This window comes from Megascapheus bottae, chromosome 6 (genome assembly GCF_031878675.1).
Source record: "Megascapheus bottae isolate mThoBot1 chromosome 6, mThoBot2.hap1, whole genome shotgun sequence".
Taxonomy (NCBI): domain Eukaryota; kingdom Metazoa; phylum Chordata; class Mammalia; order Rodentia; family Geomyidae; genus Megascapheus; species Megascapheus bottae.
In genome coordinates, this window is record NC_143514.1 from 1631616 (window position 1) to 1702937 (window position 71322).

Here is a 71322-nt window from a genome sequence, read left to right on the forward strand (position 1 = left end):
ATCATGATTTTATCCTAATCACATAGTTTTCATGTCAAAGCTTTTCTGCTTTGTCTGGCTTGGATTGGGTTGTGGGTAGGGTGGAATAGAAAGAGAGCAGAGGGAACACATGGGGCCATTCGCTTTTTTATCCAGTGGGCAATTTGTTTTCTTTTCTTTGTTCCTGTGTGTGTGTATGCTCTGGTACTGGGGCTTGAACTCAGGGACTCCCAGACCTACCTTGGCTTTATCTACTCAAGGCTGGTGCTCTACCATTTGAGCCACAGATCTACTTCTAACCTTTTGCTGGCTAACTGTGCCCTTCAAACTATGATTCTAGAATCCAGCTATTCCTTGAGGTGGAGGTCAGAGGACCATGGTTTGAGGCTGGTAGACCTTGAGATCCTTATGCCAAATAAAGTGAAACAAAAAGGGGCTGGAGGCTTGACTCAGTGGTACAGTGTGAGGCCCTGAGTTCAAACCCCAGAATCTTAAGGTAAGAAAGTTCCCCCAAATAATTTCCCAACAGGTTTCTGACATCCCTAGTCAGCAGAAACGAAGGTTGACCCTGTAGGTGGACAGCTGGTGTGTGGCAGAGTTGTGAGGGCCTTGTGTTTCTGCAGGAAGCCCTAGGAATGGGGGGGGGGGGTAAGCGGAATGGCAGCTGGCATGTGAAGACAATCTCCATGTGAAATCAGATCTACCCTGGCAGGCCTGGACAGTTCCCACAGCAGATCTATCCCCTGAAAGCAAGTGACCTCTGCTTCCGGGCCTCCTGGGCAAGCCTCCTTGGACCAGCTTGGGCCTCCCTGAGTTGGGGGCCACCCTGTGCCCAGCGCTGATGTATCTTCCGGTGATGGCACACCAGCCACTGCTTTCCATCTCTGAGTGAGGCAGACAAGGCTGGAAGGTCCAGGCACTGGACAGGTAATCCAGCGACTGCGCAAAATGGACTCTGGCTGAGGCCAGTGTCTGAGAGGGGTCAGTGCTTGCCTGAGGGGTCCGGTGGGTGGACAGAGGGGCTTGGCACAGGTCACCCTGCAGCCTGTCCCTGGGAGAAAAACCATTCACATGCCAGCACACAGGCAGGATGCTTCCAAAATTTAATAAATAATGATTTCTTTTAAAACTGTATAAACTATAAATTACCATGCAGTCCTTATAATTTAAAATAATTTACAGGCTGAGGTAGGGGCCTGGGAGAGTGGAGGGGTGCAGGCTGGGGGGTTCAGCCCCTGCGGGCGGCCTTCCGGCTGAGGACGCACACACAGGCTGTGTCAATGCGGATGAAACGCCAGGCCGCCTGCTTGGCGTCGGTGGTAAGCGCCTTGACAAAGGTGTGGGTGGTGGTGCAGTATGAGTTCCAGTGCTTGGCATCGATGCCCCGACACCCGCTCTCGGCGGGGCTGGGCTCCCGGCATTTGGTCTCAAAAAAGTACTGTTTAAAGACGCTGTTGTTGATGTTGACCTCGCTCAGCACGGCCACCTCTTTGCCCTTGATGTCTGTGGCCGTGGCCTTGTCCCCCACCCACACGCTGACGCTGTCGCAGACGGAGAACTCCCCCATGTGGAAGACGGGGTGGCTGGGTGACCTCTTGCTCCTCTGAGTCCTGTTGAAGGCAGAGCCATCAGAGAGCTGCAAGTCCAGGTCCTGAGGGTCCCCGGACACGGGTGGGGGCTGTGTGCTAAACAACACACGGGGTGACCTCAGCCGCCGTTTCTTGAACAGCCTGGGGTCCACAGAGATGTTGTGTGTCTCTCCTGACACCCGGGCAGCTATCGGGGCCGCCGGGGCGCTGCGGGCTCTTCGGAGGGCGGTGTCAAATGAGTGCTGGAGTCTGGTCCAGTGTGCGCGGGGGACGGCGCCTCCTGCTGGCGCATCGCTGGCTGGGGTTGGCTCTGCCCGGATGCCGATCAGAAACGCAGTGACCAGAGCGTAGAACAACATGGGCATTACGCAACACACCTGCAACACAAAGACACCAGGAATGCTGCGGCAGCCGTCGACACAGCCGGGCTGGGCGCAGAGGCTCCCACCTGCAAGCCTAGCTCATCGGGAGGCTGAGATCTGGGGATGATGGGTCAAAGCCAGCCTCGGCAGACACATCTGTAAGACTCCAATGAAACACCAAAAAGTTGGAAGTGGAGGTGTGGCTCAAGTGGTAGAGCGCCAAGCAGGAATGAAAAAGCCAAGTGAGAATGAGTTCCAGCCCTAGGACCAGCGTGCGTGTGTGTGCACGCGTGTGTGTGCGCGCGCACACACACACACACGCACACACACACGTCTTTCCACTCTGAACAACGTTGGAAGAGGCTGTCAGCATGCCCATCTTCTTTCTGGCCACTTCCCTGGTCTGCAAAGACACCTGCACAGGATCTGGGGTTAGCAAACTTTGTTTGGATAGCATGTTAAAGTCTTGCTGCCAGAAGTAAGCCACTTAATCCTGTGGTGTCTTAGTATGCTCCCCAACAAAGGCTGGAGGATAAACACTACTGCTGGGTGGGTGTGGGGACTAAGTGTGTGTTCACAAGGTCTGTGTGTGTCTGAGTCACTCAGCTCCCTTCTGGTTAGGGAGTGGAGTGCGTGTGTGGGGAGGGTTCACAGCGCCGATGGGCTTCACCAATTCACTTGGTTGGCGCTGATCTGGTTCTTTCCTTTTCCTTTCCCTTTTCAAAACAATTGTGCTGGTACTGGACCTTGAACTCAGGGCCTCACTCTATCTCTCTCTCTTTTAGCCTTTTCACTCAAGCCTGGTGCTCTACCACTTGAGCCACAGCTCCACTTCTGGCTATGTACTGGTTAATTGGAGATAGAGTCTCATAGACCTTTCCGTCTGGGCTGTGAACTGTGATCCTTTGACCTCAGTCTCCTGAGAAGCTAGGATTACAGGTGTGGGCCACTGGTGCCAGCTACTTATTTATTTTGAGTGGCGTCACTGGTGAGAGCTCTGGGGACAGTGTGGCTGCCTGGGGACAGCATCCAGGTGCTCCTACGATGGCCTCACTCTGTTGCAGGTGTGAGTGACTTCTGTTTGTCTTGTCCCTGAGAGTGGAAGCTCACTCACTGCCTAGGACTGAGAGGTACCCTTGGATGGCTTCAAATGGAGCCTTGCGGGGGAGACCTCCCCCAGGCCAGCAGAGTGGCTTTCCAGAATCCACTCCCCTAGTGGCTCTACCCCAGGAGGTTAATGGAGTCACAGGACATGTGTGTGGCTCAGAGGGCTGCTGTGGCAACTGGGGGACGTGGCCCTGACCATTCAGGAAATGGGTGTGAAGCATGGGGTGAGAGAGCTCGGCCCCCTGGCAGTGAAGCCAGGACTTCTGCTCCCGTGTACACACCCTCTCGGTGCCACATCCAGTCATGTCCTTGCTTTCCTCTCTGCATCTCAGGTTCCTGGGTATCACACTGGCAGGCACCGCTGTCTAGTCATTGCAGCAAATCTGGGGTAGGTCACATCGTTCCCATTTTGCTGCTGGATAAACCAGGTAAGTGGGCTCTAGCTGGGCCCAGCAGCAGTGACCCTGGAAGCGCTGGGCCTCCAAGCCAGGCCTGTGGGCATCCTGCCAGGCCCTGCCCTCTATTGCCACTCCACAAGTGTGAGGGATAGCCTGACTCTCTGCCTCACAAAGCTCTGTTCCCACAGCGGACACTCGACCCTGTGTTCTGAGGCTGTGGGTCTCCAGAGGGTACAGGGACATCTCGGGGTTGTTGAGCAGGGCCACAGAGCCCTGCAGGCCTGATGGTCTATCAGTGAGGCTGCTGCCCCTCCTCTGTGTATGCTCATGTCCAGCTGTCCTTCCAGCTGCTGACATCTGCCTTCTCCGCTCCAGAAGCTTCGGAGCTTTCCAGCTAGGGTTCCTTGCTAGGGATTGTTTCTCTCTCTGACTCTGTCTCTGTCTCTCTCTCTCTTCTCTCTCTCTCTCTCTCCCTCCCTCTCTCTCTCCCTTCCCCCCTTTCTCTCTCTGTCATCATACCAGGGTTTGAACTTGGGGTCTTGTGCTGCCAGGAGGTGCTCTACCACCTGAGCCATGTCTCCAGCCCTTTTTGTTTTAGTTATCTTTCAGGCAGGGTCTGGCCTGGACTGTAATCTTCCTGTTTTATTACAACTGGGACCATCGTTGTGTATCTCCGTGCCCAGCAATGTGTTCAGAACGAGGTTTTGCAAACCATTTTGTTGCCAACTTCTGCCTCCCCCGTAGCCAGGACTATGAGTATGAGCCACATTGCCCAGCCTGAGTGCTTGGCCAGCCGGTCCCCAAGACACTCACCTCAGAGTGTCCTGGACAGAAAGCTGTGCCCTTGGCAATGCCGTTACTGGGCCCAGATGCTGATGTGAGCTTGGGTCCAGCATGCCATCTGGCCGCTCGGTCTGCACCACCACAGGCCAGAATGCTGTGGAGAAAGAGTGGGCATTAGACATGGCTCCTCCACCTTGGGGCCCAGGGCCTGGGGGAGGGGCGCCCCCACACTGGGAGGGGGAGACCCACAGGACCAGTCATAGGTTGTGAACCGCATCTGGACAGAAGGGGGCTATAGTCCAGCTGCCAGGATAACCAGGGCCTGGTGTTGGTGGCCTGGTGGCACTGCCTTTCCCTGGGTGACCCTAGGTGCATCCCACCTCGGGCAGTATGGAAGAGAATGACCAGAGAATTCAGAGCAGGTGCTCCTGTGTTCAAAGTATGGGTGAATCACAGAGGCAAGTGACCAGCGACCAGATCCCCCAACCAACCAGACTCCCCCAACCAACCAGATCTCCACAACCAATCAGATCCTCCACAACCAACCAGATTCCCCAACTAACCAGATCCTCCGCAACCAACCAGATCGCCTCAATTGATCAGATCCTCCACAACCAACCAGATCTCCACAATCAACCAGATCCCCACAACTAACCAGATCCCCAACCAACCAGATCCCCACAACCAACCAGATATCAACAACCAATCAGATCCCCAACAATCAACCAGATCCCCCAACCAATCAGATTCCCCAAACAATCAGATCCCTACAATCAACCAGATCCCCCAACCAACCAGATTTCCCCAACCAACCAGATTCCCCAATCAGATCCCCACAATCAACCAGATTCCCAACCAACCAGATTTCCCCAACCAACCAGATTCCCCAACCAATCAGATCCCCACAACCAACCAGATTCCCCTGTAACCAACCAGATCTCCACAAGCAGGCACTGGTGGTACCTCGAGCTCAAAGCCAGACTTTAGGAACTAAAAGCCAAGGAGACTACACAATGAGAAACAAATTCAATTTGATTTTAGCTTGCCAGAAGCTTCCATGCTCTCACTTCTGTAAACCTGGTATATGAAGATGCTTCATTCACCCAACATGATTTCTTGTGCCAGGGAAATTCTTAGTGCTGGTGACCCAGCATTGAATAAGACAGACATGATATTGTTCTCATTGAGCTTTATAGTTTTGTATACAGATTTAGATTCCAGTGGTGAATGAAGGACAAAAGCAGGGTGTGATGGGAGGGTGGCTGTACAGGTGTCCCCGAAGACTCCAGGCTGACATGTGAAGGGTGAAGAGGAATGTGGGGAGCAGTACAGGCAGACTTCTGGGGACCAGCCTTTGGAGCCTCTGGAGCCTGCCTCCACCTCCCCTGTCATTTTCTTTAAGTGTCTGTGATAGTCTGGTTAGTTTTGGATGATGGCCAAGAAGTTTAGATGGATGACCATTTAATTATTAAACACCCAACTGAGAAGCAGTTGAAAGGACCTGTCTGTGCCTCTGCTGGCCATCCAGGATAAGCAGTGGACACCAGTGATGGACGACATCGCCAGCCGGAAGCCTCCAACCTAAGTCCTGCAGGCTCCAGCTGTGTGGAAGACTCAGCCTCTTGGACCCCACACTTGTGTGTGTGTGTGTGTGTGTGTGTGTGTTACACGGGATTGAACTCAGGGCCTCAGGCTTGCTAGGCCTGTGACCTTTACTCTGGAGACATGTCTACAGTGCTCCTGCTTTGTGTTTGTTTCTCAGACAGGGTCTTGTGCTTTTGCTGCCTTTGGCCTGTGATGCTTCTACTTTGGCTTCCCGAGCAGCTGAGATTAAAGGTGTGCCCCAGTCTCTGCTGCCTCCAAGGCCCCTATAGCCATGGCTGTCAACCCCAGTGACACCAGGGGCTCTCCTGGGGGGATTTAAGCTCCCCCACACTGTCCCCCCAGCACAGGAGCCCACTTCCAAGAAGCTGGGTCACAGATGTGGCATCTGTGCAATGTTCCCTAGGAGATTTCTGTGAAAAACTAGGGCCTAGGGCCACACTGCTTTGGACCCACAGGAAGTAAGAGAGATGATCAAGAAATTCATACACTTTGGAAAATATAAAACACACAAGCATCAAGATTCAGGAGAATATAGTTTGCAGTCATTCCCTGTCTTAGCTACAATCAACATCTGTGAACTGGAAACTTGGCTTCTTATTCCTTGCATAGCACTTAAATGTACTTTGATACTGGCGCTATGGTTGGCTTAGTTTTAACAAGGCCAAGGGCTATTTGCTAACATAGTGCGTTCCAAAGATTCAGCCCTAAAGACCTTCTGAGCTGCACTCCCCAAGTGCAACAGCAAAGCCATGGCTCAAAGATGCCAAGGCTGCTATAGCTTCCTTTCTCCTCAATTCCACCTGCTGGGGAAACTCAATCTGAAGGTCAGGCATGAAGAACAACACATTTCCAGGAGCTGTGGCTCATGCTTGTAATCCCAGCTACTTGTAAGGCTGAGGTCTGAGGATCCTTGTTCAAAGCCAGCCCTGGCAGACAGATAAATCTAAGACTCTTATCTCCAATCAACCAGCAAAATGCTCGAAACAGAGGTAGGCTCAAATGGTAGTGTCAACGTTGAGTAAAAATGTCTAAGACCCAGTACTGCCACCAAAATATCACCACTACCATTACCAACAACAACAAAAAAAGAACACACTGTTGAGGGTATAATTTCTGGTGCTGCAGCTATGATGTTGTCTGTACTGTCCTCTTTAATTCTGTCCCACTGCTTCTTCCAATACAGAGGGAAAGAAGTTACGAAGTCCTGCAGGTTGCAAATCATGGTTTCTAAGTTTTAGCATCATCAGAAGTTTTTAGTATGACCCTGAGGTTTGAAGAACAGGAGTTCTCCCCTCTCTGCCTTTTTGGAAAATAAAATTCCGTTTGGGCCACTTTGAGATGACTTGATGCATTTTAGCTGTTTTGTGGTTTGGCATATCTTGATAGGAAAACAATGCATGTGGCCTCAAGCACTTAGAGAGAAACTGATGATCAGAGAACAGCGGGTCTTTCTGATCAAATGCTTTGGTGCTGCTTCTAATGATTTGTCATGCTCCTTAAAGCAAAGTGACACGATGACCCTCTGGGAGATATTGGGGTGAATTCCTTTTTTAGGAACCCAGCACCAGTGGCTCATGCCTGTAATCGTAGATACTCTGGAGGCTGAGATCTGAGGATCGTAGGTCAAAACAGCCCAGGCAAAAAAGTCCATATGACTCTTAATCATCAAAAAGCTAGAGGTGGAGCTGTGGCTCAAGTGGTAGAGTGAAAAAGCCAAGGGAAACACCCAGGCCCTGAGCTCAAGCACACCAAAACCAACTAACTAACCAACCAACCAACAAAAACAACAACAGAAAAAATGCAAAAAAAACACAGAGCAAAACCTTTCTCAGCATTTTCCCCAGAGTGAGGCAGTTCTAGGAAGAAGCCACTGTAGTCAGTTGACCTTGAACCTAAGTGGAAGAGCATGTGCTCTGAGTGTGGTCCCTGCTCTTGTGTGGCCGGCCATGGTGTAGATGGTGTTTACCTGACTGGGGTAATGGAAGAGTTCAGTAATGGCCAATGCCACAGAGAGAGTTTCAAAACATGAGTAACTGCAAGGACTTAGCGTGGGCGGAAGATAAGATACCTAAGCACAAAGTAGCCCCCACCATGGTTGAGGGCAGAATAGTCTTGAGTCCTTGGAGCCTGACCCACCAGCTTAGGAGTTCTAATAATGTATCTATAATCTGCCTCGGATGCCAAAAACAATCCTGAGTCCTTAAGAAAATAGTTCTCAGTTCCAACTGACTGTTCCACAAGAAAAAATCACAACACACAGACACAGACACACACATAGACACACACACATACATGTGTGCAAAAATGTGCTCAAAGCAGACACAGTACAGGGCACAAAGCAGTGTCCCTGGCTGGCTGGAGTCAGAGTTTACATCCCATAATGACAGCCCCCTTTTACCCCCCCCCGTTGGGGTCTCCAGGGGCATTGCGGGTCTTAGGCGATCACCTGGGCCTGAAGGCATGAACAAGAGGGCCCAGCACCAGGGCATGTCAGTCCAGATCCAAGAGCTTCATTTTATTTGCTTTACAGGATTGAATCTCCTCCACTCCTCTGGAGCTTGCCTTCCCCGCACAGTGTGTGGTATGTTTTCCAAGTACTCGGTCAAGAAATGTTACAACACTTAAGTCTATAATGCAATTCAGATGGAAGTTCAGAAACTCAGACAAGCTAAAGATCCACAGCCCTGGAAAAGACCAGAAACACATACACACACACACACACACACACACACACACACACACACACACACACACGATCTAGCTGAAGAGATGCATAATCTAGTTCTTTCCAAAGCTGGAAATCCTTTCAATTAAGGCAGATAAAGGGTGAGCCTGGGGATATGAGTATAAATAAAATGCCACTCTTACTCCATAGTGTCCACAAGACGAAGCCATTCCTGTTTGAGCAGCTGGACTCAGGTTCACTGCAGAAGCTGCTGTACACAATCAGCCTGCATCCAGAACACATGGTCACAAGTAGCAGGTACCCCAGGTACCTGCAACTGGCACCACACATGTCCATTCGGCACCCTACATGTAAGCAACTGGCACCACACACACTGGCAACCAGTACAACACACATGCAACCAGCACTCCACATGTGTAACTGGTACCACACAGCCCAACTGGCAACACACATGTGCTACCATAACTCACACTCGTGCAACCAGTATCCCATACATGCAACCAACACCCACATCTGTCTGCATCCACACTCATGCAACTGGCACCCCACATGTCCAACCAGCACCATACACATGCAGCCTGTACCCATCCCCCACACACAACTGATACCTAACACACCACAGCAGACGCATTGACACCTTCCCCCTCCATGTGATTTTGGAGTGACACAGAATCTGGAGTTCTCTGGCTCTTCTGTGTTGACACTTCCTGGCTTGTCTACTAACTTCAGAAATCTGAATCTAACCCAAATCTGACTCAAAGCATTAGTATGACAGAACTCAGGCCTACTCTGCCTGGGCATGCGGCTCACAGGCAGATCCCAGCTAACCCTGAGGTCAGGAGCTGGAGACTCAGCCCCATGTGCCTTTGTCAGGGTCTTTTGTATTGTTTGGAACTTCCTATATGGGCCTGCACCACTCCAGTCTGGAGTGTGGGACAGACTGTCAAGGTGCGGTGAGCTGGATCTCTGACAAACACTGTTAGGTTTACATTAAAGAGTTTCATCCAGATCTCTCATTTATCTCAGGAGGAAAGATCAAGAGAAACAGAAACCTGTGGTCCCTGGATTCTCCTATGATTCTATTCCAGAACAGTTCTTATTCCCTAGTGTTTCTCACTTTTTAGGGTTTATTTGATTATTAGGTGAACAAGTAGTATGCAGTGGGACAGGCAGTGCAGAACTAAGAGGACGCAGGGAGACCCAGGGAGCATCTGTTTCAAGAGACCCAGAACATGGTGGGAAACTAGGAATTCCAGAGGTGAAGGCAATTTTCCACATTGCTGTGGAGGGGAGGGGAAAAAAAGAAGAGGAAGAGAGGGGAGAGGAAGAGAGGGAAGGGGAATGAGAGAAGCCAGCCACTTTATGGGGTTGCCTCTGAAGAGGTCCACTATGCATGATTCAAACTCAAAGCAATAGAAACGACTTTATTTTAGAGTCTGTAGAGCTGTGTTGCCCCACAAAAGTGTGCATAAATGGCCACTAGTGGCTCTGTGCCCACCTGCCTGCCTTTCCCCACAGATGGGCGAAAGGAGCCCAGGGCCTGGGGACTGTGTCCTCACGTCGCACTCCCTCCGGAGCGGCCCAGGGTCAGACCCAGGCTCGGTCATGCTCAGGATTGGGACAGTGAGAGCTCCTGGCTGATCTGCAGCGTCCCGAAGTTCTAGGTTTATTTTGACCCCTGGGGACGCCCTGGAGAAAGCCTGTAATGGACGTTTATTGGACAGGACAGAACACTTCACCCCGCTGCGCCAGCTCAATCGGTAAACGCCATGGTGACTTCCCGCGCTGCGGGGAACCGCGAGCGGCCTGAGGACGAGGAAGCGCCTCTTCCCTTAGACTGGTGTCCGGATCATTAAAGCAGGAGAGGGCCACGCTGGTGGGCTGAGGTCACAACGGGAGTGAACCCACAGGTCCTGGGGAAACAAACCTCTTTTGATTTCCCGCCTGCTTCCTTTTCTGCCGTAGGATTTTCTGGGGGAAGCTGTGCTCCACCCCAGCCCCGAGCCCTGCAATCCAAGAGGATGGCAATCACCTCATTGTTTACTTACAACCCAGGAGAAGATGAAAAGGGAAAGAGGAGGCCAGCACACACACACAGCACGCAGGAGGAGACTTTGCCACGATAATGGAAACCATGTGTTCGCATCGGACTCCTTTCTCTGAATCAGCCCAGATCCTGGCTCCGGCCTCTGTGAGGGGAGCTGCTCCTCAAATGCCATCCAGGACTCTTTCTTCTGTGTTTGGTCTGAAGACTTCCACCTGTGCCCTCATAGGAGCCCTCGTTCCATAGGACTGTTTGTTGACTTTTTATTTGGTCTTGGTACTGGGGCTTAAACTCAGGGCCTTGTGCTCTTTCACAGCCTTTTAACCCATGGCTGGTATTCTGTCAGTTTAGCTATGCCTCCAGCCTAGCTTTTTTGCTGGTTCTTTTGGAGATGGAGTCTTTTAGACTTCTGTCTGTCTCTGTGTCTGTCTCTGTTTCTCTTTGTCTCTCTGTCTCTGTCTCTCTCCCTCTCCCTCTCTCTCTCTCTCTCCCTCTCTCTCTGGTTGGTTGTGGGGCTTGAACTCTGGGCCTGGGTACTGTTCCTGAGCTTTTCAGCTCAAGGCTACTTCTCTACCCCTGGAGCCACTTCCCATTTTCTAGTGGTTAACTGGAGATAAGAGTCTCACAAACTTTAGTGCCTTGGCTGGCTTTGATCCTCGATCCTCAGATCTCAGCCTCCTGAGTAGCTAGGATTATAGGCGTGAGCCACCGCGCCTGGCTAGACTTGTCTTTTGAGCTGGCTTCAAACTGGGATTCTCAGATCTTGGCCCCCAGAGTAGCTAGGATTACAGGTGTGAGGCACTGGTGCCCCACTGTCCTCGGCATAGCTATGCTCTGCCTAACCCAGAGTTTGGGTTTAGTCTATGTGAGAAGGGTTTCCCCCTCCCCCACTGTCTCACTATGGGCTTCATCTTTGTCTAGGACTTTAACATTGCTTCCTTTTGAACTGTTGTTGCTTTTACAGTAGAAGGAAAACAGATTCAAATTTTCAGAGGTTAAAACCAGCATTAAACAAGAACCTAAAAATGAACCAATCTTAAACTCCAAAGCTTTACACTCATTCAAACAGTCACTGTTTACTTAAGCAATGTCTGCACTGTCCCCAAGAGAGGACTCACCTCACCAGTTTTGTGGAGGAGTTATGGACAGAGAACACTACTGAGGGCCAGGAGTTTTGTCTAGTGGTAGAGTGCATGCCTAGCATGCATGAAAACCCAGGTTCCATTTCTCAGTACCACATACAGAGAAAAGCCAGAAGTGGTACTGTGGCTCATGTGATAGAGCACTGCTGTCGTGGAAAGCCAAAGGACAGTGCTCAGGCCTGAGCTCAAGCCATGGGACCGGCAAAAACAAAACACCATTGAATATTCTCTGCATTGTGTTCATGAAGTCCTAAGGGGTTCCCTTTCCTCTTCTCCTCCAATCTGTCAGTGTATTTGTACAGACGCAGTCCTGTACTCAGATCCACAGAGCAGAGAGGATCTTCTCCAGCAGCTACCAGACATGCCATCGCTGGGAACACCACCACCACCACCATCACAGCCATTACTTAGCACTGCCCCCCCTCTAGTCACTGCCACCACCCAATGGCCACCACCACCAGCTAATCACTGCCACCATCCAGTCAGCCACTATCTAATCAGCCATCATCCAATCAGCTTACATTACATCTTCCACCAATCACCCTCCTCCTCATCACCTTGCCTCTGTATGTGTACAGATACTGAGGCTTGAACTCAGGGCCTCACATTCTTGCTTTGCTTAAGATTGGCACTCTACCACTTGAGCCACACCTCCATTTTCAGCTTCTTGTTGGTTAGTTAGAAATAAGAGACTTTCCTGCCTGGGCTGGCTTTAAACTGTGATCTTCATATTGCAACCTCCTGAGTAGCTAGGATTATAGGCACTAGCTGCCATTGCTCTGCTTTTACTATCATGTTACCACCAGCACCGTTATGGCTATAACTACCACATCACCATCACCCTTATCACATCTCCAAAAAATAAAGGAGCCACCAACATCTGACCAGGGTTCTCCAAAACCTGCTCCTGAGCTACTTGTAGAGTCACCAGAGGGGAAAGAGAGCCAGTCTGTGAGGCCATTTGTCTCTTCCCAAGTTTGATTTAGCATTTGGTCCACATAGGGCCCAATTGAATAGAATAGGGTCTAGATATCAATTTTCTTGATTTCCTGTGGATTGAATGTTACTATTCTCCAGCCTTATGTGGGGATCAGTTTATTTTCTTTCTCTTTCCATTTTTCTCTCATTTATGCTTTTAAATTTCCAATAGAAATATATACTGTTGATGACAAGTTTCAGTTTAGACCTTGGTAAACCTTAGAGTTATCTCAAAAGTAATATCTATAATAATCATAGGGATCTGTATAATATAGACAGGCCACACAGACATTATAAAAATTGGAAAACAGGTACCTTGGTCTTCTCAAGCAAGGGGAGTTCTTCACTGTGTCTGATAAAAATTTTAGAGACAACTGCATAATTTTTGCAAACCATTTTGAATTTTTCCATGTCCTTATATCTGAAGATAAGCAAACTTGGTGCTCAGGCCTCCGGAATGTCAAGTTCCATGGAAATGATTGGTTTCCTCTTTTTTTTTGGTGCCAGTTCTGGAACCTGAACTCAGAGCCTTATGCTCTCATTAGGCTTGTTCATGCAAGGCTGATGCCCTGCCATTCAAGCTACAGCTCCACTTCTGATTTTTTGGTGGTTAATTGGAGAAGAGTAACTAGTGGGTTTGTCTGCTTATGGCTAGCTTTGCATAGTGATCCTCAGATCTCAGACTCCTGAGAAGTTAGGAGGTTAATTGGAGAAAGTATCTTTTGGATTTGTCTGCCTCAGCCTCCTGAGTAGCTAGAATTACAGATGTGAGCCCCTGGTACCCAGCAGGTTCCACTTATAAGAGAGGTGTCCCTCTCCCGGCCTTTTCCAGTGGAGGCCTGACCGGCTTGTTTCCTCTTGCTGGAAGCCCACATTGAGTAGGTGAAGATTAGCAGTCTGAGTTTGGGCTCACTAGAAATGTACAGGGAGGAAGCTAGAGATTCCCAGAAGTATCTCCTCAGGCCTAGAATGTAATTGACTTATCTATATCTTAGTGTAAAATCAAAAGGAGTACAATGTGAAGTGTCGAAACAAGGACCATTACTTGTGTGTGTGTGTGTCTGTGTGTGTGTGTGTGAGAGAGAGAGAGAGAGAGAGAGAGAGAGAGAGAGAGAGAGAGAGAGAGAGAGAGAGAGAGAGAGGGCGCCAGATTCTTAAGGGCCATGTTTTTTTTTTTTTTTAAGGGCCATGTTCTTAAGGTTGGCGCTCTACCACTTGAGCCACAGTTTCACTCCTGGCTTTCTGCTCGTAAACTGACAAGAGTCTTACATGCTTTTCTCCTTGGACTGGCTTTAAACTGTGCTCCTCAGATCTCAGCCTTCAGAGTAGCCAGGATTACAGGCGTGAGCCATCTCTACTCATTATTGTGACGGGAGTACAGTCAGGAGAGACAGGTGCTCAACACAACTCCATGTCATGAAGACTGAGGCCTAGACATACTTGTTCTTTACTGGGCAATGTGTGGAAATTGGAATGTGGCTGCCATTTGCTCTCGTGTACTTTTACTTCTGAGACTGAGGAGCGAGTGCAATCAGGTCAGGACAGGAGTTCCTTGCTCTGGGCAGGGGTGTGACTTGAGGTTGGTTGGTCTGGGGTGTGAAGACCAAGTCTGAGGCTGCCGGGCCCAGGTGCGGTCTATTCATGTTAACATTCATGGACACACATAGCCAGCCATTGCCTGCATTTGCAGGAAAGCAGCGGGTGTAATATCTTTGTTGAGCTTAATCAGAACCAGAGTAAAATTCCAGGCGATAAGAATAGAAACTCACCCTAATGATTTCATCTTTAGTCCCAAACATACAGCGCACTTTTGTTTTGTGCTGTTCCTTTTTCTGCTTACTGTTTGTCACTTTACAAAAACAAGCAATCACCAGCAGCTGGAGACGCAGGTGAAGAACAAGAACACCAAACGGGAAATACAGAGACCGGATGGTGGGTGAACTTCTAGAAGTGTCTTCAGTTGATGAATTGACCCTGGCATTTCTGAGCATCATGTGGTGAGGGTTCTGCCGCCCATGCTCTCAGCTCTTAGCTATGAGTGTTTCATTTCACAGAAGAAATTATGAATTGGGAGCTGGTGGCTCACGCCTGTCATCCTAGCTACCCAAGAGGCAGAGATCTGAGAATCACTGTTCAAAGCCAGCCTATAAGAATCCTATCTCCAATTAACCATAATTTAAAAAAGCCTGAAGTGGAGGTATAGCTAAGATGGTAGAGTGCCAGCCTTGAGCAAAACAAACAAACTAACAACAAAAAAACCCTAAGACACAAGCTCAGACCCTGAGTTCAAGTCCTAGTGCCAACATAAAAAGTTAACAGCTGAAAAGAGAGATTCAGTCACTGCCTTCTTTGAGAATCTCAAGAGCTGTGAGCATGAAGGCAAAACCCAGGAAGCCCTTCACCAGCCAACCCTGTCACCTAGCAGCAGACAGTGACATTCTGTCAATGCATCAGAAAGGCAAGCCTGGTCATTGGTTGTGCAGCTTGGCCCTGACCCATCAGCACCTCTGGGGTCTGACTCGGGTTGGCCTGGGTGCTGCATCTGCTGATTCCCAAGTAAGGACCAGCCAGGGACAGACTTGGGTCAGAAACAGAGTGATGGATGCCTGTCATTCCCCACTAGCTGGGAACCAGCTAGTGAGGGCTGTGGTCACCGGTGTGTCTTGTTCTGATGGGACTGAACCAGACCAGGCCCTGCCTGCACCAGGAGGAAATGATAAGTGTGTGTTTATCCAATCCTAAGGAAGTCTCATCCCATTACAGAGAGATACTGAGCAAGAAGATGACGTTTCAATGAGGTGCAGTGGAGGGAGGAGAGGAGCAAGAGGATGCAGAGGAGGGAGAAGAGGGAGGAAGGAGAGGGGAGGGGAAAAGGATAGAAAGAGGCAACAAAGGGCCAAGAGATGGCAGAGCAAGATCAAGCCAAGGAGGGGACAGAGGAGATGCCAGGACAAAAGTAAGAAAAGTGTGTGTGGAACCAAAAAAAACTGTGACACGGAGCAGGCACCGACCTGGAGAGTGGAAGTCACTGTGCTAATCAAACCAGACAGTCCTCAGCCAGTGCTAGCGAGATGGCATCTCCAGATTAGCCTAGAGACAAAGCCTAAGGGGATGGTCACATATAACTAACCTGACTGAACTGGCTTCTGGTGACTGCCCAAGACAATCCTGGTTATGTATCAATAGTCTGTTCGCTGTGTTTTGTTGGGTAAATTCCACATCGGAGCCCAAACCCAATGACAACATTGTTTTGGCAAAATGCTACCATGAGTTCATCACAGCGACTGGGGAGCATCTGTAATACAAAAGTCCTTCATTACCGAATTGCCTGGCTGGGTTGCCAGAATGGTCCTTCAAGTGACTGAGGTTGCATTGACCTCAGCCCGGTCAGAGGCAGAGGAATCACTCTGGAAAGTCAGCAGGAGTAGACAGGATAAAAGAGACAACACCAGGGGAATTCATTTCCCATTGATGCTTGGGTCCAGCTGGAGTTGGTTACAGCAAAACTTTGTTTAATCAAATCCACTGTCATTAATAAAAGCCCCAAACCAAATCCAAACAGAGATAAACGACGATGTCCTTTCGAGTTCACATTGGGTTTACATCATTGCTGTAACCAGGTGCCATCCATAAATCTGGGTTGCAGGCCGCCGGAGCAGGGACTGCAGACAGGCTGGCCCAGGGATATACCCCACCCGTCCTCTGTCACCGCCATTCCTATGGTCTTTGCCAGTGCAGGAACATGGGGAGGTCTCCGAGGGTCGCCTAAGAGCCATTCTCCTCCATCAGGAGATGGACTTGATGAACACTGCAAAAGGGAATGGCTAGCAGGTAGGGGGAAGTTCTTTACTGGAACAGTGTCCAATCAGAACAAAGAATTATAATGGTCCCGGTTAGACTATTAAACCTCTGTAGATTCAACTATCAGCAATAACACAAGATAAAAAAGAGGGAGAAAGGAAAGAAGAAAAGGAGAAAGAAATGGGAAACGAGAAGCCAGGCACTGGTGGCTCACACTTGTACTCCTAGCTACTCAGGAGGCTGAGATCTGAGGATCACGGTTCAAAGCTGGCCAGCGCAGACAAATCTGAGAGACTCTTATCTCTAGCTAACCATAAAAAAGTGAGAAGTGGAGCTGTGGCTCAATTAGTAGAGCACCAGCCTTAAGTGAAAAGCCAGGCAAAAGCATAAGGGCCTGATTTCAAACCCCAGTAATGGCACAAGAAAAATAAAGAAATACAGAGGGAGATTTTCCATGTCATTCTAGGAAGTAAGGGGAGAAGGTAGAGAGCAGCTGAACAAGTGCAGGTTTGTACCCTCTTCAGCATTGGTCCCTGCGAATCTTTCATTCTGTGTGCTATCAGTGTGACTTACATTTTTTAAAGGCGATTTGCATTTGTGATACAATTTTCCCTCTTTGCAACAGGTTAACAGGTTGCTTTTCTTTCCTAACCTGTTCTTAATGGAGGAGGAAAGTGAGCGGGCTGGATTTCCCGAAAGCCTCATGCTGTTCTACATGGAAGGGGAGGGCTTCCTGCAAGGATGCAAGGTAACAAGGAGCTAGTTCCACTCACCAACTAGTTACACACTGTTTTTACCAAACAGAGGCTCTGCTCACAGGCCTGCTGGGGGAGATGATGCTGGGGGTGGGGCTGGAATGGGTATAGAGCAATCAGGCAGCCTGGAGCCATCCGACCTTTGTATTCTAACAAGACCTTTCTATTATGTGGACTAGAACTGCCTCTGACCCCCTTTGGTCAGGATGGCACCCCATGTAATTGCTCATTAAGGAAGCCAAGTCTTGATAATATAATAAGATTGAACTTACATACACGAATGTATTAAAGACAGATGCAGGAAGGAAATCAATGTTTGTAGCAGTTAAATGATTACAAATGCTTTTTTTTCTTTCTACTTGTTCATGTTTTATAATCATTTTGTTGTAGTAATCTAGAAGTAGCCTTTATGCTTAAAAATACGTTCTAAAATACTTTGACAATATTATATTTAAGGCTGTAGAAATATCCATGGTTCTTACTTATTAATTCACTTTTTCAGGTTCTTTTTTAGTGAGTGGGCTTGAATTCAGGACCTTATGCTCTTAACTGGGCTTTACTCCACTCAGGGGTGGTACTCTACCGTTTGAGCCATACATCCACTTCTAGCATTTGCTGATTCATAGGAGAGAAGAGACTTATGAACATTTTTGCCTAGGCTGGCTTTGAACCACAGCCCTCATACTGCAGCCTCCTGAGTAGGTAGAATTACAAGTGTGAGCCACCAGTGCCTGACTAGATTTTTTTGTCCTAAGAAAATGACCCTGAAGGGAGAAACAAAACAACAAAACAACAAAAACCAATGTCAGAGCCTGTTTTGTGTGTGTGTGTGTGTGTTTTTTCTTTTGCCTATTGGATGATTTACAATTACAAAGCCAGAAGCCAAGTAGTCCTTAATAAAGGCAATTAGTTCCTTTGTGGAAAACTGTTTTCAAGGATGGAACAGTCAGCAAATATGAGAAGAGGGGTGGGGACAATGCCTGTGACAATGCAACTCAGGAGCTTGACTGTGTGAAATCCTGGCAGCCCCGCCACAGCCCCCCACAGAACCCCAGCCTGGAAGTGAACACATAAATGAAACCACTTGTCCTGAGTGTTAGAACCCTGGCTGATCCCAATACCCCTCAGCTTCTCTAAACAGCTCGTAATGTTCTTCTAATGCCTTCATCCTGAAAAGACGCTTCGTAAGCCTTTCCATCTGTCCTCCGGCAATCCCTATGCTTGAACGCACAGACGTTCCCCTTGGCTGCAGTGTGCTGGGCACTGCCAGGGCTCAGCGACCAAGTCTCTTAACAGCTTAGGAGGCAGGTGGATGACACTGTTAAACTGAGACACAGTCATCCTGTCCCTGATGGCCAAAGCTCAGTCCAACCAGGATGGACACTGAAGGCGAAGCTGGTGAATGGTCCTGGGGCATGAGGCCGGGCTGTCTCGGCCACCGTGGGCACAGTTCAGGGGTTTGGGGGCTCAGCGCCTGTGTCATCCATTGCTGACTGGGGCTATTCTGTTTAACAAAGCATCTGAAGGGCTTGGAGAGAATGTCAACTCCTCAAGGTCTGCTGGAGAAAGAAAACCTATCTGGAGGGAATCCCCAACTGTTTGTAGGATAGAGATGTGGAGTGAGGCACAGCGGAAAGGAGAAGCAGGAATGATGGGATAAAGAAAGGCACCAGGAGTGTTCAATGTACACCGGGTAGTTTCTGGACATTCTGCGAGGGCTTTAGTGTGTGTCTCACTGCAGTAGTGAGACACTACTGTGGTGCTCACCTGTGGGGGATGATATTCATCAAGGGAAGACAGGGGATTTTATCCTCGCTGCATGGATTGGAACGAGGGAAGCTTTATCTACCTTCAGAGCAAGCGCCATTTCCTTTTCACTGTCGGATCACATCACTGACCACTCACTCTGACCAATGGTCTAGAATGAACTTCAGTTACCAGGAAGTTTTGGGTTTTTTTTTTTTGCTCATCAGTGGTTCTCAACCGGGCTCCTTTGGTTTCCCCTTCTCCATGTCCTCCTGCCCTGAGGGACAGTGCAAGTCTAAAGACGCTGATGGCATCTTGAGGGGATGGGATGTTTGCAGTGGCCTTCATCTCTCCCCACCCAGTGCCAACATCACCCCTCCCATCCACACCAACAGCACAGAGCTTAAGGATCCCTGCTGTATCATAGACTACCCCGCCGAGTACACGTGCCAATAAGCCCACTCAGCATACGTTACTGGAATAAGTGTGCATACAATCTGGAAAGCGATGCCAAGCTCCAATCTGAAATGTATGAAGGGAGTTTACAGTGCGATTGCCAACAAGAAATTAACAGCTCCCCAAGTGTTACCAATTGTGGCTAACCTAAGCTGCACTCCATTCTACAATGAATCACAGAGCGCTCTCATTCCAACCCCAGCATGCTGTGTGTAAAGCTGGCTGCTCTCCCATCGCAAGGTCAACGCACTGTTTTCCATTCTGACACTTCAGCCGTGGCTGGAAGCAGAAAGTGAATTGCTCCGGCTTGCTGTGACTTGTCATCTGGAGGGGTGGTGCACATTGACTTTGTTTCTTCTGTGGCATTAGCACCCAGACGGAGAGGAGCAAATGAATTATTCAACAGTTCTGTGGTTCACCCCAATTCCATAGGCACGGGACTGTCCCAGGATTTGAAAATGATTCCTCAAACTCCAGAATCCATAAGGAAAGCAAGGGCTCAGCCTTTCACAAAGCATCCGGCACCTATGAGAAGACCTACTAACCCATGCTAGGGATCAGGGAATGCTGACACCTGTGTGGGCCTTTCCCTTAGGAATATAAATGGCAAATAAATGCCCAGGAAATAAGCTAGATGTTGGGAAATAAGCTATACAGGTTGTCCATCACATCAAGGCGCCAGAGAAGCCCACACCACAGGAAAATACAATGGTTCCCTCACATTGCTGACAGCTACTGGCCTGCCAGGATCTAGCCTTACTTTTCTGTAGCCGCCATGGTGTGCAGGCAGAGTCTGGCCGGAAGAAGGCTGATTAACGAAGGTCCACTAACGTGTCTTGGCCTTGAAATCACAGGAATGTCTGACCTTTGCTTTTCACACCTCGAGTGTGGAAAAAATTTTGGTGATGCAAAGGCTCGGGTTCAGATAGGAAGTGCTCTCGGAAACTTGGATATTGAAGGGTTGATTCCCAGAAGGACTGGCAGACATTGAGCGGTGCTTGAACAACTGAGAGCCCTGACTTCATCAATGTTCATCTATCAACGGATTCTAGTCTGACAGCATTACTGAGAGTGGGAAGGAACCCAATTGGAAGAGGTAGGATCCTCCGAGCAGGTCCTGTCTCGGTTCCCTTCCTTGGGCTGCAAGTGAGCAGAGTCCTTTCTCTTCCTCATGCTCTTGCTACAGGTCCAATCTGGACCTGAAACCTCCGAAGCTGGGAGCCAAAATAAATCCTTCCCCCCTTATCCATGTCTATGTCACCGTACTAGGTCACAGCAGGGAAAAGGGAGCAAACGTAGTATCCAGGGCTGAATGTATTTGGGAACTGTTGGATTCGAGTGCTTTTGTGAACTCAGAGCTTTCTGTGTGCCAGCCAGTAGATGCGGGGACTCTAGTTTGAGGTCAGACTGATTTCATCATGAAAACATTTTGTTTCATTGAAGAATGGGTGACATAGAGTTGAATCAGTCTATCAAGAAATTCACGTTGAGAAGAACTTAAACCACCAAAGGAAAATGGCCTCTCGAATTGAATCCCTGCTTCAGAAAGCAGGCAAGAGAGCCCACAGAACTGATTTAGAGATTTTTCTAGACAGAAGAGGCTCTCTAAGCCAGTCCTCTGCAGAAAAGACCCAGATACTTGCTTTGTCTCACTTGAGTGGCTTTCTTTGTTTTCTTTTGTTGTTTAGGGATTGAACTCAGGGCCTGAACATAACCCTTGAGCTTTTTCACTCAAGGTTGGCATTTCACCACTTGAGTTAACTCCACTGACTCTTTGTTGGAGATAAGTCTCATGGACTTTCCTGACCAGGCTGGCTTCAAACCTGGATCATCAGATCTCAACCTCCTAAGTTGCTAGATTACAGGCGTGAGATACTGATGCTTGGCTTTCCAGTAGCACTGGTAAGTGGTCTCTTCACAAGTCTGGTTTTGAGAACACTGCTTTGTTCTACTGTAATCAACTGAGCCTTCAGTGCACATTTATAAAAAAATCTGGACAAGTCTTTTCTTAGTATTCCCAGCAAGCGTATATTTTTATTTTTCAAGTGTCTTTTCCCTTGAACCGTTCAATGGGGCTTGATGAGTTCTCAGCCCAGAGCCCTGCATGATTTCAGACAGCTGTAGTTTGGTTTTATTTTCCCTGTAAATCTGAACTTGAATTGGTTTGGGTTGGTCTCTTGGCATAGTCCAATGGTAAGGCTAAGCAGCCCATGAAAAAATTAAAGAAAAAAATGTGGGGTTTTTGTTGTTGTTGAGCTTCAACTCTGGGCCTGGGCACTGTCCCTGGGGTCTTCAGCTCAAAGCTAGTGCTCTACCACTTATGGTTTTCTGGTAGTTAATTGGAGATGAGAATCTCATGGACTTATGTGCCTGGGTTGGCTTTGAACCAGTATCTCAGATCTCAGCCTCCTGGGTAGCCATGATTACGAGCATATAGAATTACTGGTGCCCAGCAAAAAAAAAAAAATCCCTTTATATTAGGACATTAGGTTTCTTTACCTTAAACATAAAATCTTCTGGTTTTAGTTTCATCTACCTTTTTTTTTTTGCCAGTCCTGGGCTTGGGCTCAGGGTCTGAGCACTGTCCCTGGATTTTCTCAAGGCTAGGGCTCTTCCAACTGAGCCACAGCACCACTTCTGGCTTTTTGCTATGTATGTGGTACTGAGGAATCGAACCCAGATCTTCGTGCATGCTAGGCAAGCACTCTACCACTAGGCCAAACTCCCGGCCTCATCTACCTTTTGAGGGTACTTTCCTTTTTCTAATCTGCTTTTGAAGCCAGTTCTTGAGGAATCAAGGGGATTATTATTATTATTATTATTATTATTAAAATACAAAGCAAGGTAGATGCTGGCGGTTCATACCTCTAAATCCTACGACTCACAAGGCTGAGATCCAAGGATCATGGTTTAAAGCCAGCCTAGGCAGAAAATTGGTGAGATTCTTGTTTCCAATTAACCAACAAAAAGCTGAAAATAGAGATGTGGCTCATGCAGTAGAGCACCAGTTTTCAAAACAACACGTAAGAGCATTACTAGCACAAGCTATACTGCAGGCTGGCCCTGGTGACCTGAGCCGCTCAGGCCAAACCAACCTCCTGGTAAAACTGCTTCTAGTGCTTTCCTGGACCTTGGCATGCCTAGGCCTGGCTAAAAGCTCACGGCTAACAGTCCTGAGAATGGGTACACCCATCACTTGTTTTTTCCATTGCTCAAAGTTCTACTTATATTGTTATTTCTCCTAAGACTCTGCTGAGGTTCTCATAAAACACTAGAACTGTCTCCAAAACATTAACAAAACCTTGCACACAACGCTTCTTGCATTGTGGACTGAAGTCACAAAATTTATGACTGCTCAATTCAGAAAACATGCAATGATACCTGTTCCATGCACTTGCCCCATGCTCAGAGCCATAGAAATCCAGAGGTGGACCAGCATAGCCCAGAGGGGATAGATAAGTGAACATGCAACTAAACTCCAGTGTGAGGCAAAAGTACATTGCTAACCTAGCACCTATGGCTCACGCCTGTAATCTGAGCTACTCAAGAAGGTTGCTGAGAGCCGCAGATCAAGGTTCTAAGCCAGCCTGGGTAGGAAAGTCAATAATACTCTAATCGCTTGTTCACCACCAAAAAGTTAGAAGTGTAAGTGTGGCTCAAGTGGTAGAGCACCAGCTTTGAGTGGAAAAGCTAAGGGACAGCATTAAGGCCCTGAGTTCAAGACCCAGGAATACACACACACACACACACACACACACACACACACACTCACACAGCACTCAAGCTGAGCATGCACAAAGGTATCAATAGTGTAAACTATCTGTTAAGCAACTTCTGTACACTCTAAGTGAGAGGTGACAATGGCCTGGGCTGTCATATGCGATATGGGACAACACAGGAGAGGTCCCCACAACTGGCAATATTAAAGGAGTTACTCAGCAGGGCTTTTCTGAATGGTTGTGATTTGTGTGGTGAAAGTAAAGGAAACTCAGGAGACTTCAAGGATTTTGGCACCCAGTTAGACAGAGGGACACCCTACCAAGCTGGAGGTCACTGCAAGGAGGAAGGAGGAAGGGGGAGGGGGAGGGGGAGGGGGAGGGGCAGAATCTCGAGTCCGGGTTTGGGTCTGAGATTGTCCATCTTACACTGGACATTAAACGCAGAGTAGGTTGGAGTTAAGGGAGTGACTGTCAAGTTTTAGAATAACCACCTTTCGTAAATAGTTGGATTCAGGAGCCCAAAGAAATGGCTCACCTAAGTTCTGATCTTTATTCTTTTGCACATGAAGGTAAACAAGTCTTTTGCTCTGAAGAGGGGGGCTGGGGAGGCCCTGCTCTGCCTCCGACTCTGGAGGCTTCCTGGTGGCAGGGACAATTGGCTTCCCATCTTGTACCTCCATGTCTCCCAGGATGGAGGCCCCAGGCTGCCACGGGAGAGATGACAGTGGCAGGGTCCTGGGAGCTCACCTTGTTTTTGCTGTCCTGTCACTGGGCTGGCATCTATCCAGCACCTGATGCCCCTGAGGCTGACCCAGTGTCTAGAGGAAGCGTTAACTGCAGAGAGGAAATGGAAGAGCTGGTGGAGGTGGAGGATTCTAGAACTTGCTTTGCATTCACTCCTATCCTTGATGAGTTTGGGAAGTAAGAACTGGTATGGGGAATGGGCAAATGACAGGGCCCTTGCCTGGCAAGCATGAGGCTCTGAGTTCAAACCCAGTCCCCCCAAAATTAGTATCTACTCAGTTGTCTTTCTTTCTTAATAGCACATCTTGGTGTGATATGGAGAGAGATGCAGATAGATATAAGGATAATAGAGCAGATGATAGATATAGAGAAAGAACTCTGACAGCTAAAATGTATCCAGTATCTCTCCTATGTGTTAGTTATTGTGGTAAATACTTTAAATGAACTATCTCAGTTTATGCTCTTATTAGCACTATGAGTAGGGTTGATTCTTTCTTACACAACAGAGGAAGATGAAGACTACCTATCTTCTATTTACTCACATAAACCTCAAAAGTTAACCAACCAACAAACTTACTCTAACTTAATGTTTTAGCCAGATTACATAATTTTAATTCAGAAAAAATCTAAAAGAAAATGCAATTTAGATTACATTTTTAAAATTTGGAACCATTGAAACAGTTTGTTATCTATCTAGCATTTTAAGATGTTTTTCCTTGAAGTATATTGAATAGTTAAAAATATGGATTTGGGGAGGGAAATGGGGACCAAGACATGAGAAAGGGTATCAATGTATGTGAAGTAATGCACCTTCTATCTGGCAAATATAATGTAACCCTTCTATTAATTACAATATGGAAAAATATGGACTTATCAAGTCTATATTAGTATTGGGACAATAGTAATATGGACATATTATGTCCATATTTGGACAAGTCAAATACTATTTGAAGACTGAATACAAGTTTCTTGAACAACTACCCACATTGCTCAATTACCCACATGCTTAATTACCCATATACTCAGAGATAATCAATGTTAACCTTTAGGATAATTCCTTGGGGATAATTCCTCAAGAGTTTGCTATGCAAATTTTTATACAGTGGTCCCTTCTTGTCTATGGGGGCTACATTCCAAGACCCTCAAGTGGATCCCTGCAGCCGTTAGCTAATTTTGAATCTTTTATGCCTATTGGTTTTCCTTTTCCAATGACAAGCTTATAAATTAGACAGAGTAAGATCTCAGCAAAAGTAACTAATGACAGAGGAGTTAGCACAATGTATTCTGATAAAAGTTACGTGATTGCGCATTCCTTCGTCCTCTCCTGAGGGATGACGACAGCAAGGGCAGCGAGTGGACAGGCAGTGTAATCGACCTTGGGCTACCTCATAATGTTAATTAAACAAGAAAGGGCACTAACTCAGTAGTCCATCTGACAGTCAACTCAGCCGCTAAATGACTAAAATGGGGAGGGTAACATATACAGGATGGATCCGTTGAAGAAAGGGATTGAAAATCACATGGGAAACATATGTAGCATGGATACACGATGCCAAAGGACCATTCACGGCCGGGTCAGAGGACGGGATGGAGTCAGCTTCATCAAGCTATGCAGAACAGCATGCAAGTCACAGCTGGGTTGTTCATCTTTCTGGAATTTTCCACTTACTATGGTCAGATCTGGTTCAGCTCAGAGAGCTGAGAGGGTGGATAAGGAGAAACTACTGTGCTTTTTCAGCTCTCTAAAAGTGTTGGTGGCCCAGGGCTGGGCCCCTCAGAGCGTGGGAGACAGACGAGGGAAGGAAGGTCCTTCTCTGGCCCAGTTGGTTAAAAAAAATGCGATCTGCAGGGCATAGAAGATTTGTGAGGAATTGTGGGTCTTGTAATTTTCCGATGAGATGGTGCTTGTGCGGAGCCACCATCTGCTTTGAGGGCAGGTCTGAGTGCTGGGCATCTGACTTCAATAAGCTGGAAGAGCCAGGCTGCCCCACAGCACACCCGCAGGCAGGCATCTGCTTGGCCTCCGAGCTCCAGAAGCCTTCGAGAAGCTGGCTGGTGAAGCCTGGGTCCAACCTGACAACAGAGGACAATAGTTGCTGTTGGATTGTCTCCAGAGCTCAGGAGGTCAGGTTTTGACCCCTGGAGCCTTTTGGAGGGTAGAATCCAGGCTGTTGTGGTTCTTTATCATTCTTCATGTTGTCTCCATTAGAAAAAAAAAAATCCATGAGGTCTGGATGCAGAATTCACAAGTCTGGAATTCCTCCCACACATGGAAAACAAGCTCCAGTCAAAGAAACAAAGGCACTGTGTTCATCACCCACGGACTGGGGCAATAATTTGCTGCTTGTCAGGATCTCTTTACCTGGGAGGCCACCCTGGCCTGCAGCCAGGGGACACGGGTGCCCGGGGCCAGGTGACAGCCAGGTAAACAATGGGTAAGATCTCTGCCCAACTGGAAATGCATCCTGGCAGGGGCCCTAATGTTTGCGGTAATGTTTGAATAATTATCAGCCATAAGTCATCTTATTGACTAATGTTTATAGACAACGGAGAAAGTGACATAAACAAGTTAATTAGTTCAATGTTAATAAAGAAAACATCCCTTCATCTTCAGACCACAGGCACGTTGGTAGAGCAGCCAGCGGCTGAGCGCTGGCCCTCGTCACGTTAAGTACCACGTTAAATGCCCTCACAGCCCCTCTCCCCCCACCTGACCCCACCCTGACCCCGCCTGAATGCCAAGTCCCCTTCTCAGGACTCCTGTTCTCTTTGGGGACCTCAGGTTGGGGCTGCAGCTGGCCATGTGTGAATTAGGAAGTCCCTTTCCCCAGGGAGATGCGTGTGTGCCCGGGGCCATGATCCAGTGCCCACAGCCTGGCTTGCCCCTTGGCTAGCTGCCCTCTCCACGTCTGCAGCCCTGTGAGGAGGCTGTCCAGGCCCTCTGCTGTCCAGGGCACAGTGCCCTCAAATCACTGCCATTGGCCTAAAGGCTGAGGGCTTCAGGAGAAGATCCCAAAGGGCTGCGCCATCAGGTCACCCATATGACAGAGGTGTCCTGGAGGGCCGGGAGCCTGGCAGAGGGCAGCTGAAGGTGTCTTCCTGTCCATCTGCCTCAGGTGCACAGCCTGCCCTCCTGTGCTGGGCGTCCTGTCTCTCTTCTTGGCTTCTCTCCTCTAAGGCCTGCCTGCACAGAACTTGGGAATGGCGGCCTCCGTTGCTTGTGAAGCCCAGAGCACCCTGGCAGCCCCTCCTATCCCTGTTCACACAGCTTCTGGGCTTCCCCGCAGCAGGCTGCCCCTTTGTGCCTCAGCTCTAGAGCATGGGTGGTTCTAGCTGGCTACTATCTTCGCAAAAGCCTCACATTCATTCTTTGGTGACTCTCAGTGGGTAACTAGGGCTGTGGCAGGGCCAGGATGCCCTGAGCAGCCTGGGTGCCCGTGAGGAGAGCAGGGGCAGCCAGGCAGTCTCCGCCTGGCCCTGAATTCCTGAGGGGTCAGAGCTTGCCGGGGGTGATCTGGCACAGGGTCCCCATGGGAGTGGCGGGTGGTTGATAAACATCACTCCATGAAGGCGAGGCCCAGGAACAGAGCCTTTCTCCAAGGCTTGGCATCAACGTACAAGGCAGCCCTTCTACAGTGTAGAAGGCGCTGTTTCCACGGTAGGGAGGCTTCAAGGCTAGTGTTGGCTCCGCCCATGGCCAGGAGGCAGGTGGAAGATGAAAAGCTGCTGAGTGCCGGTGAAAACCTCTCCAGAATTTGGGGGGGGGGTGGGGAGAGGCAGGGGAGCCCTAATTGACAGCATCTGCTGTGTTCTGCAGTGTAAACACACCCACGGCAGCCCCTCCAGTTACCATGTGAACCTGTAGAGCCTGGGGCGGCAGGTGCCAGTCGGTGCGAGCTGGCATGAGCCAACACCAGCTCCCCAAAGTACAGCGTTCTCCAGAATGAGAAAGGAAGATGTCCTTCAAGTTCCCTCCTTCCTGTGCCTCTCTCTGAGATCTCCAATGACTCAGGCCTTCCCTGGGGAAACCTATTTGCCCATCCCAAGCTGCCCTGACCCATAACACTTGGGGTCCCCATCCTGGCACTTGTGGAGGAAACACCAGTGGCGAGTCAAGTGTGATCACTGCCACTTACGGCCCTCCCCACAAGCTGATCCAGAACCCACATCAGTGTGTGTGTGTGTGTGTGTGTGTGTGTGTGTGTGTGTGTGTGTGCCTGTATGTGCAAGTGCATGCATGTGTGTGTGGCCACAGGCTGGGGAGGTGGCAGCACAAACATGATAGGTGACAAGAGCTTGTAATGAGATGCACTCGTTTCTTTTTCTGTGTTCACAGCTACCAGGTTGGAAGCGGATCCTACTGCCAGCCCGGCAGTATTGGGTTTGTGTCAGTGACTCTCTTACCCAAGGCTGAAGTTTTCCTTGGAATGAAAGCTGTCAATCAGACACCTTCATTTCTTCTTGGCAGGTGTTTAAGTGTGAAATCACCTCACAACCCAGAAATCCTTGGAGAGTGTATCTACCTAACAAGAAACTAGAACTTCCAGTGGAGAAAGCTTTAAGACAGACAATACTAGCTGAGTGCCCAAAGCTCACACCCGTCATCCTAACTACATAGGAAGCTGAGATCTGAGAATCATGGTTCACAGCCAGCGTGGCAGAAAAGCCTGAGACTTTTACCTCCAATTTCTCAACCAAAACCCAGAAGTTGGAGCTGTGGCTCAAGTGGTAGAATGCAAATCTTGTGTGCAAATGGAAAGTGAGAGCAAGAGGCCTAGAATTAGCACACATAAACACACATAACATATATGTCCCTGCTCCACCTCCCCCCAGATAACTCTCCAGCAGGAAGAAGGAATCCTAATTAGCAGATTTGGTGGGATCAACAGGTTCCTCCATTTTTCTGTTTGCTTAAGAACACAGGCAGAAACGTCCTTGTACCCTACGTGTTTTGGAAGCTTTGATCAGTAACGAGGCACTCAGATTTATTTCTGTGCCCAAAGAATCCAGAAGATTCCTTGCCTCTGGCATTCCATTTCTGTCTTAGTCCAGCAGTTTCTGGAAGGGCCAGTGGCAAGAGCTAATGAGAGTTGGCCCCACGCCCTTTGCTGGCAGCTGAACTCAGCCCCTTGGGGGCACAGCGCTTTGTGCTTGCATGCCAGGAGTGTGGATGAGAGCCAGGTGGGGCCAACTCCAGCCAGGGCTGGAAGGGAAAGGGCCCGATCCCCATCCCTGTCCATGCCTGTGGTGATGTCATTTTTGTTACGTGGCGAAGGCTCCGAGAGGCAGTGAGGATGGGTCCCCAGAGACAGTGTGCTGAGCACCCAGCGGGGCCGTGCCTTCTCCACCTGCATTGTGGGATCGTTCCTCAGGAGCCGGGGCAGGGTCTGTCTATGCAGTGATGTTATTTTATAAGCGTTACAAGAGCCTGGGACCCACATTCGCCCTTAGAATCACATCCACTGTACAGGCGGACCACCTGAGGCCCCCTGAGAGCCACAGAGTGACACCGTGGCCCACACCCACTTCAGGGCTTTGTGCCCTCCTCTTGTTTGATTTTGGTATTTTATTTTATTTTTTTGGTGCTGGTATGAGGGCTTGGACTCAGAGCCTGGGTGCTGTCCCTTCGCTCTTTTGCTCAGTGCCAACACTCTACCATTTCAGCCACACCTCCACTTTTGGTTTTTGTTACAGGTCAATTAGCATTAAAAATCTCATGGACTTTCTTGCCTGGGCTGGCTTTGAACTACAACCCTCAGATCTCAGTCTCCTGAGCAGCTAGGATTACAGGCGGAAGCCATGAGAGCTCTGGCTTCTTCTCGTTTTAAATGCCACTGTTTTGCCTTCCCAGTATAAAGACCTCAGGTTCCAAAGTATTTCCATGAGTCATTAATGTCTGAATTTTATTTCCAGGCTTTTACTAGAATAATGAAAAGGAGTTGCATTTGTTGCATGTCATGCATGAATCAAATGGGGGGGAGGGCGCTTGCTGTCTGTCTTCTTTCCTTAGTTATTGCTTTTTGAGGGCAGGATTATTTTTCCAGTTCTACAGTTAGGGAAACTGAGGCACCGTGAGACTATAATTCACTCAGTGTCACACAGGCAGGAAAGACCAGGGCATCTGCTTGCTGCAGTGTCAGCCAGTGGCTTCTGGCTGCTCAGAATACCAGGTGTTCCAGGTTGTCTGGCTGTTTATTAGCCACGTATTTCTCAGTGTAAATAGACGTTCAGAGGTTTGAGTTTACTCTTCAGTGTGTGTGTGTGTGTGTGTGTGTGTGTGTGTGTGTGTGTGTGTGTGTATTCTGGTTCTGGGCTTTGAACTCAGGGACTCATGCTCTTGACTGACTTTTTCACTCAAGCCTGGTGCTCTACCAGTTGAGTCACACCAATTGCAAACCTGAGCCACCAGTGACAGCTACGGACATTTCAATAAAGATGTCTGGGACTATAAAGAAGGGGTTTTTCAGCTACGAAGGGTGCTGGCTGACGAGGGCACACAGGTTTATGAATGAAGCCAGAGCAGTGTCCCCAGCAGCTCCAGACAGACAGGAGCTGGGGGAGGAGGTGGCCCAGGGCACTGTAACTCTGAGGTGGTGTGACAGACAGTCCCAGCCCTGGGAGGCATCCCCTACCAGGGCAGCTCTGAGACCATGTCTGTGGGGGAAAAAAAAATCCGTATTTCTGTGCCCTGAGTCAGAGCTAGGTTAGGCATAAGGGTAATTCAGAACATGGGGATGTTATATCCCTCCTTAGACCTTATGAGTTCCCATCCTAATAATTTTGGTATGTTGAAGTAAGTTGTCTACAGCCAAGATTTGTTACTTTAAGCCGGCATTAATAGGCCCAATAAAAGGAGGTGTTGGCCAGTTAATTCTTGTAGTCACCTCCTCAGATGGCTCTTGGCAGCAAAACAAGCCAGAGCTGTGGATGTCCTCGGGCTACTCGAGGACACACGTCCCCTACACACCGTCTCTGAGACGATATCTGCACAGCTGCAGCCCTGGGACCCCCAGGAAAGCCGACTGCAGGATCTGTTCTCCTGGGACCCTGAGTCTTCAAAGTGGATTCCTGATCCTCCCTCCCCTGTCCAGGGTGATCACAGACAGGGGGTGGAGGGGAGGTGGACTGGGAGGGAGGCAGGGCTCATTCTCTGACAAACATACAGCAGCACTGGGCTGGGAGGACAGAGCCATCGTATGTGGACCACAACGGAAGTCTGGGATGAGGGCAGAGAATCTGCAACCAAGACAACCCTGGCCCTATGTTTTTCACAGAATTATCTCAGTATATCTCTCAGAATTATCTCCACTCTATCTAGGCCAGTGTGTCTGCCTGGCTGCACAGAAGTCCGATTTTACACCTCATTTACCTTCCCAGCACCCCTTCATTCGGCTCCTGGCAAATCTCCTCTGCTTACTGGACTTTTCCCTGGAAAGGGAGGCTCTTCTTTCAAGGCTCTCTGCTTCTGTACCCTTTCTTGGCGCCAGTCACCCTCAGCTTGGGATGTCCCTTCTGGTCCTTTCTCATGTGATTCTCTTGGTCCTCTGACCCTCCAGCACGATTCTCAATCCTTTAATATCCAAGTTCATGGCTGGCTCATGAACTACACAGACACACCTGGGCCACAGCCAGTTCCACTTGAGTCCAGCGTATGTGGAGGGGCAGGTGATTCTAGAAACTTTCTCTGTCGCACATGCAGTGGCTTCCCCAGACAGCTGGCCCAAGTTAGACCTGCAGGCCTCTTCTGTCCCTGCCCTCTGTGCAGAGCTGAATCTGCCATTCTCAGCCGACACTGTTGGCCTATGCATCCACAAATGCCCACTGAGCATCTACTGTGTAACAAACTCTCCATGAACACAGCACCATCACTGCCCTCGCGTTTATGTTCTTGTGGAAGACACAAGAAAACAAAGCAATGAGTTAAGCGCAGAGGAAAAAGTAAAGCAGGTGAGGCAATGAGAGTGGCAGGATTTGGTACGGGTGGAGACATAGTTTAAATTAGGTCAGTCAAGAGGAACATCTGCTCAACACTCAGCCTGTAATCCTTGCTACTCAGGAGGCTGAGATCTAAGAATCGCAGACACAATCTGTGAGACTCTTACCTCCAATTAACCAGCCAAAAAAGCCCCAAATGGATCTCTGGCTCAAGTGGTAGAGTACACACACACACACACACACACACACACACACACACACACACACGCCTGGTTAGACCTCACTGGTGAGCAAGAGTGGGTCTCAATGGAGCCTGCAGCCAAGCTGCTGAGCCGTCTAGAAAGACATGGTGTGGAAGGCACAGGTTGTTCTGGTTACCACAGGGTACACAAAGGCAGGAGACAGAAGATGCTAAAGAGACTCAGAGTGCATGTGCCTTCTCTTGGCTCTGTAGACATTTGGAGCCTTCTTTTTCTTTGTGTTGTCCCTTGCCCAACGGCCCCCACAAAGTCACCTCTTGTAATCCTGGTGCTAGGAAGAATTACTTGATACCATCAACCACAGACCTGTGGCCATTTGACTCCTTTGCCCATGTCCCAGACATCACCACGGGCATAATTTGCCCCTGGGATGCCTTTCAACTGTGGTCTTCAGACCTCAACCCTCCTGAGTAGCTAGGATTTCAGCCATAAATCATGGGCATCTAGTTAGAAATTTCCCTTTTCCCCTCCCTTTTGGGCAATGAGAAAAGTCTTTCACATCTGCTTTTTTCTTTTTTTGGTCAACAGCTCTCATCTTCTGGCTGGTGTGCGCTCTGCTCTCTATTAGCACTCACTAAGTGTAGGGGATATGGTGGGAAATTGCCCCTCTGGAGATGTCATTTAAAAATGGGCATGGAGATGCCAATTAGCTACGGCTGTGGGTCCCTTTTCTCTCTGTCACCCTGGCCTGTGGCCTCCAGGGGAGATGCTGGAGAGGGACAGTCCCAGATTTGGAGAAGATGTCATAAATAATGCTCTTGGAATCTTAGTGGTGAGAATGGAGCCTAGGGGGAAACTTGCAATGAGCCTGGTGTGTGTGTGTGTGTGTGTGTGTGTGTGTGTGTGCGTGTGTGTGTGTGTGCACGTGCATACTTGCAAAGCCCCTGAATGGACCCGGAGCCAGGCAGGCTGCCCTGCTGAGCTGTCCTCAGGGCTTCAGGAGCCAAGCTCTCGAGACACAGGATTGAGGCCTCTGTGGCCTAGAGCAGATTCCTGGGTGTGGGTTGCTCTTTTAGGGGTCTTCACCAGGACCCCGGAGCCTGAGGTAGGGAAGAGGCCTCCAGGTGAGCCTGGCTTACAGAGCTCAGGCCTGGTGCAGGCTCCAGCATCTACCACTAGGTCCTCCCAGCTGTTTTTGTCAGGAGAGAAATGTGAGCTCTCCACCCCACAGCAGCTCCACGCCCCACTCATGAGATAAATGCTCAGCCATCCTGGGCAGAACTTTCTTGACACGATCAGTCATTCAGGATCCATTGTCCTTACTAAGCTCTGAGAAAGAAGGATGGGATATTTGGGAAACAGAATGCCCTCCAAAATCACCATGCCTGCCCAGCCTAGGCCCAAGCAGTTATCCCGGGACCTGGCAGGCAAGGCAGGCAAGGCTCCCTTGACAGATCCTGGGCAGGGAAGAGTGCCTGACTGTCGTCACCTCCATGGCACCCAGCAAGGTGCCTCTGCCAGGACTGCAAGGTTGTTATTGTTTTTCTGCTAGTCTTGCTGGGTGTGGGGGAGACAGACACGCAGAGATGAAAGACTTAGTTCTGATAAAGCCCAGTGGCCATGTGGAGGCAACCATGACAAAGAGGGAAAAGAAGATGAGAAGGAAGAAAAGAAAAGAGGGCAGGAAAGGAGAGGGACTAGGAGGAGGGAAGAAAGGAGGAAGAGTGTAGGAAGAGCAGGGAAGAGGAGGAAAGAGGAAGAAGGGGGAGGGGAGTACAGCCCACTGCCTGCATCCCTCTTGACAGTCTGGCCCAGTGCCAGTCACTCCTGTGTCTGGGTCACTGGTCTCCAAGGTGTGCCCCTTACAGAGGAGAGCAGCGGAGCTTAGGGGACTCAAGTTATCCAGGGCAGTGGGCACCTAGAAATCCTGGAGCTGGGATGGGCCCAGGTTTGCATGGCTTCAGAGCTGCAGGCTTTCCTCTACCACACTGTCACCGATTCTGTGGCTTTCATATTTCACTGATAAGGGGAATGAATACATCTTCCATGGTGAGCCAGGGGTGTGTGTGTGTGTGTGTGTGTGTGTGTGTGTGTGCAAATGGACAATGTAAAGTTGCATGGACAACATGCACTGTGTATTAAATTTTAAAAGCTTTACTCCTTTTCCTTCCTTTCTTCCTTCCTTCCTTCCTCCCTCCCTTCCTCCCCCCTCCCTCCCTCCTTCTCTCCCTCTCTCTCTTCTTTCCTCCCTCCTCCCATTCCTTCTTGTTCTTCCTTCTCTCCTATCTTCTCTTTTCCTCTTCCCTTCCACCACATCCATCCCCAGCCTGTGGGGGCTCAATCTGTATTTGAAAGCCATTTTCCTTCCTCTATCTATGCTCCCCCCTGCTGAGATGGTGGCTAGGCTGCTGGTGGCTTCTGAGGCTGTCACTGCACTCAGATCATCCCTCTGCAGAGGGGACATCGTTCATCAAATATTTCAGAAATTACAAATATCTGACAAAGCCGTTTTGCTTGGAAAGGAGTCAACCCAGGAAACCATCCAGAGAACACAATTCCAGATCCCAGGCACTGACTGGAATATTTTAAGCAACTGATGTGCACTTTTGCAAAAGAAACTATTTTCTCTGCTTCCACCAAAGGAACTCATCTGCTCTGACAGGCAGCAAGGAGGAGAGGGAAAACGCAGGGGATTGTGGGGACCCTATCCATCCAAACACAGGGGACTGTGGGGTTTTTATCTCCACACAGGGGATTGTGGGAGTCCATCCGTGGCCTTCCCTGTGTTTTTTCTGAGGGCAATGGGGGTCTTGAAATTAGCCTGCTCTTTAGGGAGCCCTGAATGTCTCCCCTCTGGCTTCAGATGTGGGGGGTGACTTTCGTGTGACAGCAGGGGGGGACAGTGATGAGATGGGTGGAATCAGATTAGATCACAGAAAGTAAAGTCCAGATCAGGTGCCCAGCGCCGGTGACTTCACAGCCAGCAATGTGCCACCTAATCGAGAAAACATGTTCCTGTGATGTCCTCACACAAACATCCAGATGTACTAATTCTGTTTTTTTTTTCTTTAATTCCGAGGAATTCCTTGAATATTTGCTGTACAAGTCTACACAGTCCCCCTGGAGCACTTGTTTCTGAGGAGGGCTGTGCTTCTCTGCTGTGGCCTGGGTCAGGGTTTTTAAGGGTGGGATTCTGGTAGGAAACCCGAGACAAGCAGTCACAGGTCTTTTGAGAGATGTCTTTGAGGTCTTTTCTGGCCTGGGGCAGAAAAAGTGGCTGTGGTCACGGGAAATGCATCCAGGCGCACACAACACACCACCCCAGCCAGGGAAGAGCTGGCACTTCCTGGATTGCTGCTTTCAAGACTGCAGTGTGGGCTTTGCTTTCCCAACATTTTCTCCTCCCAATCACCCTCTGCAATTAGTACTCTGATGATTAAGGAATGGAGGTTTTTGTAATCTGGTCATAAGGGTCCCTTGTGACCTATTTTGTGCCAAGACTTTTCTAATGACCTCCAGCCTGCGGTCCCCCCACCCCCCCCCCCAGCCTCTGGCCCACCCCCCCCTCACCACATCCTTCTGGGGTCTGCCTTAGCTGGTCAGAAAGTTCCCTTCCTGGAGTGCTTAGCGCCATGCAATCGAAATTTCTTCAGCTCTTTCCCATTTTCATATGTCTTGCAATCGCTCCAAGGGTGTTAATTTAGATCAAAAGGGAAAAAACAAAATGTGCACGTGGGTTTTCTTTGATCCGTGGGGATGTTTTGACAGTGAAGAGATTATACCTTCAAAGGCAAAGCTTTGATTTACCTCGAACAGTCGGGCAGATTGGACCAACAGCCTCTGTAAAGCAAACAGATGGCCGAGTCTGTCCAGATACCTCCGCTTCCAGCTTGCCGTGGCCCCCTGGCAAGCCACTTACCCAGAGGAAGCTTGGAGACAAGCTCGGGCAAACTCCTCAGGACAGGATCATAACTCACATTTGTTCTGAGACCCCACAGTACCCAGGGCCTGGGAGAAAAAAAATGATAACAGCAGCCTCACCTAGGCCAGAACCCTGCAGGCCACAGCAGGTGACAGTTTGGTATTCTATGGCTATGTTGGGGATGCCCCCCCTTCTTCCCCTTGTAAACCTGATATTTACAACCTCAAAGACCCAGGGGGTTGCTAGTCAAGGAAGTGACCAGAGGACTCTCAGAGCTGTCAGGAAATATGGGCCCTTCTCAACAAGTGCCTTATTTAGAGTGTTATGTAACGTTTCTGACAGCAACATCTAAGGAGAAGTTTGCTTCCCAAAGAAAATTACAGGCCAGTGACAATGAAGTTCCCTTGGCTGGGGGGTCTACAGAGGCAAAGAGAATTCAAGAGATGAAGTGTTCGATTGCAATCCCATCGAAGTAAAAATGTTCACTACAGAAGATCAAAGATAGTTTCTAGGCGCTGGTGGCTCAGACCTGCCATCCTAGCTACTCAGAAAGCTGAGATCTGACAACAGTGGTTCAAAGCCAGCCTGGGCAGGAAAAGTCCACGAGACTCCTACATCCAATGAACCAATAAAAAGCCAGAAGTGGCAGTGTGGTTTGAGTGATAGAGCACTAGCCTTGCGCAGAAAAAGCTAAGGCACAGTGAGTGACTCGGCCTTGAGTTCTAGCACCAGTATCAGCACACACACACACACACACACACACACACACACACACACACACGGGCACACATGGGCACACATACACATGTACGCATGCATGCACACAATATAAGTAGTTAATTTCCCCGGCAAAGCCTTCAGTGTTGCCAAAGAATTTCCTTGTCCAGCAGCCAGAACCCCATCCCCTCGCAGCCACCCTGAAGATAAGGACCTCGACCAGTTGCAGAACTCTTTTGTGTAGCTATTTCCTTTCTCCCTGTGTCTGCAAAACTGAGCATCTTTTAGAAAACTAGTATATTCTCCCTCTCTCCTCTCTCTCTCTCTCTCTCTCTCTCTCTCTCTCTCTCTCTCTCTCTCTCTCTTCTCTTCCTTCTCTCTCTCTCTCTCTCTCTCTCTCTCTCTCTCTCTCTCTCTCTCTCTCTCTCTCTCTTCTTCTCCCTCCCCCCGTCCCTCTCTTTCTTGCCAGTATAGAGCCTTGAACCTGGGGCCACAGCTCCACTTGTGAATCTTTCCTGGAGATAGAGTTTCCTATACTATTCGCAGGCTGGCTTTGAACTGCAAGCTCCAGATCTCATCCTTCCAAATAGCTAGGAAGACAGGTGTGAGACACCAGCACCTGATAGCCTCTTTTTCTAAGAATGTATTTCCTTTTGTGTTTTTATTTTGAGTTGGCACACAGCCACGGTGTAAGGGGCGCCTGCTCTGCTGGGGACCTCCCTTCCACGGGAGGGGTTCCACAAAATGCTATTCACAAGGATGAGATAAGAGCTGAGGCTTCCGACCTCTGAGCTAGGACCTGCTCAGATCCTAAATTGGGCCATGACAGTTCACCAGACCAACAAGTGAGCTGAGCCAGTCACCCTGTGAATGACAAAGGCTGCCAACCATGGAGGGCAAAGAGGGACTGCAGGAAGGGCACCCTTTCCTCCCCGAGCCTGGGCAGGGAAAACCCCAACTCCCCAGAACGCAGAGGGGGAGCGAGTCCCCCTCAACCCTTACCGCTGAAAGAGGGCCAAAGGAACAGGAAACATGAGCCTGCGCTCCACATTCCTTTCCTCTCCCACTGGATACGTCGTCGGGGTGTGCAAGATCGGGGTTTCTGTCAAAGAGAGAGATGCCCCTGGGGAGATGGGCTCACGTGTACAGCCGGGTGTGTTCCTATGTTTCCAGCAGTGACCACTGCCTGTGACCACTGGAAAGAGGTTCCAGTATTTCCCAAGTGCCTAGCCTGGAACGGCCCTGTATAAAGCCTGAGCCATCTGCTGTTGTCAAGTTCATGGCCAGATCCAGCCATCATCTGTAAGCAGTCACGGCAAGGCAGTGCCAGGACCTCACGGAGAAGGTTCAGGGCAGCCCCTACTGACTGAGGGATGCCACTGCCAGCGACCTGCTACACCTGGAAAGATGGGGCTGAACCATCCAGCAATTCAGGAAACATTCTTCCTCCTCCCAGCTGGCAGAACATGTCTTCATACCAACCTCATTTGGGAGAGCTCCTAGATTACTTATTTGTTTGTTCTGGGTCTTGAACTCAGGGCCCTCACGCTTCTACTTGGCTGTTTTTTCTCAAGGCTTGCATCCTTGACCACTTGGCTACAGCTCTACTCCTTTCTGGTTATGCACTGGACATAAGAGTCCCACAGACATTCCTGCCTGAGCTGGCTTTGAATGGTGAACCTCCAGATCTCAGCCTCCTGAGTAGCTAGGATTACAGGCGTGAGCCACAGTGCCTGGCTGTTTTACAAATTATTAGCAATCAACTCCAAACTCTAACAACCCAGGCCCTAGGCTCATTTTTTTCTTCTATGTCTAATGACTGTGTTCCAATCTATCATCCACAGATGGTACTTAGTTATATCTCTTTGCACTATAAATAGAACAAATGGTTCTATTTTTTGCCCCCCTAGTGAGACCTTGGGCGGAGGTGAGGCTGGTGTGAGCTGCCCTACTTGAGAACAGAACCGTGCCACCAGTGCCATGCAAGGCACAGCCTTGTCAGCCTGCCCCTGCCCAGTGTCAGGTCGTGGAGTTTCATTTCTTCTCACAGCATGGGTACAGGCGTATTAATTCGATATCACTGTGTGTTCAGGCTGGCTGGGGGCCTGCTTCTGGGCAGGGGGCTCATAGTATTGGAGCGTGACCCACACGGAGAAGGAGGAAAGGGTTTCCATGCTGCAGGGACCTGGCAGACCTCTGTACTTGTGATGGTTGAAAAGGAAATGTTTGCATCCCCTCCTGTGTGGTTTCCTCTTCCAGAGAGTTTTAGAGTCCAGTTCTGCTCATAAATCAGGTACAAGTGACTCACTTCTATAACCCCAACTACTCAGGAGCCTAAGGTCTGAGGATCACAGTTCAAAGCCAGCTGATGTAGGAAAGTCCATGAGACTCTCACTCCAATGGCTAGCCCCATGGTCCTGCAATATGCTTGCTTTTTACAACTGAGGAGACAGCACAGGAAGTTTTCCCAGAATATAAGAGGGAAAAAAATGAAAAGGCTCATCACAGACTTGAATCTGATTTCTTCTGTATCATAGTCTAAGGCCAAGGGTTGGTGAAAGAAGCGTCTCAGAAATACATCATGAGCCAGATGCTAGTGTTCACACCTAGAATCGTAGCTACTCCGGAGGCTGAGATCTGATCATCACGGTTCAAAGTCAGCCCAGGAAGAAAGTTCCTGAGATTCTGATTTCCAATGACCCAGCAAAAAGCCAGAGATGGAGATGGACCTCAAGAAGTACAGCAGCAGCCAAGGAACAACAGTACATGGCTCTGAGTTCAAGCCCCAGTGGGCAGCACATGCGTGTCTCTGAGTTCAAGCCCAGTGGGCAGCACATGCGTGCACACACATGCAGATGGGGAGAGTACACGGTGTAGTCTGTGGAACAGCAACGAGCTCACCCTAAGTCACAGGCTGGCGCCAGCCCTTACTTTTCTGGTTTTGGCTAAACTTTGAAGATCTCTTGTCCTTGGCTCCAGAGGGGACCTTGCCACACTGGCATACCCAACTGGATGGCCAGTGACCCCCAAAGACTCATTTCTGGATTTGAAAACTGGCATTAGGCTACCCTGGCCTGGGCTTTTCGGAGTATGTTGAGAGCTCCTCCGTTCAGGAAGCAGGTTGGGAGAAGGTCTTTTCTGCTTTGTTCATTGCTCGTTCATCACTTCACCATGTCCTGAGATGTTAACAGCCCTCTGAGTGATTGCCTCAGGACTGGCAGCCTGACAGCCATGGGCCTGAGGCTCAGCAGAGACAGTCAGAAACACAGCGGGGACATGGGCTGTTTGCACACAGATATCCAGAGACTTCCTGCAGATCCTCACAAACCTGCACCACTTCTCAACGGCTGGGAGCATCTGATGACAGCAGAGATGGCAAAAGCCTGCTCTGGACCAGAAAGTCTCAGCCAGTTCTTACAGAGAAGAGGCAAATGGCCAGAGCCTGGGGCCTCAGTTTGGCACTGATATCTGCTCTAGAGTCTAGTCCTCTTGCATGCCCAGGACACAGAGCAGCAGTCATAACTGTGGGTTCTCTGCAGTACTGATGCAGGGTGCTATCTCTGTGGTTTCTCTGCAGTACTGATGAAGGGTGCTACCTATGCTTTCTCTGCAGTACTGGCTGATACAGGTGCAGTACTAATGCAGGATGCTCCACAAGTGAGCTCAGTCGTGCTTCACATTCATTTCAAAGCAAAGCTGGGCTATTTTCTCATCAAGTAATCTCAGCAAGGATGAGAAAGTTCCCTGGGGCTCCATCCCTGCCCTGCCCTGCCTTCCCCTCCCTTGCTGATGTGGCAGCTGAGCCCCCTGCCTGGCCAGGGCGCAGATTCCTTCCTGGAAGCCCAGGGAGTGTGAAGCCTCAGCCTTCCCGCCCTGGGGCCCTTGGGTGAGAGGAGAAGGGAAGAACCTCATTCCTTGTTGCAAGCTAAAAGTAGGGACTTGGCCGCGAGTTTGGCCTAGTGGTTAAAGTGCTTGCCTAGCATGCATGAAGACCCGGGTTCGATTCCTCGGTACCACATACATAGAAAAAAGCCAGAAGTGGTGCTGAGGCTCAAGTGGTAGAGCTCTAGCCTTGAGAAAGTCCAAGGACAGTGCTCAGGCTCTGAGCTCAAGCCGGGACTTGCTGGGAGCCCTGTGGCTTATTCCTATCATCCCTGCTACCCAGGAGGCTAAGAGCTGGGGCTTCAAAGCCAGCCAGGGCAGGAAAGTCCATGAGACTTTTATCTTCAATAAATGACCAAAAAGATGAAAGAGGAGTTGTGGCTCAAGTGGAGAGAGCACAAGCCTTGAGCGAAAAAGCTGAGGCACAGAGCCCCGTCCTGAGTTCAAGCCCTAGAACTGGCACGTGGGCACACAGGCACAGGACACTGCATCTGCTGCAAGTCAGAGCCAGCGGGCCAGCCTCCCCCAAGCCCCCCTCCCCGCCACAGCCCCCTACACACAATCTTTAGGAGCACTGCCCATTACAAAATGACAAAGGTCCAAAGTGACTTTTTTTTTCTTCTTCTTTTCTGTGAGGACAGAGAGAAAGTTCAGAAAGTTCTAAACACTGGGTGGTTAGGGGATCTGCTTCCCTGCTGCTAGGGGAGGCGGGCTGCAGAGAGGGAGAGAGACGGACCTCTTCCCTGGGCTAAACTAACCGCAGGCTGGAGACCTGGGCGGGGTGTGGGGGTCTGCGCCCTCTGGCTGCCGCTCCCCTGCGGGGGGGGCGAGCTGGCCCGGCTGGCCCGGGTCCCCAGGCAGAGCCCGGCCATGGAATCAAGCGCCTTTTCCTCCAGAATTTCCCGTGGCCTGGGATGACAGATGGGGCCGAGTCCCCGGGGAGCAGCACCACTTTGGCACCCCGCTGGGATGTGCCTGGGGGCGGGGGTTCCCCAATACCCCAGCACCCCAAAGCCTGGTGCGCTGGAGTCTACGAAACACCCGTCAATTATCCGTGTGCAGCCCTGGGAAGAACTCGGAAAAACCAGCTGAGCAGGCAGGTTCCCTTCTAATCTCCCAGTCACGGGAGAGAAAGTTCGGGCGGAGAGCGCCTCCCGCCGCCTCGCAGGGGGCCCCGCTTCCCTGCCCTCGGACCCGGCCCCCCGCCCCAGGCCGCCCGGCCTCGCGCCGGCCTCCCCCGGCCTGGCCGCTGACCCCCGGGGCCAAGCGTGCCACGCGGGCCGTGGGCGCCCCGCGACCCTCAGGGCTGCCGGGTCTCCTCGACATGCGGAGGCATCCGGGGACCCTCGCTCCTCCCCGCCCCGCGTCCCCTCCTCGGGGGACAAAGTGGCCTTTCCGCACTCCGGGGGCGCGCTGGCACCGGAGCCCACGGCCGCGCCCCGCTCCACGCGCCCCGCGCCCCGCTTCACCCGTGCGGCGCCCCGCTGCCCGGACCGTGCGCCCCGCTCCACGCGCCCGGCGCCCGCGCCCTGCGTCCCACTTCACGGGTCCCGAGACCCCTCTGCCCGCGCGCCGTCCCCGCCGCCCCCTCGGCCCGCGATCGAGCCCCGCGGAGGGCTTCCCGGGACCGGACACCCGCGGTCCGGGAGCGCAGGTTCTCCAGGCTCCCGCGCCTCCGGGGTCTTGCGCCCCACGCGCACTCGGGGCCCCTGCGGGGCTGCACTGCCGGCGCGGGGCCCTCCCCGGAGCCCGGTCCCCGCGGCGCCCCTGGGGCTCGGCTCAGTCTGACTCACCGAGGCGGTGCGGGGCGGGGCGGAGCAGGGCCGTGCGGGGCCGTGCGGGCCGGGCGGTGCGGGGCCGGGCGCTGCGCTGCGCTCCCCGCGGCTCCCGGCGCTCTCCGGGCTGGAGCTGGAGCCGCGGCTCCCGGCGTCTTCAATGCCTTAGCCCCGCCCCTCCGCACTCCTGAGTCACACCCGCCCAGACCCTGCCCGCCCCGCCCTCCCGCCCGCCCGCCCCGCCCCCCAGCCCCACCCCGCACCTGCCGGGGCTGCAGGGTCGGGGGGCCTGGCCCTGGACCGGGCTCTGGGGGCGCCCGGCAGGGGGCTGGCTCCCGGGGCCGGGGCTGGGCCCTCACCGCCCCCAGTCAGCAGCTCCCAAGGCGGGGAGCCCCGGAGGCTGAGAGGCTGGGGTCTGTTTGGAGGACACCCCTAGAGGGGTGGGAACGCTAGTTCGCCCTGATAGGGGTGAATCCTGGGAGGGGAACAGGGCAGAGGACATTGAAACATCCAGACTTGCCCCCCCATTAGTGATCGCCATGCCAGCCCCCCCAAGCCAGCTATAGGAGAACTCGTGTCCCCACAGAACCCCACACCTTTCGGGTCTGCATCCTTAGCCGCCGCGATTTTTCCAGGGCCCCGTGAGTGACCACACTCGGTGGACAGCCCGACTTCTAACCCAAGGCTTTATCTCACCGCAGATGGGAGCTTCTGGCTGTCTCTCCAGGCATCCTGGGTTTAGAGACTGAGAAGGCACCGTCCTGTCCCTCGCAATCCTGATAATCTCCCGGGGACTTTGGGAAGTGGTATCTCCATCTGCTCCCAGCTTGAGCCGTGGGCTCACTTCTGTAATCCCAGCTACACTGGAAGCTGAGAGCTGAGGACCAAGCTTCAAAGCCAACTTGGGCAGGAAAGTCCATGAGACTCTTATCTCCATTCAAAAAATTGCAAGTGGAGCTATGGCTCAAGTGGTAAAGCTCCAGCCTTGAGAGAAAAAAAAAAAGCTAAAGGAGAGCACCTAGGCCCTAAATTCAAGTCTCAGTATTGGCACAAAAACAAAAACAAAACTAATACAAAGTACAAAAGCCTCCAAAGATGATTTATCATGAGCCCACTGTGTGCCAGGACACATGACGGCTTGGTACCCGCTGCCTGAGAGCTTGTCCAGTCATGGCTTGATTATCTTCTGGCCCTGGTACCATTTATCCCGGGCTCCCTACATCCCAGCAGGGAGATCTAGCACATAGTAGGTGCTCAGCAAATGTTTGTGACTCTCAACAATGGTCAGACAGTTTGTGGCTGTCAGATCGCCCATCCACTGGAGTTGTTCCAGCAGGTTCCAGATCAGGCTGCGTTTGCCTGGAGATCCTAGCCAGGAGCCTCTGCTTTGTACTTTTCCCATTTCCATGAGGAATTCGAGCATCTCTACCTCCCCGCTCCTGGAGGAAGGAGCTGGAGTCCTGGGTCAGCACCTTTGGAGGAGAGCAAAACAGCTGGACGGGTGAGAGCCGTGACCCAAAGTCAGGGAGCAGATGAGCAGCAGAGAACATCTCTCTGAATTCAATCTTCTCAGAAGAGCGTTTTTATCCATACCATGGAAATAACCCGCAGCGGATGCATTTGGTAATTGTGGCTATTTTGGAAGTGGCAGAGCCTGCAGCCCTTGAGTACCCAGCTCAGCATAAGCTCCTCGGCCCAGCAGCGGCCTCAGGCCTTTTCCTTATGCCACAATGCCTCTCGCAGGGGTCCTCTCCTGTCCCCAGTGTCGGCCACAGCCACAGCTCCCCCCTCCCCTCCCATCTCCTCCACATATCCTGCTGCCCTGCTGCCCTGTGCCCTTGAGTTTCTCAGACACAGGTGCCCCCACCCCACCAGGCCATCTGGCTCTCCATTCAGGGCTGCAGGTCTTACTACCGGGCCGGCAGGGACCGCACAGTTCTTTCCCGCTCCTGTAGGGGCACCACTGGCTCGGAGCTCAAGTGCTTTACCAATGATTTGACCTTGGAGGAAAACGTCTATCTTCCTGGAGCTATCATCACTTTAATGACCTATAATTATATTGATGAACTACACGAGATAAATAATTTATATTTGAAACATGGCTTCACAGTGTGGCTCAGGCTTCTCCCAGCCTCCTGCTCTGATCTCTCAAGTGCTGGGATTCTAGGCATGTGCCAATGTTCCCAGCTAGATAAATAAGTCTTGAACACCTGCTCGGTGCCAGCCTCATTCTAGGGGCTGGGAATTCAGCACATGAAGAAAACACTCTTTAGACAAATGGAATTGAAGGTCTAGTGGTTTATGGTGCCTACGTCATAAATATGCAATTCTGAATACAGGTTGTAGGGAATAAAAAGGGATCAAAAGGGAACGGAGGGCTAGGTGTGGTGGCGCACGCCTTTACTCCCAGCGGCTCAGGGGCAGAGTCCTAGATGATGGAAGTTCTAGGTTGGTAAGACACCCATGACAACCAACAAGCTGAGTGTGTGGGGTGCACCTACGTCCCAGCTTGAGGGAGGCACAGGAAAGAGAATGGCACTTCCAGGCTGGCCTCAGAGAAATGAGATCCACCTGAAAAAAAAAAAAACAAATAAGTAAAGCAAAAAGGGGCTGGGAGCATTCTCAAGTGGTAGAGCATCTGCTCAGAAAGCCTGAAGCCCTGAGTGTACACACACACACACACACACACACACACACACACACGGAGAGGAGATAAAAGATAAAGAATGGGGAGAAAGAAAAGAAAAAAGGGACAGAAGTTAGTGATGAAGATGGGAAGACAGTGACAGTTGGGGACAGAGTTGAGCTAATCCCTGGAATCCCATCCTGTCCTTACTGTCCTCACCTTTGCCAGCCTTCACCTTCTCAACCTGACCTGACTCTGTCCCTGTAAGGCCCCAGGGACCCTCTGGCCACCATGGAGCCACTCAAACTGGGCGCTGCTGTCCCCAGCGCTACCTCAGCCCTGTCCCTCCAGGAAAGCACTTGACATAAATTTTGCGTTCATTTTTATGTTGTGAGTAGTGGAGCTTGAACTTGGGCTCGAGCTCTTATTTGATCTTTTTTTTTTTTTCTCAAGGCCAGTGCTCCACCACTTAATCCACAGCTCCTTTCCTGGCTTTCCTGGTGGTTTGTTGGAGATAAGAGTCTCACAGACAGGGGTCTAGTGGTAGAGTGCTTGCCTAGCATGCACGAAGACCCGGGTTCGATTCCTCCATACCCCACACACATAGCAAAAAGCTGGAAGCAGTGCTGAGGCTCAAGCGGTAGAGTTCTAGCCTTGAGAAAGTCCAAGGACAGTGCTCAGGCCCTGAGCTCAAGCCCAGGACTGGCAAAAAAAAAAAAAAAAAAAAAGAGTCTCACAGACAGTTCTGCCAGAGCTGGCTTATGGACCCCGATCCTCAGGTCTCAGCGTCAGCCCTGCCTGGCTTCGGGGCACTCACTTTCCTTGGTGAAGCGCTGTCCAGAATATGACTAAGACAAGAGCACTGGGAAGGAAGGGTGTCTCTGGAGCAGAGGGAACAGCTTGAACCAAGTGTCTGCCTGCCAGGCGGGCCAGAACGGAGGGCGTGGGGTGACAGGTGACGTGGCAATGAGGACCTGGAGGGCCTGGACTAGGCAGGGTGTCACCCGGGGGGCGGGGGGAGAACCCCAGGCCAGCGGTGAGAGTCTGGTGAGCACCACGAGCCACAGCTGGGCCAGGTGCCCATGCTGATGGTGCAGAGCTGGGCAGAGATGGTGCCTCCCCACGAGCAGCCCGTGTGGTGGTGTGGGGCAGAGGCCTTTGGTTTAGGGCTTTGAGGAGTGTGGGGCCCTAGCACTCATGGACAGAGCTAGCACTGTACACATTGTCACAGGCTGCAGCAAGCAGCAATGCCCAGAGTCCCTCAGTGCCCTGCTAAAGCCACCCTGTCACTCCTCCACCAAGCTGGTGCCAGTTACAGAGTGTCCCAGGGGAGTGGCCCAGGTGCTTGAGCATCCCAGAGGCCCAAGTGTCCCAGGGGTCTGACCTGGGAGACAAACCCCTTGCTCAAGTGCTCTCCTATGTATATCCATGACCCTCAGTCCCCATATGGGGGTACAGAGAGAGGAAGAGGGCCCCTTCTCAGTCTCCTCTCAGCATGATGGGGTAGACTTTCTCCTTTTCTTCTAAGAATGCTCTCAAGTCATGCCATGAGCCCTCCACTCTAGGCTTGTGCTAAGATTCTGTGATCTGTTGGGTGCGGTAGCTCACACCTATAATCTCTGCCACTCAGGAGGCTGAGATGTGAGGGTTGAAGTTCAAAGCCAGCCCAGGCAGGAAGATCAGAGAGACTCTATACCAGGAAAAATCCAAGTGGATCAAGTGGTAGAGTGCCAGACTTGAGTGAAAAAGCTAAGAGGCAGCACCCAGGCTCTGAGGCTAAGAGCCTGTACTAGAACGTGCTCGCACGTGTGTACACATACACACACACACACACCACACCTCATGACCAAGTCTTCAAACCTAGCTCTTGAGTTTAAGGACTTCAGGAAAAAAAAAAGTTGTTTTTCTCTTTCTTTCTTTCTTTCTTTCTTTCTTTCTTTCTTTCCTTCCTTCTTTCTTTCTTTCTTTTGTATGCTTGTTTGTTTGCTTTTTCTCACAATGCCTGGCTTTCAAAAGCATTGTCTTGTGGACTCTTGCTGTGGAGAGATGAATACTGGCTCTTCCTCTTTGCATTCCAGCTGAACAATCCTGGAAGAATGCTCTGAAGACTGCAGGCCTCTGGCAGCAGGGCAGCCAGGACACACTCTGGAGAGGCCAGCCCCATGTTTCCTCAATGCCTCCCACTGCCAAAGCCCTGGCACCCTGCACCTCTCCCGCCTACTGGGAGTACACTGAGTCCTCAACAAACACAGGGTCTAGGAAGGAATACATGAGAACTCCCTGGTTTTGAAATTAGCCAATCATCAGCTTCATCTGCAAGTCTAACCTACCCCATGGCCTCAGCACCTCAAGTCTTCAGGTGAAGCCATGTGGCCAGTGAAGCTAAGATCGCCTCCCATCCCTTGGGGGTGCTGGCTATGTTTCATTTTATTCTCTTCCTCTTCTTGTGGATACGATAAACATGCACCATGGTGCTTTCTCCTTCATACTTACCTCCAAGAGAAGGTAACATACCCAGGCTGGCACCATCTGGGTGCTGGTTAATTGGAAATTGTGGTTGGGTGTAACACCGAGTAGTCGGCTCAGTCTCCCCATGCCCCAGGCTCACCTCCACCCTGTGTACTCTCCGCCTGCCCCGGCCAACTGGATGAGAGCTGGACTTGGGCAGATGGAAGGAGGCTGGGGGCCGTCACAGGCTCCTCTCTCCCGGGTTCTCTGGTGTGTCCTCAGGCTGTCTTCTCTCCCTCTGTCTGCAAGCTTGAAGGGCTTTTTTGTTGTTGTTGTTTGTTTGTTTCTTTTTACTTTTTTTTTTTCAGGATGGAGATGATTTTGGAGCTTTCTAATTTTACAAGTTCCTCTGCGCAGAGATGACTTTGATTTTCAGCAGGAGTTTGCTTCTCCCATCAAGCACCACATTATACCATTTCTGACAGATTAATCACAGCTATTGTCTGCTGTTGATTCTATATGCTGCATAATTGTACTTGCAAAATGGTATTTTAATTAAGAAGGAAATGCATCAGGGGAAGGCATCTTTCTGACAGACAGGCCAGGCCCACCAAGCAGGTGTGTGCCAGGCCCAGCCATAGCACACCGCCAGGAAGGAGCTTGGGCTCTGAGCAGGGCCCAGAGGAGCAGGCCCTGAGGGCTCCAGCTGGATCAGAGAGCCATAATGACTCAACTGAAACTGAGATAATCCTCCTCCTCCTCCTCCTCCTTCTTCTCCTCCTCCTCCTCCTCCTCCTCTTCCTCCTCCTCCACCTCCTCCTCCTCTTCCTCCTCCTCTTCTTCTCTTCCTCCCTCTTCTTCCTCTTCTTCCTCTTCCTCATCTTCTTCTCCTTTCTCTTCCTCATCTTTCTTCTTTTCTTCCTCCTTTTTTTCCTTCCTCTCCTTTTTTGATAGCACTGGGTTTTGAATTCAGGGCCTTGTGTTTGAAGAGTCTGCCATTTGAACCATACCCTAGCCCTAATTTGCTTTTATTTATTTTTTTAGGGTGGTCCTCTGACTTTGCCCAAGTTGCCCTCAGACTCAAAACGCCCTCCTTCCACCTTCTACTGTGGTATATTATGTACCACCATGCCAAGCTAGAATGTTTCTTATTTGCCTTTTAAATAACATGGCTTGTGTCATGTGACATCAAGAATGTGGCTGGGGCTTGCTGTCAGATGTGGAGAACATCTGGCTCTCAGGCCATCAGATGCCTCAAAATCATGTGGTCAGGCCCTGCAAAGCCAGCCATGGGGGACTTGCAGTGGGGGGATTCAAATTCAGTAAATCCAAGAGTGAGACATAGATCAACATAGATACCTGCTAACCTCACAAAGCCAAAAGCTCTTCGAAGAAAAGTTTCTTTCTCCACACTGCTAAGGGGTGAATGCTGGGCCCGTGAGCCACTGCCCCGCTCCACCCTGTCTCAGCCCCTACCACCTCTGTGGCCTTGGCCTTGCTCAACCTCTGTGGGTGTCCACTCGTAGAGGGCAGCACCCTCTCAGGTGCCCAGGAAAGTGCTGGAAAGTTCTGCCCCTGAGGCCCTGAGGTCCAGCCCACAGCAAGTGCTCAGTGAAGGCTATTCTTTGATTCCTGCTTCCCTCAAACTGGAATGACACAGCGCCCACCAGGGCTTGGGAAGAACCAACACTTGGAAACCACAGAATCCAGAAACGGACCCCAGCTTTACCATTTACCCTCAAATTCTGGACATAGAGCCAGGCACAGAGTGGTTGGAGCAACACATTCTTTTTGCTTTTTTTTTTTTTCCCAAAAGAAACATATTTAGTGGTGAGGGGAAGAAAAAGAAAAGCTTGCACAAGAAGCTGGAGATGCCCAGTGCCTATGTGTAGTCATGCCTTTCGGAACAGAGATGAAGGGAGAGGCTACTTTGCTCCCAGCATACTGAGTAAGGCAGAGACTGGGCTGAGAAGTTGCAGCTCACGTGAAAGTTGTCGCTGGAGAGTGTCAATTCTCTGCACAATTAGACATGATGAGCCTGTGCCCCTGACATCCCTCTCTGATATTGCAGACTATAGACAAAGGGCTCCTGTCCTGCTGTGAGAACCCAGGGGCCACTGGCCCCTGACAAAACTGTACAGAAATAGATGGAAATAAAGAAGCAATGACAGCTTCTTGGGTCATTCCTGTCATCCTAGCTCCTCAGGAGGCTGAGATCTGAGGATCAAGGTTCAAAGCCAGCCTAGGCAAAAGTCTATCAGACTCTTACCTCCAGTGAACCACCCAAAAATGCCTAGGTGGAGCTGTGGCTCAAATGGTAGAATGCCAACCTTGAGTGGGAAAGCCAAGAGAGAGCCCCAATACTGGGGTGTGTGTACACACATGCGTACACACACACACACACACACACACACGCATACACGCACATGCACACCTACATAAGGTATCATTAGCCTCAAGTTCAAGGGAGAACCAGTATCCCTCTGTTGTGTCAGAATTCTGTCATGTCAAATACAGAGCACTTGGAGCTCCTGGCACCTAAGCCATCTCTAGCAGCAGGACTGAGTGCAGTACTTTGAAGAATCCATCTTCAAACCTGGAATTGAATTCAGGAAAATCACCGCAAGAAGCGGCCCGTTGTGTGAATCTGTTGAGGAAGGATCTTGTTGGAAGCAGACTTGTGCAACACTAGAGTCACAGCTGGGATTTGTTAGGCTAGAAGAAGAAAGGTACAAAGGCAAGAAGGCAACACACATGACAGCACAATTAATGAAACATAGAACCGCCCATTGTTCGCTGTGTGGCTTGGTAATCTCTCTCCACCCAGGCTCCAGCTCGGAGCCAGCCAGCAGCTTTCCCCGGTGATCGGCCAGGGTTCGCTGCTCGCAGGCTGAGCATGCATTTTATGGGGACGTTTCTCATCCAATGAAAGCCAATCCATTGGCAACACCCGATCTTTGTGAACATTTTTATAGACTTTAAGATACTTTTCAGCACTTTTATATCGTGCAGATTATTTGCTTAAACTTCAGAAGGAAAAGTTAACGTGATTGCAGTTTATTCTACACATTTTTCCGCCTCCAGGGGTTTACTCGTCTTCACTTTGCTCCTTTACTTCCCTCCTAGGCGAGTTCTCACTGCCTCTCACCACTTTGGCTCTGATCGCTTTGGGAAATTTCCATCCTCAACTACCTAAAAAGGTGTTCTGACCTCCCTAGAGCCCAGAGCAGGCTTAGGACAAAAGTCACTAAAAATGGGCATTGTCCAAGATTTGCAGACGGTCAGAGAAGGGTTCAAATGTTAATGGTTTCAAATAGCTGTTTTAAAAGGTACAACTAATCATAAAAATCCAGTAAAAATTACAGTCTGGCACTTTGTAAATTTCAACATGACACAGAAATGCACAATCTAAATCAATCCAGTTGGCCTGCTAAGAGACAGTGTGCCCAGGATACCAGGAGATGTATCGACAGGCCGTGTGTGTGTGTGTGTGTGTGTGTGTGTGTGTGTGTGTGTGTGTGTGTGTGTGTTCCAGTATAGGGGCTTGACCTCAGGAGCTGGGCACTGTCCCTTGGCTTTTCTACCCAAGGTTGGAGCTTTGCTACTTGAGCCACAGATCTACTTTAGGGTTTTGACTGCTTAAATGGAGATGAGTCCCTTGGATTTTCCTGCCCTGGCTGGCTTTGAATCATGATCCTCAAATCTCAGCCTCCTGAGTAGTCAGGATGCCAGGCATGAAGCACAGGCGCCTGGCCTCAGTGGCTGTTTCTGCATGTCCGGTGGGCTGGAGAAATGCCATGCTCTCATTACTGGACAGTTGCTGCCTGGGAGAGAGCCCAGGCCCAGGCTTCAGCGTCACAAGTCCTCCAGTGGCCAGGATGGGCAGTCCTAGAGGAAGAAGACTGGAAATATTTGACTAAAAGCTCGGGTGTCTCCCACAGTTTGGGATCTCACCAGCTCATTCCCTCTCCAGGAGCATCCTGAGAGCTGTTCTTCTTTCCAGCCAGGCTCCTCTGGCCCAGGGGCCTATGTGAGGTCTCTGACCTCATCCCTGCACACTATGGCACCTGGGCCATTCCCCCCCCACCCCCCTACCCCAGGGCCTTTACACCATCAGGTGCATGCCCACCTCACTCTAACTTCCTTGAGTCTTTGCCTGATCGCCCCCCCCACACACAGAGGATATTTCTAACCAATGTATTGTAATTAAAACTGCCAATGCCCATGACCTGTGGTTCATGTTTGTTTTGTTTTTCTTTCCTATTGTATTTAGCATGCTCTAACGCTGCTCAGTTAAGTCATTGGTGATAGCATATCCTTGTCCGTACAACTTTGGTTCAAACCCATCACTCCTTTACTGTCTGGCTAGTAACCTTGGGGAAATGCTTGCCTTCTCTGTGCCTCAGTTTCCAGATCTGCAAAGTGAGGCTAGCCACAGTGCCTACCTCAAACCCGGTGGGGCAGAGAGCAGAACCTCCTCTGCCCCCTCTAGGGCTGTGACACTTGCCATCTGACTTGCTGCCATACGGGGACTTTTCTCCTCTTTCTGCCCTGACCCACGGAGTTGTGTCTAGCATACAACGGACACAGCACAGACATGGATGGCTTGAATGCATGAGAACCCCTCCAGTGCCCTGGGCAGCAGCACTACCACTTGAGCCATGTGTCCAGAATGCCTTTGTGCTGATTAACTGGCTTTTCTACCCAAATGGCTTTGAACCTCCAACTTGTCGGTTTCAGCCTCCTGAGTATCTGGGATTCCAGGTGTGCGCTGCCAAGGCCAGGCTCAGTCCTTGGTGAATGTCACAGGACACCAGCCCTGTTGAGTGCCTCAGGGAACGTTGACTCCCGGAAGGAGGGAAAACTGTGCAGAGTGACAATGCGGCTTTCCTGGCCTCCATGGAGGCCGCAGTGTCTGGACATGTCTCTTCCAGATGAATGGTGTTGTGTGTTGGATCTGGTGTGGACGGCAAAGCCCTGTGCAGCTGTGAGGGAACTCTGCTGGGGTGAGGGTGGACATGCACGGATGGACACACAAAGAGGGACATGCGAGGACAGACGTGAGGATGGACATGCGGGAATGGACATGCAGGGGGGACACACAAGAGTGTGTGTGACATGTGAGGACCAACTCCCTTTGGTCAGTGTGTGAGGTGTGTTTCCTCAGATATGGCTGTGTGGTGAGAGGTGGAGAGGGGGCCACGGCGAACACGGGGTACTGACATGCACAGCTCTGACTCCATTCTGCTGGCTGGCAAGGGGCCCGATGTGACTGTGGGGATCCTTTCCTGTCCCCCCCCAAATGCAGTCTTCAACCCGCCCCCCACCATGTGTTTGCCACCATGTCGAGTGGGGAAGACAGGGGAAAGGGAAGGGAAATCACATGGTGGCTGCTTCTTTCACCCTGGTATGTGCTGGGGGAAAGTGCTGGCTGCCCCTGTCTGTTCTCCGGTCCCCCAGCGAGTCTGCCCACCTCCCTCCAACTGAGAACACAGGGAGAGCAGCTGTGAGCCAGAGAGCCCGGCCAGTGTGCACTTGCCTGGATCTTCCCAGCCCCTCTGCTTCTAAAGACCTTGTGTGACTTGGGCAATTGTGTACGTGTGTTTCTGTGTGTGTGTGTGTGTGTGTGTGTGTGTGTGTGTGTGTGTGTGTGTGTGTGTGTAAGAGAGAGACAGAGACAGATAGGCAGACAGACAGACTGACTCAGACCTAGGCCTTGAGAGGTAGAGAAAAATGCAAATGGCAGGAGCCCATGGTTGGAAACTCTGGACCTGGGGGGAACTCTGGAGGGCAGAGGCTACATCAGAAGTGGCACACAAGATGGCCATTGGCCTCTTCCAACACAGGAAAAGCTTGACTGATAGGGAGCATGGCAGACCACAAAGCTACTCAGCAAAGAAAGCAAAGGACAGTGCTGAGACAACCTGCAGAACGGGAGAAAACCTTTGCCAGTTCTGGACCTGACAGAGGGTTAATATCAGGAAAACAGGAAGAACTTGAAAGGAAGCGGAGCCCGGTGGCTCACACCTGTTATCCTGGCTACTCAGGAGGCTGAGATTCCAGGATCCTGGTTCAAAGCCAGCCCGGGCAGGAAAGTCCGTGAGACTCGGCCTCCAATGAACCATCAGAAAGCTCAAAATAAACACATGTCTCAAGTGATGGAGTGCTAGCGAAAAAGCTCAGGAACAGAGCCCAGGCCTTGCGTTCAGGCCCTGGTACTAACATGAGGGGGGGGATTCTCTGTGTGCCATGAGTATCACACCAGCCACTAGATGCCCATTGGGATGGGAATAGAAAACATGGCACATATGCACAATGGACTATAACTCAGCCCTGAAGAAAAATAAAATCCTGCCATTTCCAGCAAAAGGACCGGAACCAGAGAGCATTCGTTTAAGTGAGATGAGCCAGACACGGCAGGACAAGTTCTCATGTTCTCTCGTCTAGGTTAGCCTGAAAGTAGCTTCATGATTCCGAGCAAGGTAGGGTAAGGGCTCCGAGTGTGAACGTGGAAGGAAAGATGTGTGTGCATGCATAGAAGTAGTGTGTGAAGTATAGCCATGTGCACTTGGAAATAGCCGTATGCATTTTGAGTAAAAATGGGCATGTGAGTAACATGTGTTTCCATGAAGCTGCTTGAACACTTCAATGAGACAGCTCCACGTGAGTGCCCTGGGACCTATCTCAGGAAAGCCTCTGGCATTGCTGGGTCATTTCTTTGCCAGTACTGGGGCTTAAACTGAAGGCCCAGCTCTCTTGCTTATCTTTTCCACTCAAAGTTGGTACTCTACCACTTGAGCCACAGCTCCTCTTCCTGATTTTTGCTGGTTAATTGAAGAGAGGTGCTTCATGGGTTACTCCACCTAGGCTGGCTTTGAACTGTGATCGCCAGATGCCAGCCTCCAAAATAACTAGGATTACAAGTGTTAGCCCCAAGTGTTAACTCTGCTTTCAGCCAGTGTTGCTTAGGAACAGGTGCCTTTATCTCTGAGAGTCAGAACTGTCACCAGGACAAAGGTGGGCATCAAGAGGGCAGTTCCGGGAGGCCTTCCTGGGTCCAGACCCTGGAGCCCCTGGAGAGACCGCTGAGGAGAGTGATGGTCTTAAGGAAAGACCCAAGAGACTGGGAGACAGATGAGACATGCTACTACCTTCTTTGCTAGAGAGGCATTTACTGAGAGGCTGAAAACATATCCGGTCTGCTGTGCCGTTGTCATGTTGAGAAGTCCTAGAAGTTTTCAGCTGAGAGAGAGAGATATGCAGAGCGCCCTGTGTCCTTCCCTGGCTGGGGCCCGGTGCCAGACTCCAAGCCTGTCCTGCTGGAGTCTTCCATCAGCCTGGCAAGGCCTGGGAGTGTCAGTGCCTCGATTGCCTCCCAGCCCCTGGCACCTCCTCCCAGCTGGACTCTGCGGGCAACGTCTGTCTCCGTCAGCAGAATTTGCCGTGCTAATTGGTACCATCCAGACCAGAGCCGGAACTTTGATCTGATGACAACAGACACTATTGAAAGGGAGTTCTATGGGGACTGGCTTGGGGACTTTTGGCTCCTGGAGTCTTTCTTACTGTCAACTTGTGGAGGCGTGGGGAGCATTGGAAGGGGGGGGCAGGGTGGCACTGGAGGTGGTGTCCCGGGCTATTTGTGGAAATCATTGTCAGAAAGACACAGGCTGGGGAGGAATTTAGATTTCATCTCACAAGGATGTGCTTATATGGTAAAGGTTGAGGTACTGTTGTTTGTGTATGGGCACGTGTGTGCGTCTGTGGGACATATATGTGTTTTTTTAAGGATTCAGGACCCACTTACAAAACACAATAGATCACAACCCCAACTTACAGAGAGCCTAGGGGATGTTTTACTGCCACAGATGAACTTTCCCAAATCCAGTCTCCACAGCATGCCTCAAGCATGAGTGTGTGTGTGTGTGTGCGTGTGTGTGTGTGTGTGTGTTCAACTAAACATTCAGATTTTAACAACCCTAGACTTGTTTGTTCAATTTGCCAGTTGGCAGTCCACTGTTGATGAGTTTAGACTCAGTTCTTTCCACTTGTAGCTGAGCCTTTACCAAGGAAGATGGAGGGTTTGTGCCCCACCCATTCAAAGTTTCCACTTGTTCTAGGAATGAAGCTTGTTTTCTGCCCTCACTCGCCTAAGCTCAGGTGTGCCCCACACTAGAACATTCTGAAGCAGAATTTGAGTCTGGCTCACTTGCTAGAAGGAAGCTCCATCCCTTACTGGAATGGAAAGATTGTGGCAAGGTTTAGACGAAGCTGTTTTCATTCCTCTGAGTTTTTCTGGCTTCTGCAATAAATCTTATACTTTGAGTTTATTTTGGGTCCTACATAGGGTCATAGAACCTGTCTGGTAAAGGTCAACATTACTTGCTGTTTTCTTGCGCTGTCTGGAATAAAAATTGTAGATAAGTATGAAGCAGTTTGGCCACGTAGCATGTGGCACTGAGCCACCACGTGTCTTCAGCAGTGCCAAAGCTGCCACATAGTCAAAGCCGTGGGCATGCCTGGTGGAAATCTGCTCTCTCCACATGCCTCCTTGATTGCAGAATGATGGAGAAAGTGGGAAATCTCCAGCCTTGGCCTTGGGACGAGCTAGAACAAAAAAGGTGGCAGGTAGCGAAGATACTGGGCTTTGAAGTTAGGTAGAACAAAGTTCCAGTCCTCCCTCCACTGCAGACACTTGGACAGGTTTCTTGACTTAGTTCTTAGTTTTAGCTTCTTCATCATAATAACAATAATGATAACAATAACAATAACAATCATACTATTTCCTCATGATAAATGGGATTGGAAGGTTCCTGAAGCAGTACCTGACCTGCGAACACTTAGGGAAGTATCCTTTCTCTCTCTCTCTAGCATAGTAGCCAAGGAATCAAACTCTAGGAATAAAAGGTTTAGAAACGGACACCACCACTTTTTAAAAAATGGAATTGGGAATTGAAAAATTTATTCCATTTATTCATCTATCCATCCCTAATCCATTATCATTCATTTATCCTCCATTCATCATCCATCAATCCATCATCCATCATCCATCCATCCATCCATCCATCATCCATCCATCATCCATCTGTCCACCATCCATCCATCATCCATCATCCATCAATCCATCATCCATCCATCTATCCATCCATCATCTATCCATCTATCCATCCACCATCCATCCATCCATCCATCCATTTATCCATCCATCATCCATCCATCCATTCCATCCATCCATCCATCCATCCATCCATCCATCCATCCATCATCCATGCATCAGCCATCCATCCATCTAGCCATCCATCATCCATCCATCCATCCATCCATCCATTCCCTTGTCCTCTTGAACATCTTGATTCTAGGAGTTAATGTGCTGTGTTTCTGGCTATTGGACAAACAGAATAGTTCCTGCCCTCACAGATGCATGATCCTTGCAGTCCTTTAAGGCCATCCCGAAACCCCAGTGAGGACGTAGACTTCAGGTTGAGAAGACTGCCTCTTACTGCATGGTGAAGGGGACCAGAGACCTCTGAAGGGAGCTGTGTCACCTCTCATGATCTGAAAGAAGACACTGAGCCTGAACCAGGACCAGTCCTGGGCAAACTCCAGAGCCCAGAGCTGTCCGGTGGGGCCTGTTTCATGGCATCTGCCTTGGCACTGTGGGGGCCAGCCTTCCGGGCTGCTCAGCCAGGAGAGCCATGCTTCCGCTGGACGGAGGGGAGCCAGTCAGTCTACAGTTTTTGGTTTCTGACAGGTGCACTTTCCCAGAGCTCCCTTAACATCCTCAAAGAGAATTCCCCCCACCCCATTTCTAGCCAGTCTTCCTGAGGTGCAAGCAGGCCTAGCAAGCTGAGGGCGACACTGCTGCTCACAGCAGAGCCTGCCTGTCTGCTAGGACCTGAGCTCCTAACAGTGGCTCAGAGGAAGCCTGGCTGTGCAGTGGCACAGCCCAGCTGGTGCTGCTGTTGACACTACGGCAAGGACTGGCCCGGAGGCTGGCAGCACAAGGGCACCTTCCAAGTAGACTAAAATCACATCTCCCTTGCCCCGTGGCTCTGGGGGGCTCCACGGACGCCCTCCCCGGACCTGCACAGGCCTTTTTAATATACGGCTGGGAAAAAGTGAAATGACCGTTCCCAGTGTTTTTCCCAGCTCCCATTCCCTTCCTCTACCGAAAGACCTCGGCAGGGCGGGCGGGGCTCATACCAGAGAGGCAAGCTTGCGGTGAGAATCTCACAGTCTATTTTCGTCCAGTACCATCTGGACACAAATCAAGAATCTCATTTTCCCACTACTTTCTCTTTCTCTTCCCTCCCCCTTCTCCTTTTGTATTTTAGCTGCCTCCAGCGCTCAGAGCCTGGAACCCAGTGTGGGCCGCAGGACTTGGTGAAAATACAAGGACTAAACAGAGCAGGTCTCCTGGTTTCGTCCAATGGCGCTGACCACCTGCAGTGCTATGGCAGCCAAGGCTCTAGGCCCTTCCTTGGAGAAGCTGCCAGATGCCCCCAGAAGACAGGGAGAGGTATGGGGTGAGAAGCTGGTCTTTCCTGGGGTGTTTTGTCCACCTCCAGCTGGGAGGGGGGTACGGTGAACTCCAGGAACAGTGACCTCAAGTCCAGCCATGAGATAGCCATTACCCACTAACTGTCTGCCGGTGGGATAAGTGGAGCCTGTGAGTCCTGAAGCTCACAGGTACTAGCACCACTCAAGTGCCAAGGAGCTCCACACAGGCCAGAAACACAGGCCTCATGTCTGGTGCCTTCTTCCACTATCCTGAGACATTTCTTTCCTTTTTTATTGGGGGGCGAGGGGTTGTGAGGTTGAACTCAGAGCCTGGGCTCTGTCCTCAAGGCTCTCTATTATTCTGAACCAAAATTCCACTTCCAGTCTTTGAAGGGTTAATTGGAGATACGAGTCTCACAGGGACTTTTATGCCCGGGCTGGCTTTGATGTGTGATTTTCAGATCTCAGCCTCCTGAGAAGCTAGGATTACAGGCGTGAGCCACTGTGCCCAACTTATTTGCCATTTTAGGGGGTTAGGGTTTCCCGACCATGGAATTTGGGGTTATAGACAGTATATAAGTAAACAGTTCTAGAGGACTTGAGTTAGAAAACAAAGTACAGAAAGTCCTAGGCTGAATATTCAGCATAAAAATGAACATATTTGCTCATGTGTCTGGATGTTGAGGATGGAGATTTATGTTCTATTGATTCAGCTAGCAGAAGCAGCTCAGGATGAAAGTATGGTGTATTTTTAGAAGAATGTGGTTCTTTGGATCCAGTGCTGGTACAAACCACTTTTCTATGCGTTTCCTCACTGCCAGGTGTCTGAGCCACCCTGTGTACCTGCATTCTTTGTGGCAACTGGGCCAGAGGGGTGCTGGCCCTCTAGTGCTGTCGTGGGCAGGTGCCTTCTTCTGCAGGGGGGGAAGGACACAGGAGCTGCTCCTTAGACTGGGTCTCTCGGAAGAGGCAAAGAGCCAGCTGGAAGCCTGGGGCCTTTGGCTGCCAGCAAAACAGATGCATCGAGTCAGGTTTATGGGAGACGTTTTCCCAGACTGTTGGGTCCAAACTTCTGTCCATCCTGCTGTCTCCTTTCCAGTTACATGGATGAAAACCAGATCAGTCCAGCCTTGGACTGGAGCTGTCCAGATAAGAACCCAAAGAAGAAGCAAATGGAACATAATGATGCTACTTTTTTATTTATTTATTTTTTATTTAGAAAACCAAGGATTGAAAGGCATTGACAGGCTGTGGTCTCAGAGTGAGAGTTGGGGGTCACACACAGGGAGGGGACCGAAGGACTCCTGCTCAGGACAGGGTTACCAGAATACCTCGTGGCTTACTGGACCTCGGACCTTCTCGATATAGAAATGACCATAAAAAGAAAGCAGACAGATTCTCAGGAAGAAGAGTGACCTCTCCTCTGAATTCCATGCTTGGAAAAATACTTACTTCAGGGAAAGGAGGAAAACATCTCCACAGCAAAATTGGGCTCATTCAGAGAAGTGGCTAAGGAGGAAAGTGAGACAAGGAACTCAAGTTCCGGACACTGGGAAATGGATGGGTGAGAGGAGGAGGTCATGATTTCCTCTGAGCTCCCGTGGGAGTAGAGCTGTGGCTCAAGTGGTAGAGCACCACCAACCTTGAGTGAAAAAGTTAAAAGACATCTCCAGGCCTCAAGTGTCAGGCCTCCTTTCCATAGAAATGGTTGGTCTCCAACTGGGATCCTCTCATTCTCAGCCTCCTGAGTCACTGGGATTGTAGGCATGAGCCACTGACACCAGACTCATCCCCATTCTTTATAGAGATATGTTCAGAACGAGTATACAGTCCCTGTCCATCCTTCCCTCCATTTCCACATAAGAGAGGAATGAGCATGTCTAAGTGGACATTGATAATCCTAGCTACTTGGGAAATGGAGATAGAAGGATCACAGTTCGAGACTAGGCTAGGAAAATGTGAATGAAACCCTACCTCAAAAATGAGCTGGGTGTGGTGGCCTGTCACTCAGCTTCTTGGGATACAGTGCCATAAGGAGGATCATGGTTCAAGGCCAGGTGAAAAGTGCTAGGATCCTATCTGGAAAACAAACCGAAGCCCAAAGGGCTGGAGCTCAAGTGGTAGAGCACTTGTTAAGCAAGTGTGAGGAGATCTGAGTTCAGACTCTGGTATTGCCAACATGAAATAAGAAAAAGAACCACATTTATTTGACCTTATTCCGTACCAAGCACTGTTCTAACCCACATGTCCACTCATTAAATATTTTATGTGGCCCTTACTAAATGCACAATTGTCCATATTTTAGAAGGACTAAGAATTAGATTCAGAATTCGAACCTGTTCTGTCCAACTTCCGTTTTGGAAGGAAGTGTGATTGAATTGGGGATTTGGCTATTTAGTGCAAGAAAACCTAACCGTACTGAGTGGAATCCATACACATCCCACGGACACTGGAAGTGGAGCAGAGAAGGGTTGCCATCTGACAAATTTTAGCTGCACCAGAGACACATGTTATCTCATAGCCACGAGTTGCTGGTTTGCAGCCTTACATTGAGTGACACCTCCTATATATTATAATTATCTCCCATTGAGATCAGACAGAATAAACACCATCTCAAGTGTGTGAGGTTCAGCGTTAAAAGGCTATTCATCTCGAGGTTGAGAAATTAGAGGAGACAAATTTGGAATGAGCCCCTCCTATGTCCATCTAAATGTCTTCTCTTTTGTGTGTGCTGGTTCTGGGCTTGAACTTGGGACCTGGCTTGCTCTAGGCTAGCACTTTACCACTTGAACTGCACCCAGCTCTACTTCCACCTTGTTGCAGCTTAATTGGAGAGAAGAGTCTCACAGACTTTCCTACCAGCTTGGAACCTCGATCCTCAGATCTCAGCCTCTGGAATCACAGGCATGAGCCCCTGGACCCCAGAAAATGTCTTCATTACAAAGGTCTCAGATCAAGCAGTCAAGCCCTTGATGAAGCCTGGTGGGGTGACCTTGGCCGGGGGACGGGGCCTGAGTCTCCTGAATGGAATCTGAGAAGATTCTAGAAGAACCAGAGGCCTGGCCCTGCCCCAGGGTCCAGCCCTGGGTGCTCTGCCTGCTGTGTCCGGTCGCTGGCGAGGCCTGGGCCTTGCCTTCGGGTCTCCCCGGACAGGCGCTTTGGCAGACACCATGTGGATAGGAACTTAGGTCCAGCGGGAGCCATTAGCACCTCATTTGTCATCCCTCACAACTGCCCCTGAACACTGACCGTACCCTGGCCTGGGACCAAGGGTTTCCGAAGCCACTACGGCCTCTGTCTGCTGATCCTCACAAAAGGAGGGACCCTTCTCCATTTCTGCAGTGCTTGGGCTTCCAGGCATGGTCAAACTAGGCTGACAGATCAGAGATGATACAACGATGGCATATTTAAATTCGCTGAATCATTTAGGAACCATATTCAAACTTTTTTATATGGTACTGATCTGGGTCTTGAGCTCAGGGCGTCAGGATCCTGCTTGGCTTTTCTGCTCAAGGCTGTGTGCTGTACCATTTCAGCCACAGCTCCACTTCTGCCTTTTGGTTAGTTAATTGGAGATACGAGTCTCAGATCTTTGGGTGTGGGCTAGCTTTGAACTGTGTTCCTCCGATCTCAGCCTCCTGTGGGGCTAGGATTACAGGAGCAGTGGCCCGGGGTTCCTCAGGTTCTCCCCTAGCTGCCACCAGGGCTTCATTTTGGCACGGGGACACTATTGCTTCTTTTGTCCCAGTCCTGCCACCCAGCCCGTTTCCCATGGTTTCTGTGTTTTAGTTGCCCAATGGCTGACCAGTTCCATTACTTTGTAGCCCAAACAGCCTTGGACTTGCTTGCTGGTGATGGCCAGGCTGCTTTGGCCACTTTCTGTCCACCTCTCCCCTCTCCCCTGTCCCCACCAGCACTGGCCAGGAGCTGAGGCCCAGAGAGCTCAGCTGGGCATGCTCCTTTACCCCTCTTGGCCCCGTGACCTTGGGAGGAACTTTCCAAGGGCTCCAACTTTGTCCACATAGGATGTGTTTTGCCACAGTAACAAACCACCCACCAGGTCCAACCCAGACATGTCTGTGTGTCACTCAAACAAAGTCTGATGTGGTGGGGCTGGCCTGTAGCCCTACAGGAGTCCTCAGGAAGAGGTCTCAGCCTTCATGCCCAGGTTCCAGGGTCAGGAAATTAGAGACAGTTATTCTAAGACTGGGACGTGGTTTGTTGCTGTTGTTTTTTTTTTTTTTCTGACTTGGGATCTGGCATAGGACTTGATACTTGCTGAATAAATAAACGAATAAGTAGAATTCTCACGTATCTGCTGCTACCAATGATAAGAGGAAGCCAGACATGGTCGTGCATGTTATCCCAGCTACCTGGGAGATAGCGACATCAGGATTAGAATAGTTAGTGCAACACTCTATCTAAGAGACACAAACAGGCTGAAAAACATCAAAGCAACTCAGTCAAAGGGAAAGAATTAGAGTCACCCACCGCCTCCATGCTGCTGGGACGCCAGCCCTTTCTCTTGCTCCCTTCTGGACACCTCACTCCTCCAGGTCTTGATGGCACCGTGACCCTGTGACCCAGTCTCCTTTCCCATAGGTCTCTGTCTTGCTCTCCTTTGGTGACTTCTTTCTTCTGCTGACCACTCAGTGCCAAATTCCCCAGGGACAGATCTGGTCTCCATCAGCCTCTCTCGTCAATCATTCAGCTGTCATCTTTGATGCAAATGACATGCAAATTCATCATGTCTCCTGAGCTCCAGATTCAGCTATGCAAATGCTTACATCTCCATGTGGGTGCTTGATTTGCATCTGAAATTAATTTCCAAAAATTCCAAACTATTTTCTCCCCGTTCTCCAACCTCTCCATAACCATCACGGTAAATAACCTTCCTTGCTGGTGAAGACCATAACCAGGAATCTTCCGCCGTCCCACCAGTAGGTCTGGCCTCTGCTCCCCTCAACTGCCTCTTTTTACCACCATGGCTGTCAGCCTGATTCTCACTTGCACAACAGCCCTCCCTCCCCTGTCCTCCCCGGTCCTCCCTTCCCTTGTCCTGTGGCTTTGTCAGGAAGGAGGGCACTGCTCCCACCCTCCTCCATCTCCCCAGGCTTTGCTGGCCACGGTCTGGGCCCTGTCCACCACGTCCATCGCATGGAGCTGGAGCCCTCCAGAGCCCTCAGCCACCCCTCCCCCGCCAGGCTCCACCAGTGCCCAGAGCAGGGTTCCAGGACATCTGCACAGTCCTACCGTATTGGAGCGGGGGTATGGGTGGTCAGGTCCCCCCTAGGCTCCAGGAGGGGTGTGGCATGTTGGGGGTCAGGACAGCAAACCAAGACTGGACTCCATCATTCTGGATGGGAGGGAGGAGGACAGGGGACGGACGGGAGGAGGACAGAGAGACAGGAGGATGGGTGGGAAGGGAAGAGCTGTGAACTCAGGAAGCCCTGCTTTTAAAGGATGGCTAATTATTCTTCTAACTCCTGTGTCTCTGCTTCCAGGGTGAGGTGGAGAGTGGTGAGCAACCCAGCCCGAAGAAAACAGAGAGGAGTCAACATCCCCTCCGAGTGACCGCGTGTGCTTGCGTGTGCCTGGGTGTGCATGTTCACCCAGCTGTCTGCCCACACAACGACAACCCCTGTCCACCGTCTTTACACACAAAGCGCCGGGTGTGGACAGAATGTACCTGGAAGCCTCCTGCCCACGAAGCCCGTCAGGAAGATCAAAGGAGGTATAGCCATCCATGAACGCGGGTTCAATGCCATGGGTAAACAAGCAAGCCACAGTTGGATTTCAGAGAAAATAGGGTGAGTTTTCAAGTGTTTGGTCTTTGTGAAGAGGAGATTCAATACACCAGGCACTATTTAAACATCTAGGCGATGGCTCACGAAGACAAAAGGCAGGAAATTCAAGGCTGAGGCGGGGTTGCCCTGCCTCCACCTGTTGACTGCAGAGGAGGGAAGCCCTGGGCAGGACTGAGATGCGGCTTGCAAACATTTACTCCAGAGAAAGCCTAGCAGACATCTTTTGTCCTATTTATGGGAGAAGGGATTAAACACTGACTCATCAGAGTGTCTTAAAAACATTTTTACAAGTTCAGAAAATATGTGTGGATTCCCTCCTGACTTACCATATGTAAATCAAGCTGTGTGATTAGAGGCACATTTGCTAGACATTTGATTGAGTTTAGTGGATCTGGGAGATTTCTTTTGGGTTTCAGAGAGATCGTGCTAAAACTCCGAACCCTTGGCCTCTGGACTGGTTGAAGCAGTCACATAACAGGGAGAGAAAAGGAGGATTGGGGGAGCGTGGAGGTACAGGCTCTGGGCCAGCCCTGCCTCTCAGAGCTCATCAGGGCGTGAGCGACCCAGGCCTGGGCTCGTTGCCACTGTCCGGTGCTGGATGAAGCCAGGCCAGGCACCCAGTGTGAGGGTCACTCAGTGGGGTCATGCAGCTGCTCAAAGAGCTCTCTGTTTCCCTGTGGCTGATGTGGCTGGGCGCCTTGCTTAGTGAAGGAGTGGGAAGGTCGTGTTTGTAGGCGCTGCCAATGGAAGTGATGGGGAAGAAAAAGAACCTGGTGTGTGTGAAAAGGAAACAAATCTAGGGTCCGGCCTCACACTATGGGGATGAGACCTGAGTGCAGGTTCACAGAACCAGCACTGATTTCTTTTCATGTCACCAATACGGAGGGAACATGCATTGTTCAGTGTCCCCAACCCTGAGGGCATGTGCACTGTCCAGGGTCCCCACTGTGGAGGACACACACATTATCCAGTGTCACCAATGTGGAGGACACACACTGGCCAGTGTCACTCAAATGGAAGACACATGGACTGGTAGAGCAGCAGACCACAGCTCCATCTCCACGCCCGCTCCTCCCTGGTATCACGACCCTCTATTGGGTGGGTCATTTGAAGTCTCCCTGAACTCAGGGACAGGCGCTTAACAGTTCTGCAATAGCCCTGCTTTGCCTCGCTCTAGTGAAGCTGGAATGCATGGAGACCTAGGATTCATACAGAAGATCACACCAAGTACAGCATTCCATGCCAGGCCTTCTTTCTAGCAAAATGTTCTTGAGATGCACACATGCCATCTGGCTGATACTCTTCCACTTGAGCCATGCCTCCTGTCCAGCTTTTTGTTTGTTCGTTGAAGATAGAATCACTCTCACGTTTTGCTCAGGCTGGCTTTGAACTGGGATTCTCCGATCTCAGCCTCTGGAGTAGCAGGATTCCAGGCGTGAGCCACCCCATCCACTTGCATCAGTAGATTGCCATGTTTCCAGACACTAGTCTCTCTTTACAGTGGTGGATGCAAAGCCGTGTGTACCTTTGTTTGCCAGATGTTAGACATCTGGGTTGTCAACTGTTTGGATCTTGTTCATAAAATGAACAAAGTTGTCACAAATATTTGTTTATAAAAATCTGTGTGAACATGTTCTTTATTCCTATTGGCAAATCACCTGAGCTTGTATGGCGTTGTGTGACTTTATGGGAATTTTCCAATGCTTTCTTAAAGGACTTTGGATTTTGGGAGGCAATACACTCTTGGTTTGCAAGTTTTATCCAACCCAATTAGCGAAATGACACCCTCTTACTCCCCCCACTTCCCTCCCCCCCAAAAAACAATCTACTAGCTTTGAGCAGGATCCAGAACCAAAGAAGGCTCACTGGTGGGTTGTATTAGGAGAGGGTGGTGATTCCCTTGCTGCACTGCCTGCTTCAGGTCAGGTGCAGGGAAAAGTGGGGCTCACAAAGAGCCCCCGAGCCCACTTCCTCTGGAAGTACCCTGGAGACTATAGCATGGTGCCTCTTCCTCTGGACACTCCTAAAGCACAGTGAAACCTCCAATGGCCACTGCATGTGGTTTATGTACTTTGTTAGATATGGGGTTAGATGACATCTCATGGCCTCCAGCAATAGTTGAGGCTAGTTGGCCCATACTTCAAATAAGGAAGAAGCAAGGCAGCAGAGGTCTCTAAGTGAGCAAAAACACTGAAGATCTTCAACTAATTCTTTTGCCTTATGCACCATTCTGTGACTCTGTGTTGCGTGATGCCACCACCGTAGGGTAAGTTGAATTGAGATCTCTTACTATCTTCCTTGAAAACGCAGTGTAGTATATGGAGATGTATAGGGTGCAAAATTGACAGGCGGTGAATGTGTCATATTATTATTTTTTTTGCTGGTCATGGGGCTTGAACTGTGGCTCTGGGCTCTGTCCCTGAGCTCTTCAGCTCAAGGCTAGTGCTCTACTACTTGAGCCACAGCCCCACTTTTGGTTATCTGGTGGTTAAATCGAGTTAAGAGTCTCATGGACTTTTCTGCGCTGGGGAAGAGATTTGAACCTCAATCCTTAGATTACAGACTCCTGAGCAGCTAGGATTATAGGTGTGGAGTTACCTAGCCAATGATGGTTAACTTTTCTTTCAAGAGACCTAGATGGAGCCAGGCTCAGTGGCTCATGCCTGTAATCCTAGCTACTCAGGAGGCTGAGATCTGTGGATCAAGGTTCAAAGCCAGCCTGGGCACAAAAGGACCTGAGACTGTTATCTCCAGTTAACCTCTAGAACATGGGAAGTGGATCTTGGCTCAAGGGTAGGATGGTAACCTTGAGCTGAAGAGCTCAGGGAAAATGCCCAGGCTGAGTTCAAGCCCCATGATCCACAAAAATAAAATAAATAAATAAATAAATAAATAAATAAATAAATAAAAAGATATCTAGGTGGCTCACAAGAGCACTCTTTCTGGATGCTCTGTGAAGGTATTTCCAGAAGAGCTTAGCATTGCAGTCTGTGGTGTGTATCAAGAAGATTCCGGCTCACCAACCGGGGCAGGTGTTAGGGCCACCGATTGAGGGCTTAGAGAGAACAGGAAGGGAGTGGGGTGCCTCACTGTCCCCGCTCTCCCCCTGTCAGGGAGCTGTGGGCCTTTGATGAGTGTTGCTCTCGTCTCTGGTCTTTGGTGGGGATGGAGAAGGAGACGCTTATCTTCCCTGGTCTCTGGGCATTTAGATGCAGCTTGGATGATCCCTGGTGTCCTGGGTCTCTGTGCTGCAGAGGCCACACGACAGGGCACCTTGGTCTCTGTAATGGCATAAGCCAATTCTCCTGCTTCATCTCTCCGACCCACGCTGTCCAGTCCTGTGTCCCACAGAATTTGGTCTTGCTGTGGACTTTGCTACTTCTAATACCCATCCATGCTTCTTTTAATTGAAGTTAACCACAGGAAAGTTAATCACATCTATCCTTTTAGAATATGGGATTTTTCTTGTTGTTGTTGCCAGTTCTGGGGCTTGACCTCAGGGCCTGGGCACTGTCCTTGGGCTTTCTCAAGGCTAGAGCTCTACCACTTGAGCCACAGTACCACTTCTGGCCTTTTCTGTGTATGTGGTACCAAGGAATCAAACCCAGGGCTTCATACATGCTAGGCAAGCACTCTACCACTAGGCCATGCTCCTGGTCTCTAGAATATAGGATTTCTTGAGAGACTTGACCTTCTGCAACTTGGGTTAGGTAAAGAAGTTTGCTTTCTCCACTGCTTCAAGTCAGGCACTGAAGTGCAAACCCAACAATGACCCAGGGGCTTGGAGACTCATGATGGGGCTAGCTCTCACCTCTGCTGTGTGAGAAACATTCTGCCTTCAGCTTAGGTTCTTATCTCTCTGAAACCACAAAGCACGTAGTGGTCTTAAAGTCACCTGGCTTCCAGAGCATTTTCACTCAGACACAGAGGTTGTTTACAATACAGCAGTGTTTTCAGGAGGGGTGGAGCCTGGGGCGGGGCAGGCCAGTGGAGAGAGGAGTGGGCAGATGTACTTGTCACAGGCACTGTCCATGTGTGGCCACCTCCTCCTCCGCCCGAGTCCTCCAACTCTTGCATTCTTTCTTTTTTCCTCGCTGCATCGGAATACCGGCGTGGCCCCCCAACACCATGTCAGACAGTGGACACCAGCTCCGAGATCACCAGCAAGGACTTGAAGGAGAAGGAAGATGTGGAGGAGGCAGAGAATGGAAGAGATGCCCCGCCAATGGGAAAGCTAAGGAGGGAAATGGGGAGCAGGAAGCTGATAATGAGGTGGATGAAGAAGAGGAGGAAGAGGAGGAAGGTGATGGTGAGGAGGAGGATGGAGAGGAAGAGGAGGAGGATGGAGAGGAAGAGGAGGAGGCAGAGGCAGCTCCAGGCACACGGGCAGCTGAAGATGATGAGGACGATGATGTCGATACCAAGAAGCAGAAGACTGACGAGGAGGACTAGACAGCAAAAAAGGAAAAGTTAACCAAAAAGGCCACCGTGACCCAGTCACCCTCCACCTCCCGGCTCAGAATCTAAACGTGGTCACCTTCGAGCAGAGAGGCCCGCCGCCCTCAGCGGGCAGCATCACCAAGCTCTCCACCACCCCACCACAAGCACCACGGGAATCTGCAGCAGGGGAGGAAGATACCAGAACTTCCAAGGCCCCGCTTTTTTTCTTACAAGTACTTTAAAAGGAAAATTTGTTTGGATTTTTTATTTACATTTTATATTTTTGTACATATTGTTAGGGGTCAGCCATTTCTAATGATCTCGGATGACCGAACCAGCCTTCAGAGCATTCTGTCCTACTTCTGACTACTTGTGGTGTGACATTGGTCGTTATAAACTCAAAGGAGAAAAAAAAAACCTTGTAAATAAAGCAAAAACAACAACAACAAAAAACAATCTTATTCCGAGCTTTCCAGTAACTTTTTTTGTGTTCGTACTTAGCTGTACTATAAAGTAGTTGGTTTGAATGATACGGTTAAAAAGGCCAAAGATAAAAAGGTTTCTTTTTTTTCCTTTTGTCTATGAAGTTGCTGTTTGTTATTTTTTTTTGGCCTGTTTAATGTATGTGTGAAACAATGTTGTCCAATAATAAACTGGAATTTTATTTTGCTGAGTTGTTCTAACAACAACAACAAAAAATCAATGGAAAACTATGAAACTAGTAAAAGGATTTTGTGAAGTAGCAGGTTAAAAAGTTAACATAGATCCAGTAGTCTTTAATATAAAAGAAAAACTAGTTAGAGTGTAATATAAGATCTTTGTTTATGTTAACAAATAAGAAAATTAAATACCTAGGCATAAGTTAATAAGAAATGGCCAACAATCTCTAAAAGAAAAACTATAAAAACTCTCCTGAATAATATAAAAGTAGATATAATCTGGTCTTAGCTCACTCTCCAGTGGTTCAGAGGAGAAAACAAAACTCCTCGACTTTCCCAATGCTGACAATAAAGAATGTTCTCTTTAAAAATTGATTCAAATAAAGACATACTACATTATTAGACAGAAAGACTCAAGTTCATAAAAAATGTCAGTTCCTTCTCAGTTCATTTATATTTATAATACAACTCCAATAAAATGCAACCAGATTATTTTCTGGCCCTATAAAATATTGGCACAGAGTTCAGTTGGAGAACCAATAGACACAAATAAACACTTTACTTTGCAAAAGAAGTACATTGGGTTGGCCATATTTAATACTAAGAGATAGTGTGAAGGCATTGTAACTAAAATAGCTTACTATTGGTGCACAACTAAACCATTGCAACAGAAGAAAATTATCTCTAGAAAGATGCCTTGTGAGTTATATGGACCCACTGATTCAGCAAGTCCCAGTTGTTTTCACTCTTTGGCCATGGGAATGCTGTAATGGATAGTTCTCTGCACATGTCTTTTTTGATAGTTTCTTAGGAGAATCTTTGAACAGGATTCCTAGAAACAAATCGCCAGGGCAAAAAGTTAAGTGCATAGATAATTTTCCTAGATCTTGCCAAATCATCCTCCTGAGGGTTCAACCTTTTGTGTCTCTACCAGCACTGTGCAGAGTGTCTGTTTCCCTATGGGCTTGCAAATCAGAATTTGTTGTCAAACCTGAAATATCACCAATCTGATAATGAAACTAAAATGTCCTTTAGCTTATCAGGCTTAGGGTTGAACAGCTTTTTCTAACACTTAACAGCTATTTGCAATTTTTCAAGTTAAAAGTCTCAGTCTCTACAGCTCCTTTTTTATAGTGCTTTTGGCTTTTTCTGCTTTTACATTTCCATACATTATTTACTAAGAATATTAACTACTCATCCATGACATAAGTTGCAAATACTTTTCCAAATATGCCATATCATTTTCTCTGTTTTTAAAAAGTTTCTATCCGGAATGATGCCAATACTCATACATCAGAGGATTCATCAGCATATTGTACTATTAAGGGTGATGGAACCATTAGTGGTTTGAGGATGTCAGGTTTTGGGAGTGTGGCCTAGTGGGAGGATGTGAGGTTGTTGGGGGTGTGGCCTAGTGGGAGGATATGAGGTTGTTAGGGGTGTGGCCTTGAGGGAGGATGTGAGATTGTTGGGGGTGTGGCCTTGAGGGAGGATGTGAGGTTGTTAGGGGTGTGGCCTTGAGGGAGGATGTGAGGTTGTTAGGGGTGTGGCCTTGAGGGAGGATGTGAGGTGGTTGGGGGCGTGGCCTTGAGGGAGGATGTGAGACTGTTGGGGGTGTGGCCTTGAGGGAGGATGTGAGGTTGTTGATCTTGAAGGGAAAAACCTGGCCTCTTTCTCTCTGCTTCTTGGATGTCATGAGCATCAGTAAGGATGACAGTGACATCTCAGTGCATGAAGAAAGGAGAATGGAATTAGAATTTCACCAATTTGAATAACAGAATCAAATAATGAGTCCAGAGCACCATCACAATGGCTGCTCATACCAGAGACAGCTAGATATTTTCTTACATCCGGAGAGTAACGCAAGACCTCCTACAGAGTTCTATAAACACGTCTGAATCTAATCAAGCATCTCCATCTAACCACCAATTTACAAGATATGCCGGGAACAGAGTCATATGTGGAAGAACACTATGAGCATGCAATCAGAAAACCTCAGGCTGTAGGAAACCACACATTAAACAATGTGCGGTCTATGAGAACAAGGAAGTGCTTTTATTTTGTCTTGAACCCTGAGCCTCTTATTTTCTAAACAAGTGCTCAATCACTTGAGCCACACTTCAGCCCTTCACTTTTTAATTTGGACTTTGGGACTAAGGCCTATTAGCTGAGTAGGCTGTCTCAGAAACCTCAAACTACTTGCCTCTGCTTCTCAAGAAAGTGCACTAAAAAGGGGGGGGGCTACACAGTAGGGCCCCATAGATTAAAATAAATTTAAGAGCTCTATTAGTCAATCACAATGCACTGGCCTTATTTGAGTCTAAATGTAAAACCTAAACTTACAATAAAAATCAAAGCAAAACTGTATAGACCATTGGGGGGCATTAAATAATACGTAGGAATTACTGTAGAGTTCATGATTTATGTTTTAAAAAGAATATTTGTCTTTCAGAGATGCATACTAAAGTATACAAATGATTTTTTTGGGTTTATACAACTTTATTGAAGAAAAATAAAGTA

General features: G+C 49.8%; 1 protein-coding gene across 1 annotated transcript; it reads right to left on the reverse strand.

The window, feature by feature from the left end:
* Positions 1-1082: 1082 nt before the first annotated feature.
* On the reverse strand, positions 1083-42425 carry Ngf (nerve growth factor). Its single transcript, XM_090333656.1, has 3 exons — positions 42344-42425; positions 4249-4372; positions 1083-1945 (listed from the first exon to the last, which is right to left on the reverse strand). The coding sequence occupies exon 3, from the start codon at positions 1931-1933 to the stop codon at positions 1208-1210; it is 726 nt and encodes a 241-aa protein (XP_090189782.1). The 5' UTR covers positions 1934-1945; positions 4249-4372; positions 42344-42425; the 3' UTR covers positions 1083-1207.
* Positions 42426-71322: the final 28897 nt, after the last annotated feature.

Coding starts and splice junctions, on each gene's coding strand:
- Ngf (XM_090333656.1), bottom strand. CDS start 1,933: ATGCCCATGTTGTTCTACGCTCTGGTCACTGCGTTTCTGATCGGCATC.